General features: G+C 40.6%; 1 protein-coding gene across 1 annotated transcript; it reads right to left on the reverse strand.

Annotated features, from left to right (window-relative positions):
• Positions 1 to 4,272: 4,272 nt before the first annotated feature.
• On the reverse strand, positions 4,273 to 33,350 carry SMIM31 (small integral membrane protein 31; the record flags this gene model as incomplete). The annotated part of the gene is made up of 4 exons (XM_070417246.1): positions 33,153 to 33,350; positions 11,609 to 11,742; positions 4,689 to 4,715; positions 4,273 to 4,304 (listed from the first exon to the last, which is right to left on the reverse strand). Coding segments are annotated over exons 2-4 (183 nt in total), but the record flags the coding sequence as incomplete, so codon positions are not given.
• Positions 33,351 to 72,089: the final 38,739 nt, after the last annotated feature.

The following is a 72,089-nucleotide window of genomic DNA, read 5'->3' on the forward strand; positions in this document are numbered from 1 at the left end:
GGCAGATGCTCAATAAATATTTGTTCAATGACTAAAAAATTTTCTCTATTCAGAAAGAAAATGGGAGCTAACGTAGTGTGGAGTGGGTTGTAGTGAATTGCAGTGAAAGGACACATAAGGTCTATAAAACCCAGAGAGAAAATGTAATGGACGATTTAAGTGATTATCAGCTCACCTGAGTTTTTTGACAGGATACTTCCGCCGGTTTTGCCTATTTAGGAAGCATAGAGGTAATTGCACTTGTCTCAGGACATGCTGGCTGTGTAACCTCAGAAAACCATACATCTCCAACCAACATCACAGGGTTATGAGTCCCATGGAAAATGTGAAAGTACTTTGTAAATGCTAAACAGCTATAGATGTATGATTATTTAATTGTGGAAAGATTTATAACATATTTATGCTAAAATGCTTAATAGTCAATCAGTTCAAAAGGGTATAAAGCCCCTTTCCTAATTCTCTCCAGAGTTACCCACTTTTACCAGTTTCTATGTGTCCCTGTCCTTCTAAATATAATCAATAGATTAATTATTTATACATACATATACATATACATATACATATGTTTATAAACATACATAATTATATATATGTAAACCTAAAAATACAAATCAGATCTAATACTGTTCGTCAATGTACTGTTCCACTTACCGTATCATTGACATTTTAATGACAGTGCATATAGAGTTCTTTTAGCTACTGCATAGTATTTCATTGTGTGTATTTTCTATGATTTATCATTTCCATATTGATGGCCATCTAGTTTGTTTCCATTTCTCTCTACTTCAAATAGGGCTTCAATAAACATCCTTGTCCAATTTGACTTCTTTCCTGCTTAAAATTATTAAATAGTTTCTTATTTTTACACTCTATACTTATATCTCATACCATGTGGCAGAAGCCTGGTGCTTATAGAGCAGCAAGGCTGTCTTGATAATATTTAGCTTTTGGGCAATGTCAGAATTACCTCTAGTGTAGCCTCGCTGCTCTGGCGATTGGCCTATTCATTGCATGTGACTTTCTAATTCTACCTTTTTGCTTTTGCCATGTAAATCCCCTGTTTACACGTTACCTTAATTCTCTCTTTATACATTTCCTTTTTTCCCCCTTTCTTCAAAACACAGACAAAAGTCCACCTCTTCTCAAAATTCAGTGTAGGCGAATTCCATTACATTTTTCATGCTTTCAATATTCTGTGTGTGTGTTTTTTTTAAACATTTGTTGAATTGTTGTGGTGTCCATCTCACTACACTAGAAATGCCTATGGATGTATTTTGTGAGATTTCTTTAGTTATTCCTTGTTTATAAATTGCCACAATCTAAGTTGACAATAAATGACAAGTATGCCGTAGCCTACCCTTCAGAGATCTATTGCCAAATTTTGATCACTCTATCCGAATTTACTTTGGCGACAGCTGAGTGAATATAGTGTTGTCTGTGGGGCGGTGTGATGTGGTTAAAATAGGATAACACCTTTCCTTGTGAGAGGGAAGAGGAATTCCTGAAAGATTATGTGTTCACTGGCATGTGCAAGAATTTTGCCTCATAAATGTTTAAATGATCGTGGTCAGGGCAGTGAACCCATCTAGTCAACAGTGACATACACAGTGCCCAACTGTTCAGTGAAGTAACTATGGAGGCCTTGTAAGAGATGATTGGGTCAGAGCCATGACTGTGTTGTAATAATTCCTATTTGTTAATGCTATTTTGTATTTCTTCAATGTTTCTTTAAGGACAGAGTCACACAACTTCCAGGATTAAAAAATGTACCTGGGACATTTTGGGGGGGGGGGGGGGCAGTCAACATGCCTTTCCAGAACAAAGGAGGTATTTTTCTTCTTTTGAGAACTGTAATGTCTGCTCCAAAGTCGAGTAGTGGGTACTCACAAGTCCTTCTTAATATCAACTGACACCCAGTGTCACCAAGAAAACCAAACCAGAACAACAAAACTAAAATTAGAATTAGTTTATAAGCCACTGTAGAAGTGAGACTTAATTCATCATAACTCTGTTTAGAGTGAATAAACAGCATATATAGGAGAAATGGCAAAAGAGGGTTCTGTGATCAAGAGCCAACAGATGAACCCCGAGACAGTAGTCACCCTACCCACAGCAGGCTGTTAGAATGATAGAGCCACAGATAGCACCTTACAAATAGCAGGTTATAGACACAAATCAAAGACCAGTCTGAGCAACAACAAACATAACAATAAAAGCAGTAGCTATGATTTAATTCTTATACTAGGTAATGTTCATTTTAAATATATTATCTTATTTTAATTTTTACCACAGTCTTGTGTATTTATTATCACATAAAAGAAGTGAGCCTCAGGGCATTTATACAATTTGCTCAAGTCACATTGCAAGTAAGTAGTAGGGACAGGATTCCAATGCTTTCTTACCTGACTCTAACATGTATATTCTAGCTAGCATTTCCCACTGACCCTGTATCTAGTCTCTTAAGATAGGAAGGGTAGAAAGGTTTGTAGGGTTTCTTAGGCACATTGACAAAATCAGATAATAGGTGCTAAGACATCTAAATAAATTCTTAACAGACACAAAGTTTTGGAACTAACAAAAGAATTCCAAGGTAATTTAAAATTTATCTTAATCGAGAAGGGAGTTCACTAGGCTTGGGCTTCATTTCTCTCTAAAGCTCTGTGTGACCTGGACGAGGTCACCAGGGTGGCTCACCTGGCAGTTCCCACAGCCATCCTGGAAGGCAGTGTCTGGCACAGGGATGTTGGAAGGCTGCTGTTTGTCAAGAGGCTGCACACACCTTTGATCATTACCTACCCAGAATGTCCTTATAATTCCCTAACGGGTCACTTACATTTTACCACTTCCTATGGGTCATTAGTCCAGACAGCTTTCAAAGACAGGGCCTGGTGTGCAGGTGGACAGCAATACAATTCAGGCAGGAAATAGCTGCATCACAATGTGCTGTTCTCTAAAGATATAAGGAGGTGTTACCCCAATCTCTTCTAAACTGATACTGCAGCTTCACAGTGTTCAACTTAAAAACTAAAGAACAACGAAGTGGATGGAAAATGATTCTTCATAATCAAGGAAATAAAAGGAAGCAGTGGCCTGGATAATTTAAAAAAATGGAAATGCACAAAACCATTTATATTTGACTTTGGCATGCATTAAATAATTTATTTTGTCCAGCAGGCATACCTATCCTAGTTCTATTTTATTCGACCGAAGTTAAAATGTATTTTCAGCTCATGGGTATATTAAACCTGAACATTATAGAAGGGTGGTCAAATGTACATGAGTTCAAAGAGCCTCTTTACATTGAGTTGTGTTTTCCTGAAGTAATTTGTGCTGTATATCACTGAGGTTGTGAGAAGGGGGTTTATAAATAGTTCTGATATTATCTTTGCACACAAACCAGCCTCATCATGGCAGTTCTGTTCATTCACAAGTTTATAGACAGGATTCTAACTGGTATCCTTTTGGGATTTTAGACACAGTATAGTAGGAATATCTACCTCATGTGTTTAATATGAGGATTAAATGATGAATATACATAAAACAATATGAGCTATTATTAGTAGTAGAAAGAGGTATGGGATAAAAGAGAAAGACAATGTTTTATGCTAATAACATTTGGAACTCATATGTTGAGCTTGTCTAAAGTTTGAGGGCAATACTGGCAATTGGTTAAGTTTTCATTCTCACTCCATGCCAGCACAGTGTCTTTTTGTAAATAGAGTGAAATAAAAATATATTTGCTGAATGGCCAACCAGTTCTAGTAACAAATTATGGAACTCTGTCTCATTATTTTGTAGTTGTATTTTCTGTTCATGCAAAACTAACTAATGATACAAGTTGATAAAGATAAGTGCCAAATTAATGATATCTTAAAGGTGTGCTATAAAAGTTCCACAGGGAGGGAGCTCATTTTGGGTTGGAGTGATTACAAAAGAGAGGAAATGAATTTAACCTTGAATAATAAAATTCAGGTAAAAGAGAAGGGGTGGAGTAATTATTAGTAGGTAAGTGGAAATTTCCCGCTTGGAAGAATACCAAGAGCCTTGGGAATTTTTACTTTATTCTCTAGGCCAGTGGTTGGCAAACTCATTAGTCAACAGAACCAAATATCAACAGTACAACGATTGAAATTTCTTTTGAGAGCCAAATTTTTTAAACTTAAACTATATAGGTAGGTACATTGTTATTAACTTAATTAGGATACTCCTAAGGCTTAGGAAGAGCCACACTCAAGGGGCCAAAGAGCCGCATGTGGCTTGCGAGCCGCAGTTTTTCTGCTTGGGAGATTTTTTTTTTTTTTTGTATTTTATTTTTTTTATTTATTTATTTTTTTTTGCCAGTTTCTTTTCTTTTATTTTTTTTTATTTTTATTTTTTTAAAATCTTTATTGTTCAGATTATTACATTTGTTCCTCTTTTTTCCCCCCATAACTCCCCTCCTTCCAGCTCCCACCCCACCCTCCACCCTCACTCCCCACCCACTGAGTTCATCCATAGGTGCATGATTTTTGTCCAGTCACTTCCCGCATCTCCCACACCCCTTTTCCCCCAAGAATAGTCAGTCCATTCCCTTTCTATGTCCCTGATTCATTATAGTCACCAGTTCATTCTGTACATCAGGTTATTTATTCACTTGATTCTTAGATTCATTTGTTGATAGATGCATATTTGTTGTTCATAATTTGTATCTTTACCTTTTTCTTCTTCTTCCTCTTCTTAAAGGATACCTTTCAGCATTTCATATAATACTGGTTTGGCGGTGATGAACTCCTTTAGTTTTTCCTTATCTGTGAAGCTCTTTATCTGACCTTCAATTCTGAATGATAGCTTTGCTGGATAAAGTAATCTTGGTTGTAGGTTCTTGGTATTCAGCACTTTGAATATTTCTTGCCATTCCCTTCTGGCCTGCAAAGTTTCTGTTGAGAAATCAGCTGACAGTCGTATGGGTATTCCCTTGTAGGTATTTGAGCCTCTTTCTCTTGCTGCTTTTAAGATTTTCTCTTTGTCTTTTGCTCTTGGCATTTTAATGATGGTGTGTCTTGGTGTGGTCCTCTTTGGATTCCTTTTGTTTGGGGTTCTCTGCGCTTCTTGGACCTGTAAGTCCATTTCTTTCTCCAGGTGGGGGAAGTTTTCTGCCATTATTTCTTGAAATAGGTTTTCAATATCTTGCTGTCTCTCATCTTCTGGCACTCCAATGACTCTGATATTAGTCCGCTTAAAGCTGTCCCAGAGGCTCCTTACACTATCTTCACACTTTCGGATTCTTTTTTCATTTTGCTTTTCCAATTGGGTGTTTTTTGTCGAATCTTTGTTTTGATTCTTGTGCTCCTCTGGTCTGCTATTGGGTATAATATTCTTTATTTCAGCCCGTGTATGCTTACTTTCTAATTTCTTTATCGTAGCATCGAGGGTCTCATTAGTTTTCGTGAGGCTCTGCACAAATTTATGGCAAGCCCTCAAAATTGCGATTCTTAGCTCCATATCCTCCATTTCTGTCATGTTTTTTTTGTCTCCGCATCTTTTATGCTTTCTTGGTGCACCCCCTTGTGGTCTCTGTGCGCAGTCTTGTTCTAGCCAAGCCTTAATTGTTGTAGTTAACACTAGAGGGATTTGACCACCAGGCCGACTGGCTGTGGAAATCAGCTGTGGGAAAACTTCAGTCCTCAGGGGAGGCGCTAGTCCAGCCCTTGCCTGAGGCGATCGGCAAATGGCTGTGCGCAGGGTTTGGGCGGGGCGGGCTCAACAGGGCGGGGGGAGGGAGCAGCTATGGCCGCTCTCAGTCCGTCCCCAGGGGCTCTGCCTCTCTGTCCCAGCAATCGCTGCAAACCTCGGAGGGGCCGTAGCCAGACAGTCCCGCTTCTCCCGTTTGAGTCTGGGTCCCTAGAGACTCGCCCGGATCTGTAGCCCAGAGTCTGAGACTCGCTCCTGATTGAAAACGACAATCGCGCCCTCAGCCGCCAGCCCGCTTTGCGCGCGCACCCTCACCACCGCACCGCCGTACCTTTAAATTTTCCACACTGCGCCTCCGCTGAGCGTCGGAATGCTGTTGTTTTTGCTTCTAGTTGAAGAGACTCTCCTCATCCAGCCTTCCCGTGGTTCTGGTTGATGTCCGCTCCGACTTTTAGTTGTATTTTTGAAGTGGTTGTCCACGGCGGCAGTCTCCGGTGTTTACCTATGCCGCCATCTTCGATTCCCCCCTGCTTGGGAGATTGACATGTAGTTTATGAAAATGATCTTCCCAGCTATACTTGCTGCTAATGCCTAAATTTGAAATTTAGAAATGATCAGAATTTAATGGAATTTAATAGAATGTAATCTATTAGGTGGATTGCCATCAGCATTAAATAAAGAAAATTAAAGCAGAATATAAAGTATTAAAGTATATCACCAGTAGTGAGGCTAAGTATTATTTTAAAAGCTTCCATTTCAGTTGTGCACATGTAGGTAAGTGTTTGTGGGGGAGGAGGGGGGGGCGGGGGGGGGGGGGGAGATCTGGAAATGAATTTCAGCCAAAAAATGTATAAAACCACCGAGTTAAGAGTTTTTGATGAGATTCTTTAGAAGTGAACATGTCTTTCTTTTCTCCATAGCAGAAATAGTTGTATTCAACTAGCAACCATATGCTTTTTATTATATACATATCAGATTATCATATATAGGGACTAGACCAGGGGTGGGCAAACTTTTTGACTCGAGGGCCACAATGGGTTCTTAAACTGGACCGGAGGGCCGGAACAAAAGCATGGATGGAGTGTTTGTGTGAACTAATATAAATTCAAAGTAAACATTATTACATAAAAGGGTACGGTCTTTTTTTTTTTTAGTTTTATTCATTTCAAACGGGCCGGATCCGGCCCGCGGGCCATAGTTTGCCCATGGCTGGACTAGACTGTGTTTTGTGAAAGACAAACCCCGCCCCACCCCCCAAAGTAATAATGTTGATTATGTTCAGGTTTCTACAATGGGGAGAGCACTGCAGACCAGAAGGTGAATCTCAGTGGGGTGGTTTTACCCGAGACTTCTGTAGGGAGAAGTAGAAAAGTTACAGGTGGGGTGCTGTACCGTTGGAATTATTTTGTAATCAAGGGAAATCTCAGTTATCTGTGCAGGAAAAGTTTATCTCTGTGTCTAGCTAGTTTCAGGAGGACAAATAGTTCTAATCTCAGCTAAATCACTTGTGAGACAAAGAACAGGGAGTTGGAGGGTCTGTGTCTATTCTTGTCAGCAGGTTCAAGAAGTGTCCCTGTCACAGATAAACAAAGGAGTCACCGAGAGACTTATGGAAGTCAGGAGAAAGAGTGGGCTCGAATCTTATCTATGCCAAATGGGGAAAGGTGATTCTTTCGCTAAGGCATTTCCCAGGACACATGAGTGAGGGGATTTAAAAAATAATCTAGCTGTTTTCCAGAAGTAGAAAGCTCAGGTCAACTTCCATGTTGTCAGTTTTCTCTTCTGGGTTGGCTTTAAAGAAAGCATAGAACCGAATTTCTGACCCACATGTTACAAGTGGTTATACTAAGAGTTTGCATCCAGCTAATTGCTTGGATAATAACTGATGGCAGTTCCATTTTTAGTTTTTTGAGGAAACTCCATACTGTCTTCCATAGTGGCTGCACCAGTCTGCATTCCCACCAGCAGTGCAAGAGGGTTCCCTTTTCTCCGCATCCTCTCCAGCACTTGTCATTTGTTGATTTGTTGATGACAGCCATTCTGACAGGTGTGAGATGGTACCTCATTGTCGTTTTGATTTGCATCTCTCGGATGATTAGTGGCTTTGAGTATGTGTTCATATGTCTTTTGGCTTTCTGAATGTCCTCTTTCAAAAAGTATCTATTGAGGTCCTTTGCCCATTTTTTTTATTGGGTTGTTTGTCTTCCTTTTGTTAAGTTGTGTGAGTTCCCTGGTGGCTAACATTGTTGAGCATATAATTCTGTAACAGGTAACTTCTTTTTAATCTGAGAATAGTTGGTACTGGAAAAGATCATTTAAAGTGAATCTACTTTCAGAGCAAAATTTAATAGAAGACAGCGGGAAAAAAAAAGTTTGAATGGACCTTTATCTTGAAAAATAAAACTTAAAATGTAGTGATTATTTAGTAACATGCAATTTGTAAATATAAGCTAATTTTAGAATGATGAATGGATGAGATGTTGATTTTTCTGACACACTTGTATCATAGCTCCATAAAATATTTTTCTCTTTTTTTGTGATTTTCATAGCACAATTTTATATAGGATATCCTTTGCAAAAACATTCGAGGCTTTATCAGTTATCTGAAATGTCTTGCAATCCTTTGATATTCACCTTATTTTTTGAAGTGCCTGTGTTTCCTTCTCTTCTTCATTTGATAGGGGGTCTAGTTCTATTCAATGTCTATTTGTCAGTGACCTTGCCTGGGCGATTCCAGCAGTCCTTCCCTTCCCTTACATCTGCTGTATGTGATGTCACCTGGTAGTTGATTTGTATTGAATGTATTGTATTGCTGAATATTTAAAACAAAGACATTGGCCCAGTGTGTGGATTACTTGAGTGCAAATTTCCTTGGTTCTGTCATCTGTATTTTCCTTTACTTTATGATGACCCTTGCTGCTCTATCTAAATTTCTAATTATGAAAACTTCAAAAGAGAAAACTCCAATAACAGCCATACCTCTGCATTTTAAATGTTTTATTTCATGTAATAATCACTTCAACTCTATGAGGCAGGGGCTATTATTATCCCTTGTACACAAGTGAAAAACAGGAAGCTTTGAGAATTTGTGCAGTTTGCCCTAAGTCAGTTATTAAATGGCAGAGTCAGGACGGGAACACAGCAATGTTTAATTACATAGTCTGTACTCAATGGTATGCTAGCCTTCTCCTCACCAAGCCCACCCATTTTTAAATTTTTCCTACCTTAATTTTTTTTTTCTTTGCCTGGATTTCCTTATCTATTTACTAGAAATTTACTGTTGTTTTTTTAATATAAAAATATTTTAAAATTACAGTTTACATTCAATATTATTTTGTATTAGTTTCAGGTATACAGCAGAAGGGTTAGATAACCTTATACTTGACAAAGTATTCCCCCTGATATTTCCAGTATCCACTTGCACCATACATAATTAGTACAATATTATTGACTACTAGAGGCCCGGTGCACAAAAATCTGTGCACGGGGGGGTGGGGGTGGGGGTCCCTCAGCCCAGCCTGTGCCCTCTCGCAGTCTGGGACCCCTAAGGGAATGACCACCTGCTGGTTTGGGCCCGTTCCCTGGGGGATTGGGCCTAAGCTGGCAATCAGACATCCCTCTGGCAGCCCAGGAGCCCTTGGGGGATGTCCATTTGCCAGTGGAGAGCAGACCTAAGCTGCAGTCAGACATCCTTAGCGCTGCTGAGGAGGCAGGAGAGGCTCCCACCACCACTGCTGTACTGGCAGCCATCAGCCTGGCTTGTGGCTGAGCAGAGCTCCCCCTGTGGGAGCGCACTGACCACCAGGGGGAAACTTCTGCATTGAGTGTCTGCCCCCTGGTGGTCAGTGTGTGTCATAGTGACCAGTCATTCCCAGTCATTCTGCTGTTAGGGTCAGTTTGCATATTACCCTTTTATTATATAGGATAGAGGCCTGGTGCATGGATGGGGGCCAGCTGGTTTGCCCTTCAGGGTGGGGGTCCCCACTGGGGTGCCACTGGGGTGCCTGGCCAGACCTCCTGAATAATAGTGCCTGGGCAATTTATATGCAAATTAGAGTTTCATAAAATCTCTAGGCGATTCGTATGCACATTAGAGTTTGAAAACCTCTACCCTAAAGTGAGCGGTTGCAGACAGAGGCCTCCTCATATCTCTTGACCTCTGAAGATATTGAGAAGACACTGGCCAATAAACAGTTCTGTTCAATTTCTGTGCATTTCAAATGATAGCTGATTTATATATATATATATATATATATATATATATATATATAATATTTTCTTTAAGCTGTTTTCTTATTTGGAGCCCCTCCCACCCCACCTACCCTACTCTGTCAATATCCAATTGCACAAGATGGCCATATCTTCTGGGAAGACCTTCTCAATCTTCCCATTGTGACTCCATTGTTCTTATTAAAAACCTCTGGTAGACCATTTATTGAGTTCTGGTTATACAACTGAATCTCCCACTAGACTGTTGGTAGAAACTGATTTCCTGAGGTAGAAACTGATTCCTGTTCACCTTTTGATCTTCCATTACGCACAGCTTCAGCCCATTGCATTTATAATGAACATGTCTGAAATTAAATCTGCATCTTTTAAGTTTATTTTTATTTATTTTTTATCCTCTCCTGAGGATATGTTTATGGATTTTAAAGAGAGAGAGAGAGGAAAGAAGAGAGAGAGAAGCATCAATCAGTTGCCTCCTGTACATGCCCTGACGGGGAATGGAACCCGCAACCTTTTGTTGTATGGGGCAATGCTCCAACCAACTGAGTCATCTGTCCAGGGCTTAAGTTTATTTTTAGTGGCTCCTGCAATTCTCTGCTTGTGCTCAGAAAGTAAATTAAAGTAACTCTGCTATTTTAATGAAGGTAGATTTTACTCATGTCTTATCACATTTGGGAAAGTGTACACCTTTTGTATTCTCATGTAAAAATTACTATGGCTTTTTCTGTAAGTGTTGTATATCTATAAGACAGAGAATAAAATTTTATCTCACAGAGAGCACTTCTATTAGAGCCAAAAATTGATGGAGGGGTATCACAATTGTAGGAAAAACAATTTTATTTTTATGATTTTCTACAAATATGTGTAATTTTCTTGGCATATCCCATACTGTACACACATATAAATAATTTGGCCTCAAAAATGACCAGTTATCATCAATTTTGTATGTAGCTTGGTAGGCCCTAAACTACAGTGAAATACCAAAAACTACCATTTAAATTATATACTCTTTTGCCAACAATTGTTATTATTGGCAATGAGCAAACATGGTGTTAAGTTTTTAAAATACTTCTATATATTTTTAAATGTTTGGGTTTGACAAGAAATCATTAGAAAAAAACTTTTAGTTATTTTCCTCTCCATGTATAGTTCAAAGAAAACACCCACCCCCCCCTCCGTATGTACTATAATGGAATTTGTTTCTTGTTAATTTGCATTTAGCCTATAAAAAATATCCTTTAAAGATTTTTTAAGGCATTGGGCTTTTGGCACATATTATGTTTCTAATTAGGAACAGGGATGGGAGGATGGGGGGAAAATAAAATTAGATAAACACACACATGTGTGGATATGTAGTTATGCATATATAAACATATGCATGTATTTATTACATATGCATAAAATACATTATACATATAAGAATTAGATTCAGGTACAAAAGATCTGCCAAATTCTGGGATTAGAAGTCATGTGAATGATTTTTTTCATTTCCAAACCTTTCTAAATAAGTTGTGGTAAAGTAAGTGCCATAGTAGATGTTTCAGGCTATTTAATAAGCAAACATTTTCTCTCTCCACATGTACACACATATCACCCTAAAACAAACTCATTCTCACAGATGGAACCAATTCAAGCCATGCAAACGACACAAAAAGATGATTGGGAGGAGAAAGGAAATAGAGACTAACCATGAAGAGCTCTCTCTTTTTACCTGCATTCCTCTCTTCCGGATTAGTGTAGATGGAAGCTGCAGTAAATAATGAAAAGATAACAAAGGCCAATAAAATGAATGCCATTTCCAGGTTGGTGAATGGAAGCTCCATGGACCACCACATACTTCTTCACCTTCAATAGAAACCAAACACTGGTTTAGCACACTCTATCCAGAGAGAGCTTGTTCAGCAATTATTTATTTTAGAATCAAACACATATAAAATTTACTAAAACGTGTTAAAATACTTCTGTGCACCTGGAACAAATCACCCGGGACTGGTAAAAATGGGTTGTGCTCAATTCTTGAAATTTGGCCCAACTATTGGTATAACTGAACTTTCACCTCTACTGTGTAGATTGGAAGAGAGCATGGAATTCTTTATGTTTCCACACATCTGTGGGTTTTTTTGGACACAACACTGGGAGTAAAGATAGGGTATATTTCATTTTATGAAGGAAGAAGTAGTAATGTTGATATCTGACATGTCTATACTCATGTTCAGAGTAAAATCTCTTTGGTTCATATGCCTGACGTTACCTGGCATCTGCTAGTCAAGTGAGATGTGTGCAATTGAAGCAGTTTTTTTTTTTTTTAGTGCAAAAACCATAGACCTCAGAGCAGCTGTATCAAACCTAACCCAGATAAAAATAAATGTGTTCATAATTTAACCATGAAAACTTCCAATTTCAGACTGAGAAAGTGGAGCTCATGTATTTCCATTGGAGGAAAATTATAGCACCATCCAGTTGGAAGTCACCCCTCTTTCTGTCTTTCAGTGTTTACTACACAAATGCCAAATATTTAAGCCACTGCAGACATCTGTGGGGATGTTATAATTTTAAGAATTCCTAGAGAAAGAGATTTCACATCCTTTCATGGCAACTCATCCCAAATTCTTCTTATTTTAGGGGAGTAATTTATTGGGGTCTTTCACGTAAGGGTTCAGGTTCAGAAATAGTGAGCATATAGTACAAAAAATGCCATATACCATCTCTCCATCCGCCCCCTTTTTGCCTATTATTAACAGCTTGCAGTAGTGTGGTACATTAGTTACAATTAATGAACCAATATTGATACATTATTATTATTAACTGAAATCTATAATTTACATTAAGGTTCACTCTGTGTTATATAGTTCTATGGGTTTTGACAAATGCATGTCGACCACCATTACAGTATCATACAGAATAGTTTATCTTGTGCTTCATGTATTATTCATTCCTCTCCTCTCTCTTCCTCAGCCCCTGGAAATCTCTTTATTGTCTCTAGTTTTGCCTTTTCCAATTGTCATATAGTTGAAATCACAAAGAATGTAGACTTTTCAGATTGTTTTCTTTCACTTAACAATAAGCATTTAAGGCACTTCATTTCTTTTTATGGCTTGATAACTCATTTCCTTTATTTTATTTTTTATTTTATTTTTTACCACGGAATAACATTCCATCATATGGATGTACTACAGTTTGTTTATCCATTCACCCATTGAAAGACAGCTTGGTTGCTACCAGCATTTGGTGATTATGAATAAAGCTGCTATAAACATTCTAGTGCAGGTTTTATGTACACATGATTTTTAAAAAATATATATTTTATTGATTTTAGGGAGGAAGAGAGGGGGAGTAGAGATAGGAACATCAATAATGAGAGAGAACCATTGATTGGCTGCCTCCTGCACACCCCATACTGGGGATCGAACCATGACCTCCTGGTTCATAGGTCAACGCTCAACCACTGAGCCACACTGGCCAGGCTGTGTGCACATGATTTTTCAATCTAGGACCATGTTTGATGGATCATATGGTAAGACTGTGTTTGGCTTTATAGGAAATTGCCAACCTGTCTTCCAAAGTGGTTGTACTATTTTGCATTTCTACCAGCAATGAATGAGCATTCCTATTGCTCTGCATCATTGCATCAATTTGGTATTGTCAATTTTTGGATTTTAGTCATTCTAATAGGTGTGTAGTATGTTTTCATTAGCAATTCCTTAATATATGATGCTGAACACCTTTTCATATACTTATTTGACACTACATATCTTCTTTGTCTTTGATGCAGATCTTTTGCCCATTTTAAAATTGGGTTGTTTGTTTTCTTATTGCTGAATTTTAAGAGTTCTTTGTATATTTTAGATTCAAGTGCCGTGCCATATAAATGTTTCCCAAACAGTTCTTAACAGTGTCTTTTGCAGAGTAGTTTTTAATTCTAATAAAGCCCAACTCTTTTTGGATCATGCTTAATTGTATTAAAAAAACCTCATTGCTAAACCCAAGATCATGTAGGTTTTCTTCTGTTGTCTTTTAAGTTTTAGAGTTTTGCATTTTATAGATCTACAATTCATTTTGAGTTAATTTTTGTCAAAGGTATAAGTCTGTTTAGTTTCTCCTCTTCTCTCCCTTCTCCTCCTCCCTTTCCCCCTACTCCTCTCCCTTCCTCTTGCTCCTCCTCCTGCTCTTCCTCCTCCTCCTTCTTCAAATATGGATATCCAGTTGCTCAAGTACCATTTGTTGAAAAGATTATCCTTTCTCTATTGTAATCTCTTTGCTCCCTTGCTAAAGATTAATGACTATCTCGGTGTGTCTATCTCTGGGCTCTCTATTCTGATATTTCTAGAAACTTATTTTGTGGAGCTGTTTTATGACAATTTAAGCACTGTCCTGTTGATCTCAAATCTGCTTGTATATTAATTATTTTAAGATAGGAGACGAGCTAGCTCAACAAACTGAAGACAGCTCTTACTCTTGTGTTATCAGTCTTCACCCTGGAGAGCTTCTGTGCATGTCCTCTGCCATGATGGGTAAAAGCAGCCCCCTTCTCCCCCCCCCCCCCCCCACCCCGCCCCCCAGTTCAATACTGAGCCAAATAGTGATGCTAGTTTAGGAAGGAAACAAGGCTTCAGGGGGAAATAGGAACCTTCAGTTTGGCACTAAAGAAACCCCAGATTTTGGTAGACAAGAGAGGCAAAGTAAATCTAAAGAGAAAAGATTAATTGATTCAACACATGCTTTTTGAGTGTGGCATTATGCTAAATTGTTTGTGGTGAAGTGAGGTGATGGGAGGAGAGGGAAGCAGGAGCAGGACATAGGTGACATGTAACGAGCACTTAAAATGGACCAGGCACTATTTCAGGAGTGCACAGCCTTCATCTCCTTGAATCCTCCTAATCACTCTGTATGGTAGATACTATTATTCTCTCCATTTCATAAATGAGGGCACTAAGCACAGAAATATAAAGTAACTTATCTTAAACTATAAGATAGTATATGGCAGAGATAGAATATCACCCCAGGCAGCCTGGTTCCAGAACCCTCTCCCTTAATCCATATACTCTACTTGCATTCATCCAACCAACTAAGCAAGCAAACCAAAAATTCATAGTTAGAATCCGGTTTGGCAAAGCATTTTGTGGATTAACTGGAAAGGAGTTTTTATGGAAGGTACCGTGATAAGATAATATCAGCTAAGCAAACACAATTGACAGATTTCAGTGCCAAGGTGAGAGCTTAGACCTTTTTCAAATGGTATTCAAAGGTGACTATAAGGTCTTTGATAGAACAATGACACGATGTAGCAGTATTCTGAGAATATTAATTGCATTTCTATGTAATTAAAAAAAGAATGATAATCAGAAAAAACTCAGAATGAGATTTTCAGCTCTGTATTAGGTTCCACAATAGTAATAGAGTGGGAAGGATGAAGCTAAGAGCCACCTGGAAGGAAGGGCAGGAGGATCTTGGGAGTTTGCTGGTTATATGGGGTTCAGAGGTCAACCCAACACTAGTAAAAATGCAGTACAAGGAGGAAGAAGAGAGATGAAGGTCACTAAAAAAATCCACAGAATCTTGTGTGAATTGGCAGTAGAGAATATTAATCCCTCAAACTTTCTCATGGTTAGTAGGGATGCATACACTCATACATTCTGCACTCCTCCAATATTTGCAATTCAATTGATCATGCTTTTGCTTTTCCAGAGAATATGAAGACTACTAAGTCAGTTAAAACAGCTCAGAGAACAACAACAAAAATAATTCTCATTGCTAATATTCTTTTTCCTCATGAAAAAATATAGCAAAGCAAAATAAAAAACAGAAAAGAAATGGTGCCATCTAGTGGTGACTCAGTGCTGTGGGTGGGAGAAAGAAATGATTTACTCAAGCTTTTTAGTGATGTTTCATTATATGTATATTAGAGGCCTGGTGCATGAAATTCATGCACGGTGCGGTCTCTAGACCTGGTTGGTGATTGAAGCACGAGTGTCTGATGTGGAAAGGCAGGTCCCAGCTGACCTCTGGGCCCTGGGCAGCACCTGGGTGTTGGGGTCCAGCCCCAGCAGGTCCAGGGATCCCCAAAGGTGTGGACAGAGTTGGCGAAGAATGAATGACATGGAAACTGGTTTCAGTTCATCAGCATAGCGAGGTTCTCCCTCCAGGATCTCCAGCGAAGTTCTGGTTAGGAACTCCAACCAAGTTCTGGTCAGGATCTCCAACCAAGTTCTGGTGCCATGTTCTCTCGCTAGGTTCTCCAGCCAGGTTCTCCAGGTTCTCCAGCCAGGTTCAGTCACCAGGTTCTTTAGCCAGGTTCTATCCAGGTTCTTTTGCCATGTTCTGTCTAGGTTCTGTCTCTAGTTTCTCTCTAGGATCTCCAACCAAGTCCTGTCTCTAGGTTCTGTGTCTAGGTTCTTCAGCCAGGTTCTCTCACTAGGTTCTGTTTCTAGGTTCTGTGTAGGATCTCCAGCCAAGTCCTGTCTCTTGGTTCTCTCTCTAGGTTCTCTGTCTTGTTGTCTTGTCACATCTGTATTTATACCAGTTGATTTTAATCCTATCAATTTCTATTCCAAAGGTTAGGGCATTTCTTATCTCCATTCCAGGGAGTAAAGATTATGTAGCTTAAGGGTGATTGTTCGTAGTTAAAGTGATTAACTACCTGCTTGGCATTTAGTTAAGAGGTTTTATTCCCTCCCTAACTTCAGGGAAAAATTCCTACCTGGGGAAACAACCTTTCTCGGAGAGGTGACCTTGGTTAAAACACATAGCGCCAAGAAGGGGAGCAAACATCTTAAGAACAGTATGCCATATACGCCAGGTCCCTTGAAACATATGCTGTGCAGATGTTTCTTCTCTGCAGCAACTGTGTCAAGCAGCAAGGATGGACCGGCTCCTGGCACCTGGGCCCCTGGGGCCCCCATGTGCCTCCCTCCACCTGAGTCACGGTGTCCGAGTCCCCACATGGAGATATGGTGAACGTGGCCAGAGGGGTGCAGTGTGGGCCTCTGGGCTGCCCAGCAGCGCTGCACGGAAGCCAGGCGGGCAGCACACTCTCCTGACGAGCCTTGCAGACTGGCTCCTGTGCCAACCCATGGGGAGCCTGACCACCCCTGTGGTCCTGGCTGCTGCAGCCTGGCTCACCCAGAAGAGGCCATGTGGGTGCAGGGCGGGCTCCTCGCGGGTGCCCAGCACCTAAGTGTGGGGGACTTCCCTGGAATGCGAGCCCTGGCATCCCTGGAGTGGGTAGCAGGGGGAGTGAGAGCAAGCTTGGCGGACACCCTGCATTTTCACCACACCTCCGTCCCTGTCACTCCCGCCCCCAGGTAGCCGGCGAGAGGTTGCAGCGTGTTGCCAACACCCGGCATGTTCCGTGACACCCCCGGTGGTCAGTGCACATCATAGCAAGTGGTCAAACTCCTGGTCTCCTGGTCAAACGACCATCTGAGGGGACGATTTACATATTAGGCTTTTATTATATAGGATTAGAGGCCTGGTGCATGGATTCGTGCACCAATGGGGTCCCTCGGCCTGGCCTGTGCCCTCTTGCAATCCGGGACCCCTTGGGGCATGTTGGAGGGCCAGTTTTGGCCCTATCCCCACAGGCCAGGCTGAAGGACCCCACCTGTGCACGAATCCATGCACTGGGCCTCTAGTGTGCATATAAGATCTTTGGTTAATCTCTTCCCGCCCTCCCCACTCCCCCCTTCCCTCTGAGATTCATTAGTCTGATCCATGTTTCCATGCCTGTGCGTTGAGCATCTGCCCCCCTGGTGGTCATTGCATGTCACCTATGGGTACTGGTCAAATGGTCAAACGTTGGACGATTGCTTAGGCTTTTATATATATAGATGGTATCTTGTATGGTATAACACACCTATGCCAAATAGTTTCCCATATTCTTCAATTTTGTTCCATTCAAGAATATCCAATGACTTTAAGGTAACTGTTTCTAGAAGAAAGCATCCAGTAATGTTTTCTGTACATATAGATCATATGCAGTGAGCTATTTCTATCTTAACATCTTTATGCTGTTATTCTATGCATAAAAAAGACAGAAACTGAAAGCTAGGTAAAAAGATGTAGTACAATAATATACATTTGCCAGATATCTATAGCTATTCAATGTGAAATCTAATTATCTCCTAGTTTAGTGCTCAGGGTTCAGAGCCCTTAACCAGGAACTCTCTACCATCCTGACCTTAATTCCAGAAAAGGCAGTTCCATGGTCATCTTCTGGTCTTCAAACCAGTCAAGAGTTTATTGTTACCTTTAGATGATCGTTACCTGCACTCCCTTTACTCTTGAGTATTCTCTGGGAGCATCTAGAAAACAATTGGTTGTACAGCCTGCATTTCTTCCTGGATTGCATATCTATACTCTGATTGTTAGGGGGCAGAAATAGAATAGTGGGGACTAGCTATAAGTATAAGAAATATTAATCATGACCCTAACCGGTTTGGCTCAGTGGATAGAGCATCGGCCTGTGGACTGAAGGGTCGCAGGTTCGATTCCAGTCAAGGGCATGTACCTTGGTTGCGGGCACATCCCCAGTGGGGAGTGTGCAGGAGGCAGCTGATCGATGCTTCTCTCTCATCGATGTTTCTGACTCTCTATCCCTCTCCCTTCCTCTCTGTAAAAAACCAATAAAATATATTTAAATTAAAAAAAATAGAAATATTAATCATGTTTTGTTACCTGTGATTGTTTTGTTTGATTAGAGAAAGCACATTCTAACCTGACTGAGAGCTGTATGCCCCAGGACATAGGAGTTAATCTAGGAATGCAGTCAGTCCACTCTCCTTTTCCAAGAACTGTCTATAATCACGGAAAGATTAACAACCTCCTTGCTGACACAATCAGGTCCCGGGGGCACTGACCCTTTGCCCACCCTTTGTGAGCCCCCAACCCCTATTTCCTGTAATCTGGTTCGGGAGGCACCCAACCTCTGCAAACCCCCCAGCCCACATTGCCTGTAACCTGTAACCACTACACCTTGCCTACTTTCCCATGCCTGTAATTCTTACTTTCCCATGAATCTTTGTTCTTCTACCCAATATAAGCAGCTGGCTCATGGGCAGGGAAGAGCAGAGTTTTGTGGATGACCTGCTGCTCTGCCATACTGCCGGCATTATTGGGATAAATGCTCGTGTATAATTCAACACTGTCTCTGATTAATTGGCTCAAGTAGTGGCAGGCAGCCTGGACCCATCGGTTGTCCCGGTTCATATTCTGGTGACCCAGATGGGACCACATGCAGGTTAGTCCTCTGAGGTCCATACTGGGGATCACGCTTGCTGCCTGGACTGGAGGTTCCTGGGGCTGAGGCCTGGACTCTTATTTGCAGCGCTGTCAGTCCTTTCCTGTTTTGAGTCCCAGCCGCAGCCCCAGCAATTCCATTGTCTCACCCAAGACCGAAGTTGAATCTTGTGTTCTGTAACTATGTAACAGGGGGGCATCTGTTGTCTGTTGCCCTCCCAACCCCCAATCTGGTGTGAACCTGATCAGCTCCTGGTTGCAAGCGGCCTCTCACAATCCTTGCCTGGTCTCCAAACTCAAGCCTGATCAGTTTAGGGTTGAGACAGGGCCCTGCATGGTGCAGGACTTCTGTCTGGCTGTGCACGGTAAGCCACAAATAGTTGTCTGTCTGTTGTGCACACCTGTAAATATTGTATATGAGAGAGTCTCTCTTGATAGCTGTTTTGTGTCTCTTTGTTGTTTGGATTAATTTGTTTACAGATGGGGGGCATGTACCACTTTACAGATGGGGCATATACTTGTGTCAGGCTGAGCCCGTGGCAGGGATTTCAGGAACTTCCCAGCAGCTGCTGAGAGCTTTTAATATTGGGGATGCTCCCTGCTCTGCCTCTCAAGGCATCAGCTGACCGAAACGCTTAGGTAGTGAGAGTTCTTGTCTGTCTGCAATGTAACTTTGGTTACAGATGTTCTTTGCTTGCTTTCTTATCTTTTGGGGACTTAGTTTGCTCTTTGCCATTTTATGAAAACAGGGAATCCTCTGTCTCTGATGTTGGGCTTTGTGCCATTCAGACCCAAGGTCATTTGTTGTGCTGGGTTAGTGTGAGATAAGGTTCTAAGGCTAAAGTCCCAGTCCCTCTTTTTGGGAGTACTCATCTGTTTACTTTAGGGGTTGTTTTTTTGTTTCTGTTTTGAAATAGGATAAGATCTCTTCTCAAATGCAAGATTTCATGTTGTTACAGCTATTCAGAAAGAAAAAATACGGGAAATAAACCTAACCCCCCTCCTCCAAGGCCTGGGAGTTGGTGCATTCCTAGGAATAAGCTGTGGGGTGGGGCCTAATATTGCCCTCCCCCCGCCCCTCATGCCTTTTCTCCAGCCCCCTAAAAGTGGTCAGGACCATGTTTTTTTTTTTGTTTTTTTTTTTTTTTTTTATTTTTATTTATTTTTATTTATTTATTTATTTTTTATTATTATTATTTTTTTTTTTTCGCTTAAAGTATTACAAAGGGTATTACATAAGTGTCCTTTTTCCCCCCCGCCCTTGACAAACCCCTACCCTCCCTTACCCCCCAGTGTCTTATGTCCATTAGTTATGCTTATATGCATGCATACAAGTCCTTCGGTTGATCTCTTACTCCCCTCCCTCCTGCCCCCCAACTCTCTCTGGCCTTCCCACTGCAGTTTGACAATCAGTTTGAGGCAGCTCTGCCTCTGTATCTATTATTGTTCAAAAGTTTGTAATGGTCTTTATTATCCATGAATGAGTGAGATCATGTGATATTTTTCCTTCATTGACTGGCTTGTTTCACTTAGCATAATGCTCTCCAGTTCCCTCCATGATGTTGCAATGTCAGGACCATGTTATCCCTGTTCCAAATTTGCCAAGAAAATGGCTTGGGAAATAATAATTGGCTTTAAAATCTCATAAAGCTGTTAAGACAAAAATAAATAGACATACCTAAAATGATAAAGCTTTTCAGTAATGATTATATATATACCTAAACATAGTTCCAAAGTTTTTGGTAACTTAGGTAACTTAAACCTTTGGTGTCTTGCTGAGTTAAAAAATACAAATTATTTAATAGCTAGATATTTTGAAATAACAGGACACTGAGATCTGATTTTACTTACTTTTCGTTTCTTATTACAAAGAATCTAGAGGTGGACTTGAATCTTTTAATGAATATGTCTTGTATTTTATTTGAAATCGATCTCATAAAAACGTGAATGTATTGCTAATCTGAGGAATGTAAATTACTTGTCACCTAAAAATTAATGATGATTTCCTCTTTCATCGATGTTTCTATCTCTCTATCCCTCTCCCTTCTTCTCTAAAATTCAGTAAAATATATTTTTAAAAAAGAACTCTATATCTGGATTTATAGAAATACTGGCAAAGAAAATCAGGAGAAACAAAAAATGGTTATAGGACTGAATGAACTGAAAATAATGATATAGTTTTTGTAACTTTTGTTGAAAGTATTGCTGATTTTTAATCTTTTTTGTTTTTCAGACATAATGAAACTTGTTTCTTTTCCTTTTTTCAAAATATTTTTATTGATTACAGAGAGGAAGGGGGAGGTAGAGACAGATAGAAACTTCAATGCTGAGAATCATTGATTGGCTGCCTCCTGCACGCCCCACCCTGGGGATTGAGCCCACAACCTGGGCATATGCCCTGACTGGGAATTGAACCATGACCTCCTGGTTCATAGGTCGATGCTCAACCACTGAGCCATGATGGCCAGGCTTGTTTCTTTTCTTAAAGTAATTTGCAAATTATATACTTTTCTCCCTGACTCATCCCTCCAGAACTTAGTAATAATTAATGAGTGAGACATGGCAATATATTTCTTTGTATGAATTCCATAAGAACAGTTTCCATTCGTGGTTTTATTAGCTAAAACTTTGACTAGGAATGTCATGTTCGAGAAAGACATGCCTGGACTCTGGATATCACCAAAAAGCTTTAAGGAATAAAAACTGACCTTGAAGGCAATACGAGCACCTTGGAGAAATAGCCTGCCTGGTACCTTGCTTGGTCATGTGGTTCATGGCAGTCTTTCCAGGTAAGGAACAAAGGTTGCTTTCCTGAGAAATGGCAAGCAAGGAACCTCAAGACATTTTGGGAACCTCAAGAATTTGAAATCACCAGGTATTGCAGGCAGATTTGATGGCAGCCAAATGACTCAGCTTCTTTGCTCTGAGGGGCTAATTAAAGCCCAATCATGGGATTATAGCAAAGCAGACTTAAAATATTTATATATTTTTATTGATTTCAGAGAGGAAGGGAGAGGGAGAGAGAGATTGAAACATCATGATGAGAGACAATCATTGATCAGCTGCCTCCTGCACACCTCCTACTGGGGATTAAGCCCACAATCCAGGCATGTGCCTTTGAATGAATCGAACCCAGGACCCTTCAGTCGGCAGGCCAGCGCTCTACCCACTGAGCTAAACTGCCTAAGGCAAAACAGATTTTTTAAAAAAATCCTAGCCTGGCCAGCATGGCTCAGTGGTTGAGCATCAACCTCTGAACCAAGAGGTCACGATTTGATTCCCCCAGCCTGCATTGCCTGTAACCATTATACCTTGCCTACTTTCCCATGCCTGTAATTCTTACTTTCCTGTGTAATCTTTGTCTTTCTGCCCAATATAAGCAGCTAGCTTATGGGGAGGAGAGAGCAGAGTTTTGTGGATGACCTGCTGCTCTCCCATACTGTTGGCATTGGAATAAATGCTCATATGTGATTCAACCCTGTCTCCGTTTAATTGGCTCAACTAGTGACCGGCAGCCTGGACCCCTTGGTTGTTCAGTTTCATGATCTCTGGACACTTTTGCCCATCTCAGTTTACTAGACATTTAAATGAATCACATGTTCCTGTAGTTTAGTCCAGGGTAGGACTACCCATAATTATTATTTAGTAGCAGACTGTAGATAACTCATATTCATTTTTACATAATAAAAATAAATCTTACCCCTTTTACTATATTGTATATCACATCTAAGCTTATCTAAACTTATTTAAGTTGCAGTCATTTACTGATAACTGAAGCATGGCCACCTTGATTTGTCATTATTATTTAGATAGTCCCCAGAAACCGATTAAACTCTTATTATCTTCTCCATTTGGAGAGTAAAATGAGTCATTAGACTAATCTTACCCAACCATCCTGCACTCCTGCAGTCCTTCAAAATGATCTTTATAAATGTAAGTCAGATCATGTTACTCATCTGCTTACCTCAAAAATGGCTTCCCTTGCAATACATCCCTAACTCCCCCCTGCCCCACACCCTCTCTGGTGATGCTCTCTAGGCTCCAGCGCAATGACCTTGTTTGTGTCCCTGGTCCTACCTACCTAGCTCATGCCGGCTGGGCCTGGATCTCCCTCCGCATTTTCCCTTATCTAGTCTCTGTGCATTCTTCCCTCTTCCGTTCAACCACCACTTTTCTGTAGAGGTCTTTCTTTCTTTATTCCTCTTTCTTTCTTCCTCTTTCTTTCTTTTTTTTCTTCAAATTTTATATATTGCATATAAGTGGGTTAAAAATAAAGGCCAACATATAATTTCTGAAGGTTGAATTCAAGGGTAATTCATATGCCAAATATCACACCTAAGCTTTCCATCCTGGGAAAAGGCTGAGGTTTTTGGGGTCCGTGGCCTGTTGTATGAGCAAATTCACTTGTCCACCCACTCTGAGCGCAGTTCCTTCCTCCACTCCTTTTAGTTTCTCCTTCAGTCTCATCAAGGCACATTCAGCTACTTTGTTGAAACTCTGGTCAATTTCGCTGAGGTTTGGTTTGCGTTCTTGGTCATCTGCATTGGGAGTGGAGTGAAGCTCAGTCTCATCTCCCAGCCCCGCTGTAAATATAAAGCTTTCAGAGGATTCACGGTCCAGGCAGAGGATCATACAAGAGGACCTTGTAGAGGCCTTTTCTTGAGCTCCAGTCTAGGTTTTGAGCACTCTTCATTACCCTGTTTTATTTTCATCGCTGTTCTTATCCATTGCATTGTTTATTGTTGTTGATTTTTCTCTTCCCGTGAAATAAAGCTCTGTGAAAGGAGGCCCCTCTATTGTTTACCTCTGGATCTGCAGAGTTATAAGAAATGACTGGTAGGCAGTAATTTTTCCACAGATACTCATGGAACGAATGTAAGTGAATGAACGAGCAGACGAAAGCAGCACATAAACAAGCAAGTTGACACAGAGATCCGAATTTCATAGCTGTGGACAGAAAATCTGGGTGGAAGGTATATTCAGAAATCTTAGTGATATCAAGCGCTCTATTACTTGAGCAAATCCTACCCAGAGGACATGAAGTATACTTTGAAAACGGTCTTAAGGCTTCAATAAACTAGGCAGCCTGCTGGGGATTGATGGTTTTGTTTGCTGCTCTTATTGCCCAAATGGGGGAGATGTGTTTCTTCTCATTTGTTGCTTTATTTTTCTCTCTGGTGGCTGCTTGCCATGCTCACAGCTCTTACTGTGTCCCATCCGTTTATTTCATGGATGCTGGAATAAACCCTTGAGTGCTGTTATGATTGCTTGGGGACTGTGTGGGATATGTGCCTTGGTTTTTAATCTCCTTCCCAGTGCAAATGCTGTGAGTATGCACCGAGGGGAGGGTGGAAGGGACTGGGTTAAATGATTGCCTTAATCCAAAGAAAAATCTGCCTGAGTCAATACAGAGGGCTCATTAACAGTAAGTAAACTTTTTTGGGAACCAAGGAATTTTTTTAGTATTGTGTTGTTTTTTTTAAAAAATTTATATATACATATTTATTGATTTCAGAGAGGAAGGAAGAGGGAGAGAGAGATAAAAACATCAATGATGAGAGAGAATCACTGATCGGCTGCCTCCTGAACGCCCCTTACTGGGATCGAGCTAGCAACCTGGGCATGTGCCCTGACCGGGAATCAAACTGTGACCCCCTGGTTCATAGGTTGATGCTCAACCACTGAGCCACGCCAGCTGGGCTTTTTAGTATTTTGAATTCTTACAGCCAAGTTGATCAGAAAGCTCGAGACTGAAAATAATTCTATGAGACCCTGGAGTTCCTCCGCTTGTTTTCGGAGGCCTTAGGAGAAAGTCTAGAAACTATATCATTTACAGATATTTGCATGGTCTCACTTGAAAGCACAGGGCTGGCCACTAAGCCAATACACATGCCATTCCTCTGGCCTGCTGGATGTGTCTGCCTGCTCTTTTCTGAGACAACGTATCTCTGTCTCCTTTAAAAAAATCTGAACAGGACTTAGCAGCTGAATGAAATGATAACCTCATTTGAGTAGTTTGAAACCAGTCTCACCTTTTCCTCTTGTGTTTGAAGGAGTGTTCCTATTATCACCTACAAAACAAGGCCTTGAACTGTAATCCTTCACATATTTCAAAACAACATTCTGTCTTAAATGTGTTCCTGAATTATCTTTTCACTTTGTAGACTTGTTATGGATTGTATGCTTGTGTCCCGCCAGAATTCATGTGTTGAAAACCTAACCCTCAATGTATTTGCAGGTGGAGCCTTTGAGAGGTGATTAGGTCATGAGGGTGGAGACCCTGCAGAGCTCTCTTAGCCCTTCTGCCGTGTGAGAACAGGGTGAGAGGATGGCTATCTAAGAAACAGGAAGCAGGACCTCACTGGACATCGAATCTGCCAGCATCTTGATCTTGGACTCCCCAGTCTCTAGAACTGTGAGTGATGAACATTTTTTTTTAAGCCACCCAGTCCGTGGTATTTTTATTGTAACAGCCCAAAGGGACTAAAACCGTCGTGGAGGCAGAAATTTGGTTTTCTTGGTTGCACTTGCTAAATATTCATGCCTCTAGATAAATATTCATCCTCTAAGCAAAACAATCAGAATCCCTATGTGACGGCAAAAGAATAGATCTCCAGTCTTTTTAACTCAGGGCCACCTGAGCTCTATTTTTGCCCAAGTCGAGCATGAATACAGGTGTCTTTAGAGATTCCGCTTTGCTTGTTCTTCAAAGTGTTTCACTCTTGTAGGCAACACAGAATCATGTAAATCCACTCACAACTGAGTGGCTCCCTGCTTTTCAACGGATAGAATTTAGATAAGTTGCGCGCTACATATAAGCAAATGTTTCATATCTTGTTTTATGGCAGTATTGTGGGCTCTGATTAGGTGCTGTTCAATATTTTGGTTAAATTAGACATTAATCTAGTCATTTTAGTTGCATTAAATTTTGTTAAAATAGAAGAAGCTTTTATTTAAGAAACTTCTATTATACCTATACTGCTTCCACCCCCTTGAATTCCAGATTGATGTTTGGTATATCTTCAGGCTTTGGGCTCCCTAAAACTTTGCAGGGGCGATCCTGGTTTTGCCCATGCTTCTTGTTATTTTAAGACAGACATATGTATAGTCACCTCCCAAACATAAGCTTCACAGGACAAAGTTTCTATTTAAAGTGAAGTATGGTTTCCCCTTTGTGACCACTAGGCTGTGCAGAAAGTGTGCTATGTGACTGTTGGGGGTGGGAGAGATGGGGTGGCTCTCCACATGTTCCCCCCCTTCTTGTTGACCTTGGCCGAGCTTGCCAGACCCCTGGAAGTGGGAAGCAATGCAAGCACTAGATACTTCATTAAACTGAGTCTTTTGTCCAGGGTGGAGGTTACTGTTGCTTGTCAGGCATAGCTGTGATGATGGGCCACAGGACTGCTGAACAAAGAGTCTTACTGACCCCATTCTTTGCAACTGCAGACTCTATTGTATGCTTGAGTAATTGACCTTGGCTTCTTTATTGCGAGTTAATACTGTGATTTCTAGATTGCTAGATTCCGAAAGGCAGAAATTGTACCTATCTGTGCAACTACATTTTAAAAATTACAAGAAAAGCCCTGCTAAGGTTCAAGAACAGTTTACAAACAAATTTTTTGTGGTAAGAATGGTGGCTTAATAATAGACACACAATGGTTATGTGAAGAATAGAAGCCAATTCAAGAAAACTTTTCAATTTGTTATATGGAATTCTTAAAATGAAATTTTTAGTTTACTTTTTTGTGTTCATAATAATCACAGGAATATTTCTCTGATGAAGTTATACCCTGACCTGGGGCTCAATTACTAGTAAATCCTATGATTTTTTTTTTTTTTTTTTTTTTTTTTTTTTAATGAAGAGTTGGGCCTTGGCTAGTTTGGCTCAGTGGATAGAATGTTCAGGCCTGTGGACTGAAGGGTCTTGAGTTCAATTCTGGTCAAGGGCACATGCCTGGATTGCGGGCTTGATCTCCAGTAGGGGGCGTGCTGGAGGCAGCTGATCAATGATTCTCATCATTGATGTTTCATTCTCTCTCTCCCTCTCCCTTCATCTCTGAAATCAATAAAAATATATTAAACAAAATAAAATGAAGAGTTTGTGCTCAAATACTATAAATGAAAATATGATAGGTCTCAAAATGGGCAGAAAAATAACCAGGGCACTTTCATGCTTTGGCTTAGAATAGTAATAAAAACTCATCATAGATGGGCAAATGTGTTTTGAAAAAAATGTAACAGTATTTCTGAGCTGCAAGGAACTTTAGAGATTTCATTGGACAATGATCTCATGCATCTTTGGATTTTTTATACCTTTTCTCAAATTTATGTTCAAAAGTGAATCCTTGCTTCATTTCATCTCTTTCCTTCTGGCTGTTTAGTACAAAATCCTTGGTCATACCCAACCCTTCTCTTTCTTTCTCACTTTATATGCTCTGTCATCAAGAAATCCTGTTGGCTTTATCTTCAAAATATATTCAGAATCCCATCCCGAGATTGCAGCTACCCTGATTTGAGGTACTCTTAGCTCTTACAAGACTTAATGAAATAGCCTCCTAAATGATCTCTCAGCTTCTTCCTTGATTTTCTTAAGTCTAATCTTACAAAAGTATGTAAACAATTTGTTATACTCTATCACCTATCTGCTCAAAATTCTATCATAACTCCCCATTCCACATCTTTAAATGATCTGCTTCCCATTGCATTGCAAAACCTCTCTCCTCCTGTTTCCCTCTCACTCCATTCCAGGTGCCAGGTGCACTGGCCTCCTGGCTATTGCGCTGTCATTCCAGGCATGCTTCCATCTTAGGGCCTTTGTACTGACTGTTCTCTTTGCCTGAAAAGCTCTTCCTTTACATAGCTGAATGCTTCCCTCCTTCAAGTCTTTGCTAAAGTGTGTTACCTTCTCAATATGGTAGACTCCTACCACCCTATTTATATTTGAACCTCACCAATCTCCTTTTGCAAAGCATTTATCACCTTCTAATTATTTATTTATTATTATCATTTTTGGTTTAGTATAATAATAGAATTTAAACATCACAAGGGCAAGGATATTTGCTTGTTTCATTTACTGAGCCTAGAACAGTGGCTGAAGCAGTACCTGGCACATGGTAGTTGCTTAATTAATATTTATCAATATCAAATTGATGAATGAATAAAGGGAGTCTGATGGGTTTGATATAGATTTGGTTATTGAAATGATTCCTCATCAGTGGGATATCTTTGATTAAATGATTATAAAAATGCATTTGATAGACAGTATTGTAGAATGGAAAGAGCTTTACCTTTAGAGTCATAGTTGATTCTAGTCCCTGCCACTTATATAGTTTCTGCATTTTTATGTAAGAATAATATTTGTCTCTCAGGGTTGTTGTGATGATTAAATGAATTAATATATACAATATGTGTAATATAGAAATTGGCCAACCCAAACCAGGGATCGAGCCTGCAACCTAGGCATGTGCCCTGACCGGGAATTGAATCATGACCTCCTGGTTCGTAGGTTGAAGCTCAATCACTGAGCCATGCTGGCCGGGCTATTTTATCAAACCTTTAAGGAAAAAAATAACGCCAATCTTACATAAAATATTTCAGAAAATAGAGGCAGAGGAAATAATTTCCAAATGTTTTATGAGGCCTGCATTCCTTGTAATACATAAAACTGACAGACATTAAAAAACAGCAACAAAAGAAAATTGCATTACATTCCTAATGAATATCAACACAAAAATTCTAACAAAATAATAGCAAATAAATTCCAGTGGTATGCATCAAAGGATAATATAATGACTAAGTAGTGTTTATTCCAAGTTATCCTAATGTTGGTTTAACACAGTGATGGCGAACCTATGACACGTGTGTCAGAGGTGACATGCGAACTCATTTTTTTGGTTGATTTTTCTTTGTTAAATGGCATTTAAATATATAAAATAAATATCAAAAATATAAGTCTTTGTTTTACTATGGTTGCAAATATAAAAAATTTCTATATGCGGCACGGCACCAGAGTTAAGTTAGGGTTTTTCAAAATGCTGACATGCCGAGCTCAAAAAGTTCACCATCACTGGTTTAACACTTGATAGTTAATCAATGTAATTTCCTATATTAACAAAATAAAAAAAGAAAAATTATGTAATTATTTAAACAGACATATGAAAAAGCATTTGACAAAATTGACCACCATTCGTACAAAACAAACAAACAAACAAATAAATAAATAGCTCCTGCAAAAAAGCATAAAAAACTGGTGGTTTCTAACCAGTGCAAAAAGGTCAGAAATAAAAATGAAGCAACCCTAAGATCATAATAAAAGAAGTAAAACTATATTTGCAGATGGCATTATAGTTCAGGTAGAAAAATCCTAAGGTTTCTATAAGTCAATTATTAGAATTTGTCAAGATCTCAGAATATCAGATCAATATATAAAAATCAATTGTATTTCTATTAATTAAAAAATTATAAGATGAAATATAAAAATTCCATTTAGAATAGAATTTAAAACCATAGGAACAAGTGAACAAAAGCTGTACAAGAGTCCTATGTTTAAAACTACAAAACACTTTCAAGAGAAATCAAGTAAGATCTAAATAAATTCATAGATGGACTATGTTTATGGATCAGAAGACTCAATATTGTTAAGCTTATTCCTAAATGAATATATAAATTCAAGGTAATCATAGTTATAATCTTACTATGCTCTTTTTTTAGAAATTGACAAGCTAATTCTAAATTGTCTATGGAAATGCAAAGGAGGTAGCACAACCAAACACTTTTGAAAAAGAAGAGTAAAGTAGGAGGACTCACAGTATCTGACTTTATTTATTTATTTTTAAATTATTATTTTTTAATTTTTTCTTTATTTTATTTTTCTTCATCACTATTTATCCTCCCTATACCCTCTTCCACTTCCACCCCCAACCCCACCCACAATCACCACACTGTTTTCCATGTCTGTGAGCTCTTTCTCTCTTTTTTTTTCTCAGATGTTCCACTCCCTTCAATCTCTTCTCCCCCACCAGAGCTGTCTGTCTGCTCTCTATCTCTGAATCTGTCTGTATTTTGCTTATTCGTTCAGTTTGCTTATTAAATACCACAGATGAGTGAAATCATATGGTCCATAGTACTTGACTTTAAGACTTACTATAAACCTACAGTAATCAAAATAGAATGGCATTTACATAAGAAGAGACAAATAGATTAATGGAACTGAATAAAGAGTCCAAAATTAAGATCCTTCCTTTATGGTCATTTAATTTTCTATAAAATCTTCAAAGAAATTCAGTGGAGAAAGAAAAAAATTTAATGCTGGTTGTTCTAGAAAGCAATATGCAAAGAAAGGGCAGGGTGTGGGGAAGGAAAAACCTCTACTTCACACCATAAGAAAAAATAAATTCAACATGGTCTTAGAACTGAAGGTAAAAACTAAAATGATAAGGCTTCTGGAAAAAACCATAGGAGGGTATCTTTGTACCTTGGGGGTGAAAAATATATATTTTAGATAGCACACAAATTAATAACCATAAAAATAGGCAATTAGATTCATCAAAATTGAAAACTAGTGCTCATCAAACTATACATTTAAAAAATTAAAATAAAATTTTTTATTGATTTTAGAGAGAGAAACATCGATTTGTTGTTACACTTATTTATATATTATTGGTTGATTCTTGCATATGCCCTGACCAGAGATTGAACCTGCAACCTTGGCATATGGGGACCATGTTCTAACCAACTGAGCTACCTGGACAGGGCTCAAACTATACTTTTTAAAAAAATGCGCAAGCAACAAAGTGGGAGAAAATATTTGTGAAACATTTTCCTTTGACAAAGGACTTGTAGCTGCAATATATACTTATAAGAACTCCTTCAAGTCAATAATAAAAAGATAAACAATCCAATTTTTAAAAAAGTGGGCCAAATATTTGAATAGACATTTAACAAAGAACAACATACAAATGACCAATAAACACGTGGGAAAGTGTTCAGCAATATTAGTCATCAGATAAATGCATATAAAACCGCAGTGAGATAGCATTACTCAATCACCAGAAAGGCAAAAATTTAAAGGGCTTACAACCACAAAATTGGCAAAGATGTGGAGGAACTGAAATTCTCATACAGTGTTGGTGAGGGTGATGAGATGATATAATCACTTTTGAAAAGGCTCTGTCAGCGTCTAAATAGAACTATGCTGCATTATGACCCAGCAATTATTCTACTCCTAGGTATTTATACGAGAGGCTGGGAACATGTTCAGAGAAAGATTTGTATTAGAATGTTCATAGCAGGCCCTAACCGGTTTGGCTCAGTGGATAGAGCATCAGCCTTCGGACTCAAGGGCCCCAGGTTCGATTCCGGTCAAGGGCATGTACCTTGGTTGCGGGCACATCCCCAGTGGGGGGTGTGCAGGAGGCAGCTGATCGATGTTTCTCTCTCATCAATGTTTCTAACTCTCTATCCCCTTCCCTTCCTCTCTGTAAAAAATCAATAAAATATATTTTTAAAAAAATGTTCATAGCAGGCTTATTTACATTAGCCAAAAACCTAATAAAGCTCAGGTGTCCATCAATAAAAGAATGGATAAACTGTGGTATATTCATACAATGTAATAGTATTGAAATACTACTCACCAATAAAAAAAGAATGAGTTATTGATACACACATAAACATGTATGGCCATCGTGCAGGTATGAAAGAGAAGAAGAGTGTTTGCCTCTGGGAGTGGGAGCAGGGACTGACTGGGCAGGGGAATGAGGAAACATTCCAGATCTGGAATAATGATGTAGTGTATCATGACAGGGGCTTGGATTACACAGATGTATATATTTATCAAAACTCATCAGATGGTACAGTAAAAATTGTGCATTTCATTGAACATGAAATTTACCTCAAGGAAATGTTAAACAAGTATTAAACCCTAGTTAGTGACATGCATCCGTAAATGTTAGGTAAAGTAGACTGAGGTCTGTAACTTAAAAACATATCCGAAAGTAAAGAAGATGAATAGGTGTATGGGTAGATGAATGCATATCGGATAGCATGTGAAGAAGCCAGTGTAGCAAAATGATAATTGTAGAATCACATGGGAGGTATCTGAGTGTTCATGGTATAATTATTTTAATTTTTATTTATGTTTGAAAATTTTCATAATAAAGTGTTGGGAACGAAAGTCTTTGTTGCTACAGTTCTAGGTAAACTGACTCTTGGTTGGGCTTCTATATATAAAAAAACTGGCATTTTGTGTATGTGCTTATAAAGATTAATTATAATATTGCATCCCAGAGAATTTTTATTTTTAATTGTTGATAATGTAATTGCTGCTCTGTCTCAACAGAACGGTACCCCATGAGATTGTGTGAATTTTCTGTACCTTGTTACAAGATACAATAGGCCACCCAGTAGCATCAGTTTGCTCCAATTTGAATTTTTGAGGCATATCCCATAACATTGTACCTCAGATTGCCTAGTTGAATATCTAGAACAAAATAATGTTGGTTACAGATTTATATCACCAGAGGTATGTTAAAAAGGGCTTTAGAAATATTCTGGAGGAAATGTTATCATTTATTTGTTGTTAGTCTTAAATTAAAAAGAAATAATTATTTAACTATGTCCCTCAGAAATATTTCCCTTGAATTTATTTCTTGCTTTTACCAAATTTGGTACCATATTTTCAACAATAAGAGGGTATGAGTAAGGTCTTGTGATTTAATTTAATTTGCTTAATTCTACCTTGGAATTAAATGAAAATATATCTTCTCACTTGGAAAAATAAAAGCACAAAGAAAGGAATCACAAAAAGGAGAAAAATCTGAGGGAGTGATTTACAAAGTAGAGATTTCCTGGCCTTCCCCCTCTTCTCGCCATATTTCTCTTGCATTAAAAAATATCTCGGGAAATTTTTTGTAAGTGAAATTTCATATCTATGGCAACGAAATACACACTATCAGTCAATCTGAATTAATAAAAAAAGTTTAACTTAGAGGCAAACAAGATGTGAAGATTTCATAAAAACTTACCGAGCATTCCTGTCCCTGAGAGTGGCTAGGAAGAAACCCATGAGCCCGATGCAAACAGTCTTTAGTGTCTCGGGGTCAGGACAGGACAGCCCGCCTTGGTTAATAAGCATTTTCACTGCGCTCTCCCAGGCTATGGAAGCGTAGGCACTTCCTGATGCCACTTCATTAGTCAAGGTTTATCCAAGAAGAGTGTGTACCTCTGAAGAATCAAGAAGGAAACAGGAAGCAATACGAGTGAAGTTCAGTTATTTACTTTTTCTATCACACACCCTTTTGTAAATACCTCTAATATATACAGCTCTAAGCAAGCAAAGACTGTCCCTGGGCTAGTGCACACTTGAGATCCAACAGGTGGTTGGTTTATAGGAGTGACGTATCTGAACACAGGTCAATTTCTATAGCATTCCTTTAACAGTGAGCCAGGTTGAACTAAGAGAGTTTGGTAAACAATTAACTTTCCAACTATTGTTTATCTTGGAACTTTATAGCTAGTTGTCAGTTAGTCTCAGTTTTAATTGCTGTTTTTTAAGTTAGCCCTTTTGTTTTTTATTTCACCAGGAGATCTCATTCCTTTACTTTCTCTTTTTATTATATTTTTTATCTTAAAAGCATTAATTAATTGAAGAATTAAGGAGTAAGAGCAATACTTCTGGAAAAGACTTTAGCAATATATACATGTTTGAATGGGAGGAGTTATAAGGGGTCACTAAATTCACGTCTGCCACACAGAATTTACAAGTTAAAAAATCTTGCTCATATGTGCTCTCCAGGAAGTGCACAAAGATGCTGTGGTAAATTATTGAAAAATAAGCATTTGGGTCCTGGACAGGTAGCTCAGTTAGTTAGAGCGCCAAGGTTGCAGGTTTGATCTCCAGTCAGGGCCCATACATGAAGCAAACAATGAATGCATAAATAAGTAAAACAACAAATTGCGCTCTCTCTCTCTCTCTCTCTCTCTCTCTCTCTCTCTCCTCCCCCCCCCCCCCCTTCTCCCAGATGTGTTGATTACAGTGCTAAGTGCTGGTTGTGTAAAGGGTATGTTGACTCTGAAAAAAAAATATCAAGAGAAATATTTTAGATTTGAAGAGAGGAAACCAAGAGGGCATCAAGTTTTGATCCTGGGTGAGAGATACAGGGAAGTCTACAGCATTGCTATTCAGTAAAAATATGAGAGGCACATATGTAATTTAAATTTTCTAATAGCTACATATAAGAAAGCAAAATAAAGTGGTAAAAATTAAATTTAATATTATGTGTTACTTAATCCAGTATATGCAAAATATCATTTCAATCTATAAATCCATTGTGTATTTCACAGTGAACTTGGACTAGCCATGTTTCAAATGCTCAATAGTCACATGTGGCTGGTAGCTATTGTACTGGACAACATAGACTGAATTTAAGAGATAATAGCATATTTAAAAAATAGTTTACGGAATCAACAGGGCATCTATGTGAAACTATGAAGCTAATTTTGGAGAGTAGAAAAAAATTCAAGTACAGTGGGGCCTTGACTTACGAGTGTCCCGACTAATGAGTTTTTCGAGATACGAGCCGTCTCTCGGCCGATTTTTTGCTTTGAGTTGCTAGCTAAAATTCGGGTTACAAGCCAGCTTCAGATACCCCACCGCTAGTTTGCGCAGCGAACGTCACAGTGAACTCAACAGCATCAGCCCAGCATCACGTGTCTCACTCGTTCACTTTAAGATTTGACATACGAGTAATTTGAGTTACGAGCTCTGTCACTGAACGAATTAAACTCATAAGTCAAGGCCCCACTGTAAGTGCCAAGCACCGTATTCCAAAGCGTGTTTTCAGAACATCAGGTGCTCCAAATGCTTATTTTTTATTTTTATTTATTGATGAGAGAGAGAGAGAGAAAGAAACATTGATGAGAGACAATCATCATGGGCTGCCTCCTGCACCCCCTCTGCATGACGGGGCATGTGCCCTGACCGGGAATTGAACCCATGACCTCTGGGAGCATAGGACGATGCTCAACCACTTGAGCCACACCAGCTGGGTGGAGTCACATTTTTATATACATTATTATTTAATGGGGCAATAGATTTTTCATTAAAAATTTCCTCTTCCATCTGATGCCTGTTTACTTCTTTTTCTTCATTCTTCTTTCCTATCTTCTTCCCCCTTTTACCTCTCTGCCCATACAAGGGCTCATATTTGGTAACAAGCATCACAGTTGCTCCTGTGTTGCTTGTGGCTTTCATCCTAAACTGAAGGAAGGTGGTACATCATTTGAGTTATGGTGTTGGTTGACTTAGAGGTAGGGTTTTAAAAGACTGGCATGTGTGGGCTTGTCAGGATATTAAGTGAAAAATCATGTCCCATCTCATTTAGCCTTAAGTTAAAAAGTTGAAGTTTAAAAAATGCACGCACAGCCCTAGCTGATTTGGCTCAGTGGATAGAGCATTGGCCTGCGGACTGAAGGATCTCAGGTTTGATTCCAGTCATGGGCACATGCCTGGGTTGTGGGCTCAATCCCCAGTAGGGGGCATACAGGAGGCAGCTGATCAATGATTCTCTCTCATTATTGATGTTTCTATCTCTTTCTCCCTCTCCCTTCCTCTCTGAAATCAATAACAACATATTTTAAAAAATGCACACACGCACACACACACACACAGACAGCATATTATTATATAGATTTTAAAAAGTGCTCTAGTTTATGCAGATTTTAAAATTTAGAATGTAGAAAGTGTATCAGCTCTCCCCAAACATCAGAAATACCACACTGTTTGAAGAAGCAAGAGAGGTTGAGATAGGAATACTTGAAGCCTCATTGCCCATGTTCCACAGGATTCTAATGCCAACCTCAATAGTACCTTAGTGACAGAAAGCCCCAGCAAATTGGGAGCAGAAGGGATCTTCTTCAATCTGATAATGTGCACGTATAAAAGCCCAGAGCTAACATTACACTTAAAGGTGAAATGTTGAATGCTTTTCTCCTAAGGCAATTCAGCCAAATCTTTTCAATCTTATGCTGAGGTTGTAGCCAGTCTGATAGGTATGCCCTTCATAACACTTTCAAATAGATGTTTCTTTTCTTCTTTTACTTGAGGGATACACTACTTCTGACGCATTCCATCACTGTAGAGTTCTGACTGTTAGAAAAGGTCAACTTATATGAAATCAAGTTGTGTTTCCTTGAAACTTCTACCAACAGAACTTATTTTCATGCTTTTATGTACATAGATCATTTGCAATTGGGATATTTGAGGACGGTTACACCATTCCACCCGAGACTTCAGTTTGGTAGCTCTTTTATAGGCTTTTGCTTTATATTAGGAACATAAATCCTCTGAAAATCCTGGTTGTTTTTATTTAAATCATTTGTAGTTTGTCAAGTTTTCATCTAGGAAATGTGGTGTCCAGAGTGTATACAACATCTACAGGGGTTCTGCTCTGGACACAATAGGCCAGGAATATTGCCTCTTTATTCTAAATAATTCCCCCTGTTAAACAAAAGTTTTGTTCTTACTATGAACCCATATGTTCATTCTATTTTAAACCTGCTGCAGATAAACCAGACCTTTCTATACCTAACTAGTAAAGATGTTTTGTTTTGTTTTTTAAAATAAGTGTAGGTCCTTACATTTCTTTTTGCTAAATTCTATGTTGTTAGTTCTCACACAATGTAATTCTGTCATATAATGTATATACTATCTCTCACAGCTTTGTGTCTTTCACAAACTTGATAAGCATATTGTTTTCTCTACCCAAGTTATGGGTCAAACTGTTGAAAAGCATGGGCTGAAAATGGCACTTGAAATCTGCGATATGATTTAAATCTAGTGATCAGTATTCTTTGGTTATGTTCTTCAACCAACTAATAGTCCTCATATGGACATTACCATCCACTTAAACTTCTCTCCTGAATTACAGATCATAATGAGACACTGTCAAGGACTTGCTGATGGCTAGTTATGCTATTTTGTTGGTTAGTCTAGATCAGCGGTTCTCAACCTGTGGGTCGCGACCCTTTCACAGGGGTCGCCTAAGACCATCGGAAAACACACATATAATTACATATTGTTTTTGTGATTAATCACTATGCTTTAATTATGTTCAATTTGTAACAATGAAAATACATCTTGCATATCAGATATTTACATTATGATTCATAACAGTAGCAAAATTACAGTTATGAAGTAGCAACAAAAATAATTTTATGGTTGGGGGTCACCACAAAATGAGGAACTGTATTAAAGGGTCGAGGCATTAGGAAAGTTGAGAACCACTGGTCTAGATTAACTTTAGGAAGTAAGGTTGGTTCAAGACCAATTGTTCTTCCTTAATGCGCTGTGGTCTTAGTGATTCCAGCTTTCCATTCTAGGGGTTTATACATTTCTTTTTAATTGTGAGCTCGCTTCTGGATAAGATACTTCTTGCCCCTGATGAGGGAACTTGGAAAGCTCGGGCCTATTAAACTGTGGTGGGGATGTACCATGGGGAGAAAAATTATGCTTATTTTTGGAGTATTATTTCTGTAGTTTGGTTTTTCTCAGCGTGTTTAAGTCAGATTCTGGACTTAGACCCTATAGAGATTAGTTGGTTCTGTGTCACTCTGAGTTTCAAGGAAGATTCTACTTCGACATATGGTACAGATAAGAGGTAAAAAACAGAAGAGGGTTTATAACCTTAGGATTTGAAAGTGACAAAGAGCACATTTTCCTTAGATACGAACTTTGTTTTTAATTTACATTTCATATTAAGGCTTAAAATTCAAAAGGTCCAAAAGGGTTCATAGAGGAAGTTCTTGCTCTCATTCCTATTTTCAGCTACTTACTGATCCTCACTAAAGACAACCAATTTCACTGTGTGTGTGTGTGTGTGTGTGTGTGAGTTCAGAGATATTTTATGCATATGCATTCAGATATTTAAAAAGACTTTGCTTTATTTTTAATACAAATGGTACATTACATATTTTTCTGTATTTTGATTTTTCTATTTAATATATCTTGGAAGTTATTCTAAGAATATGAAATCTTTAAATAAGTTATGAGGGCATATTATTTTAAATGTCATGTTAAAAATAAGTTCTTTCCATGCTATAGTTGCTTGTTTTTATTGTAATATTAAATATTATTAAATATTACATTATTTTAAAGTTAAAATATTTAAAAGTTAACATAGACCACTAGATGGTGCTGTCATCACAAAGAAATGAAATACAGTATAAACATATTTTAAAAATAATTCCCACACCATGAGGAACAAACTGAACTACTACAGAACTATATACAGTAAAAAAGATTAACTGGGAAATTTATATGCTTATATGCATAGCCCATGGACACAGACAATAGTGTGGTGAAGGCCTGGGAGGGGTGAGTGAGGGTATGGGGGGTCAATGGGGAAAAAAAGGGTGGGACATCTGTAATACTTTCAGCAATAAAGATAAATTTAAAAAAAGTATAAACTAAGCTTCTAGGTACTGTTCCCCAAAGACAGTCACAGATAACATAGAGATTTTTCTCTCTTTCCAATTATTTTATCTATATCTATTTCTACATCTACATATATATCTATATCTATATCTATGTGTATATATATTCTTTCTTTTTTTAAACGTTAGTCATGTAGACTGGACCACACTGTATATCTAAACTGTGATTTGTCTTCTTCTTTTTAAAAAAATATATTTTATTGATTTTTTACAGAGAGAAAAGGAGAGGGATAGAAACATCGATGAGAGAGAAACATCTATCAGCTGCCTCCTGCACACCCCTACCAGGGATGTGCCCGCAACCAAGGTATAAAGGTCCCGGAATCGAACCCGGGACCTTTCAGTCCACGGGCCGACGCTCTATCCACTGAGCCAAACCGGCTACGGCTATATATATATTCTTTTTTTTTTTTTTTTATTTTATTGATTTTTTACAGAGAGGAAGGGAGAGAGATAGAGAGTTAGAAACATCGATGAGAGAGAAACATCGATCAGCTGCCTCCTGCACATCTCCCACTTGGGATGTGCCTGCAACCCAGGTACATGCCCTTGACCGGAATCGAACCTGGGACCCTTGAGTCCGCAGGCCGACGCTCTATCCACTGAGCCAAACCGGTTTCGGCTATATATATTCTTTTATAAAAAAATCTCATACTGCACATTGCTGTTTTGGAAGTTGCTTTTTAAAAACCTAATAATATGTAATGGAGTTCTTACATGTCAGTACATATAGATTAATTTTGTTCTTCAACAAAATTTGTAGGGTGGTTTTAAATGATCAGAACATTATAAAATATTATAATTATTTATATTTTATTATCTTTGTTTGTGTAAATATTGTAATTATTTAATGTTATATTTATTTGTTGCATTTAATTCCACCTCGAACAACAGACACTTAGCTTGCACCTGAATTTTGCTTATACAAGGAATGCTGCACAGACTCACCTTGGACATTTACCCTGGTGCAATGGCTATAAAAGTCTATATTGACATTTTCTCTCAGAATTTTAAAGGCATAGTCTCCTATGAATGAAAGCTTCTAGCAATGCCATTCTTATTTCTGATTCCATTTAAACCCTTTGAACCTGATCTGTTCTCTCTGTGCCTATCTCCCTACCACCCTTTCTTGAAAGAGTATTTCTTCTGTACACTTTTAAAAATATATATTTTATTGATTTTTTTACAGAGAGGAAGGGAGAGGGATAGAGAGTTAGAAACATCGATGAGAGAGAAGCATCAATTAGCTGCCTCCTGCACACCCCCTACTGGGGATGTGCCTGCAACCAAGGTACATGCCCTTGACCGGAATCGTCCCTGGGACCCTTCAGTCCCCAGGCCGATGCTCTATCCAGTGAGCCAAACCAGTTAGGGCTCTTCTGTACACTTTTTCTAATTGTTGACACTATTAAGATGTCCTCCACTTACCCTCCCCACCCCCCTTTGCTCACCTCTACCCAGTATCCTCTCAGCCCCCATCCCTCTGGCCTTCACCACATGTTGTCTGTGTCCATGGGGTATGCATATATGTTCTTTGGCTAATCTCTTCATCTTCCTTCATTCAGTACCCCTCCTCCCCCCAACACACACACACTCCCCTCCCCTCTGACAGCTGTCAGTCTGTTCCATATGACAATTCTCTTTTTGCAAACATTGTTTTGAGCCCTATTAGTCTGGAAACTTATGCTCATTCATTCTTGAATATGTTCTTGTATTAGTTTTTTTTTTATAATGTCTTGCCTTCTATTTTCTCTTTCAAGAACTCCTATTATTCAGACAATCTGATTCTCCACTTTTGAAAAAAATTTTTTATCTTCTATTTTTTATGTTTGTGTCTTTATTCTACTCCTGCTCAACTTTATTTTCCGTTTCTATTGGAAATGTCAAATTTTTAATCTACTAAAGGTTTCCCCCTGTTACTAGGGTCACCAACTGTCTGGTTAGTCTGGGACTGAGGGGGTTCCTGGGAAAGGGACTTTCAGTGCTAAAGCTGGGGCAGTCCTGGACTAACCAGGATGGCTGGTCACCATAACTGTGGATGCTCTATTTTGGTAATAGCTTTTCCTTTTTTTCTCAGTTGCAATATTGTTCACCCAAACCCCTGAGAATGTTAATTATTGATTTTTAAAAGGTCTTTGCTTTTGCCCTAGCAGGCTTGGCTCAGTGGATATAGCGTCAGCCTGTGGACTGAGGGGTCCCAGGTTCGATCCCGGCCAAGGGCATATGCCTGGGTTGCAGGCTCCATCCCCAGTAGGGGGTGTGCAGAAGGCAGCTGATCGATGATTCTCATCATTGATGTTTCTATCTCTCTCTCCTCCCTTCCTCTCTGAAATCAATAAAGAAATATATATATTTTTTAAAAAAAGGTCTTTGCTTTTCACAGGATCATGTGTGGTTTCTACTTTCTTTGAGTTCCTTTGGTTGATTTATTTTAGTCTCTCCTTTATGTTGGAGATTTTCCACACATGGCTTGTGATTTGTATCTGGTTGAACATAGTGAAGTGTATTGGGGGAGTTTTAGGAGAGTGGCGAGGTTCAGCAGCTGCTGGGTTTTGCTGCAGGAGGGTTGGGCAGGGACCTGGGCATCGCATTATGAGGTTACAGAATGTCAGTCTGCAGCTCTTTCTTCTTGGGCTGGCCAGTTTCCTCAAAACATAAACCCTCCATGTTCTTGCTTGGCAGTCATCATTCTGAGGGAGCGGGGGCGAGTGGAGAAAAGGACTGAGGGGCGATGCGTAAGCAGGCTTTCTCTCACTCCCTGTTTTCAGCATGAGGCTTGATGTCTCTGGGACTGGCTGCTCCATGGTTCCAACGTTTCAAGAATGTGAACTTCCAGTTTTCTGCTGTTGCTGGGACAGGTCCTTTCCTAGCTGTGTTGAAAGAAAAACCATTTCTGAGAGTCAAACTGCTCTTTATTAGTGATTTTTTTCTTCTATCTTATTTTAGTGACTTTCTATTAATTCATCAAATTTTAGTTTCAAATGCTTTAGAGTTTCCAGTCTTTTCCCAAAGTCCTTAGAATGTCTTGCAAGGTGTCATAGTTACTTCCTGACTTTATCTCTTAATGCCTGTCCTTAACCCCCTGACCACACTAGTCCCCAAGACACTAGCCTCAGTCCCAATTCAGCACATTTACATTTGAGGTACCATCATCTGCCAGATACCCAAACGATCAGCTCCCTCAAGTAACACCTTCCAGCTAGGCCTTTCCAGATCACCCAATCCTACAGTGCACTCACACCCTCAGTATTACCTACCTCTGCTCTGAATTTTTTTCTACAGCCCTTAACCCCATATGGGATTAGTATATATTATTAGTATATATTCTAATAGTGAGATTACATTATTAAAATGTAATCTCATTGTTAGAAGATAAAGCTGCATTAGGGTAGGCATGTTTGCCTCCTTATTTTGCACTATTTCTCCAGTGAACAGGAATGCTTGGCAAATGGAATGATTTGCATTTCTTACCTGCCCTGTATTTTCACTTTTGGTAGCATTTGGTACTTCAGCTCTTGGGTCTTTTCAGGGCAGAACAAATAGTCCCGATTCTTCTCAGTTGCCCAACCTCTCCTGTCCCTTCTCATTGGCACTTAAGTGCTTTATGTTTCGGTTTTAACTCAGGTATCACTCTCCTGACTGCTTCCAAGATTCTAAAACTTCGTGATCGCTTGTCTGCTATCTCATTTCACATTCTTTTCGTTTTTACAAATGTATGCCTTAAAAAAATTCCTCTACTGTAATTTTAATGTGAGTTTGGGAAAGAATGGAGAAAATCATATGTGTTCAGTTCATGAAATTTAAGCAGAAGTCCTAATGCATCTATTTACATATTTTGGCTGTTTGTTTTTATTTCTTTGTGAAGTGCTTGCTTATACATTTTTTCTCAATTTTCCTTAATGTTGCTCTTCTTTTGCTGTTTGGTGGTGATTTCCTTTGTATATTAAGAAAATGAGCTTTCTAGCATTTGTGCTGTAAAGATTTTGCTCAGAAAGTTCAGTTATGGATTTTGTATGTCTATGTGGTCATTATTTCATGACATTTTGTTTTAGCAAATTTTTCCTATATATCAATTGGTTTCATTCTTTGATTCCATTTCTAGACTCTCTAATATGTTTCATTGATTTGCTACAAAGTAATTCAGACACACAGGGAGCATACTCAATATACCAACCTACTCAGTGTTGGTTGTAAGAGACACAAATGTAAAAATATTCTAAATATTCTTTGTTGTAGTATTTCATTTGGTCATTAAAAACATTCCTATTTCTGTTGCTTTTATTTAATATAAATGCAAATCCACTGATTTAGTTTTTTAAAATTTAGCTTTATTGTTGAAAGTATTACAAATGTCCCCCTTTTCCCTCACTGATGCCCTCCACCCCACATCTGCCTTTCCATTGATTCTTTTGTTAATTTCCTAAAACATTTTCCCTGGACAATTCTAGTGTGTGGAAGTTTGGAACTTGGAGTCTGCTGGAAGCCCATTCATTTATACTCCTTTTCCTTAGTAACAGAATGGTGCTTTTAAATTGTACACATTGCAGTACAGAATAAAAGACATTTTTAGCTGCCCCCGCAGCTCCGTGTGGCCATGTGTCTGTGCTGTAGCCAATAAGATGAGAGTTATGCTTAGGAGTCATGAGAAGACACCCGAAAGGCTGCAGACTCGGTTGGGAGGTGTCCTTTTGGCGCCTCTTCCCCTTTCCTCCTTACAGCTGCAGGGCTGTGACAGCTGGAGCTCCCAAACTTCCAGGGCCATCTTGGACATGAAGGCAGGAGGCTGGATAGTGAGCCAGAAAGATAGGAACCCGGTCCCTGCTAATACCACAGATCTGCCGTAACAGCCTCTACCCATCATCCGATTTCTCTTACGTGAGCGAGAAGCCAACTTTTATTTTCTTTAAAAGACTATTTTGGTTTATTAGGTGCACATGCACCTAATCTTAATGATCACAACAAAGAACCAGGATCTAGTTGGGAGAGGAACGTCCCGCCCTCCTCCTCTTCCACCTGCCGAACTTGTCCTCATCCTTCACATCTGAGCTCCAGTGTTTCTGGTTTTCTCACCTGGGTCCAGTGGTCCCAAGGCAGCTTCTACACACCGGGCAGCATGATGTGCCGGGACTCTTCGTTTACTGACTATGGATAATGCAACTTTTTGAGGACAGTAGTAGTATCGATTCATAGTTGCTTTGTAGTTACTTAGATTTATAGTTACTTTATAATGTGACTGTAGATTTATAGTTACTTTATAATGCTTAAATATTAAATATAATGCTTAAAATTTTAATTGACACAGCAAATAATAATATACGTATGTAAAGTCCATTGTCTTGCATTCAGTGGCCATGTAATAATTATTAGTTCCTATTCTCTTCTCTAAAAAGTAACAGAATGATAATTTATATATGTGTATTTATAAAACTCAAATGAAACACAAATCAAAATATAATTTTAAAAACCTCTATTTCCTAACAACAAATTTCCAATAGTCACAAATGAAAAAAAATAAAAACTATGATAAAGGTCAAAATCTGGTTGTATTGCTGGATCAGTTAAGAGGATCATGGTTAATGACTTCCACGTATAAGAATTTCTTCAATATATTAAATAAAGAACAGCAGAATTCATCCTGTGAATATCCTCCTCCTATAACCACATTAATTACATCATCCATTTGTGAGGTGCATTGGCAGAACATCCCCACAAGAGGGCACCCTAGCAACTCCAATCACTTCAGCGACAGTTGTTCTTTCTTTGCAATGTTAGTTGTTCATCTCTTAGTAAGTTGCACAAACTTCCAGCCTTTGAGGAACAAGCTTTTCAGAAAAATAAATCAAATGATTAGCTATCAACTCAGCATCAAGGGATACCAAAGGGAAGCCAAAAAGTGATGTCTCTGAAAAGACAGTTCAATATGAAAACACTTCTTTTTCCAACATGTTTTTTTTAAATCAAACACGAATGAAAAGCGTCTGTTTTGCTAGTGAGTTCAGCTATCATTGTAATATTAATAAACCAGAAGAAAGCTGATGAAAGTTCGGTTTGCACATGAGACAAATTCAACATAGGATATTTTTTTTTGTTTTCTTCAGAAAACATAACTATAACGTTTGTAAAATGTTATAGATGGCTTTATAAAACATACTAGAGGCCCGTTGCATGAAGAGATTCATGCAATAGGCCTTCTCTTCCCCTGGCTTCACCAGTTTTCTTCTGGCACCAGTTTTCTTCCGGCACCTGGGACCCAGGCCTTCGCTCTGGACTGAGCCTTCAGTCTTCGCTCCGCCACTTCACCCCTACGTATGCAAATTAACCGCCATCTTTGTTGGGTTAATTTGCATACTCTCCTGATTGGCTGGTGAGTGTAGCCGAGGGACAGTTAATTTACATGTTTGTCTATTATTAGGTAAGATTACATATTAATTTCCACAGTCCTATGAAGTATATTATTCAGCCCTCATTTTTAGAAAAGTTAATTAACTTGTCCAAAGACTGACAGCAAATTTGTGGCTGAATGAGCACCCGAGTCCAAGCAGAATAAGATTCTGTGTTTTTTTTTTTTTTAAATAGAGCTATTTTGTTATTTATCCTCACATGAGGTGTGTTCAATTGAAGGAGGCCTTAGAGCAGTGGTTCTCAACCTGTGGGTCGCGACCCCTTTGGGGGTCGAACAACCCTTTCACAGGGGTCGCCTAAAACCATGGGAAAACACACATATCATTACATATTGTTTTTGTGATTAATCACTATGCTTTAATTGTGTTCAATTTGTAACAATGAAAATACATCCTGCATATCAGATATTTACATTACAATTCATAACAGTAGCAAAATTACAGTTATGAAGTAGCAACGAAAATAATTTTATGGTTGGGGGTCACCACAACATGAGGAACTGTATTAAAGGGTCCCGGCATTAGGAAGGTTGAGAACCACTGCCTTAGAGTTTCATAAACGGTCTTTGCCACATTTCTTGATAATGACATTTCTTGGAAGTTCACAAGGCCTAGAGTTGCTAAAATCAGCATGACCTAATATTAGCTCACTATTAGTGCTTTCCTGCTTCTTTCTCAAGTAACAGTCTATTCTGCACTCATCAATATCATCAGAAAAGAATATCAATACACATAATTTTATTATCGTAAATTACTTACCACCAGTTTAACGAAAATGTAAAAACAGTTTGCTATGGCACCCAAGCTATAAAGACGAATGAAGAGTAGAATCGGAACCCCAGACCACTGCAGCCTCATAAGAGTGGACCATCTGCTGCTGAATTTCTGGGCCATGAATCTCCAAGCCAGATCTCATGACAGTAACTCAAATGATCTCTTGAAACTATGTCAGGGGGGTCACAACTTCAAGTGTCTTTAGGTGCTAGAGACAGATGATACAATATGAGAGAAGTGTAAGATTTTTTTCCCCATGAAATACTCAGTCCTCTTAGTAGCTTTCATTTTCCAACAGAGATGGTGGTGTAAGAGAGATTTCACATTTCACTTAGCTCTTCACTAAGAAGAACAAACACACCTCATGATGGTAGTACCTGAAAATCTTAGCAGGGAGAGCACATAGAATAAGGCTTCTATGGTGAACTGGAAAGAACATTCCCATCCCAGGGGAAAGCCACATCTTAGCCCTTACTTTTTGCTGGTTTCAGGGAATGTGGATTTAACTTCACTAGATTTTCAACTGCTTGTTTAAAAGTTGAAAAATTTGGATTTTCTGTGCATTTTAAAAAGTTTTCAGCTAACAAAAAATTTTAAAATGTTGAGCTGTTTCAACAAGTGTGCGGGTCACAAGTTGTAACCATTCAAGTGTGCTTGCATTGCTAGGAGAGGCTTCTCTCCTAGCTCCTGACCTGAGTAATCAATTATCTACCAGATTTCTCTATTGGGATGTTCACAGTTTTCATAAGTTTTACACACACACACACACACATACACACACACACCACAGTCTTCCCTGTAAAAACCACTTTTCTGCTGTTACTGCATCTGATCAATAGCACCGCCATCTAACACTAGTTTCTCCAGCTTTAGACCCTTCTACTCTGCCACCCACACCTGAGCCATAGCCACATCTTAATTCTTCCTCCTAAAACTCTGTCAAATTAGTTCCATATCGTTATCCCGTAAGCTGTGCTTTTAGCTCTGACATAGACTAGAACCAATAGCTTCCTAATGTTCTTCCAGCATTCCACTCTGCCTTTCTTTACTCTGCCACCAATATCATCTTTTCAAATGGAATCTGATCATATAATTAATATATATATCTTACCAAATAATAGACAAACATGGTAATTGACCATACCTTCGCTAATCAGGGTGATACGCAAATTAACTGCCAACAAAGATGGCGGCTGGCAGCCACAGAGCTGGAACGAGCAGGAGGCTTGCTTGCTCCAGTGATGGAGGAAGCCAAGGTTCCCCGCCTGCCACAGCAGGTTCTAAGCTACACTCAAAGCAACAAAGTTTCAATTATAGAAGGTAAATAAACCCTAGATACCTGCTTTCAGCTGGTCGTGGCCACGGAGCTGGAGCGCAGGAGGCTTTCCCTCCTACCCGCCCTGGCCGGCTTTGAGCTCACTCAGGCAACAAAGTTTCAATTATAGAAGGTAAATAAACCCCAGATATCTGCTTTCAGCCGGCCGTGGCCACTGAGCTGGAGCCTCGGGTTGCCCCTGGCAATGAAGGAAGCTAAACCCTGGCTGGCTCTGAGCTCCACTCCAGGCTACAAAGTTTCAATTATAGAAGGTAAATAAATCCCAGAAAAAAAAAAGAAAAAAAAGGAGAGGCTGGGAGCTTCTGTCGCTGGGGAGGCTTGGCCAGCCTGAAAACGGCCCTCAGCCCTTCACCCAGACTGGCCAGGCACCCCAGTGGGGACCCCCCACCCTAAAGGTGGTGTGGCCAGCCTGAAAACAGCCATCATCCCCTCACCCAGGCTGGCCAGGAACCCCAGTGGCACCCCAGTGGGGACCCCCACACTGAAGGGCAAACCAGCCGGCCCCCACCCATGCATCAGGCCTCTATCCTATATAATAAAAGGGTAATATGCAAACTGACCCTAACAGCAGAAAGAGTGGGAATGACTGGCCACTATGACACACACTGACCACCAGGGGGCATACACTCAATGCAGGAGCTGCCCCCTGGTGGTCAGTGCACTCTCACAGGGGGAGCTCTGCTCAGCCACAAGCCAGGCTGATGGCTGCCAGTACAGCGGTGGTGGTGGTGGGAGCCTCTCCCGCCTCCTCAGCAGCACTAAGGATGTCAGATTGCAGCTTAGGCCTGCTCTCCACTGGCAAATGGACATCCCCCGAGGGCTCCCGGGCTGCCAGAGGGATGTCTGATTGCCAGCTTAGGCCCAATCCCCTGGGGAGCAGGCCTAAACCAGCAGGTGGTCATCCCCCGAGGGGTCCCAGACTGTGAGAGGGCACAGGCCGGGCTGAGGGACACCCTCCCTCCCCCCCCCCCCGTGCACAAATTTTTGTGCACCGGGCCTCTAATATATATATATATTAGAGCCCTGACCTGGAATTGAATCATGACCACCTGGTTCATAGGTTGACGTTCAACCACTGAGCCACGCCTGCCGGGCTGATCATGTAATTTTCTAGCTTAATACCTAGTAGTGACTTTGATTGATACTGGGATAGAGTAAAAAATGTAACCTGGTTTGAATGATTGAATGGGAGATCTGACCCCCATTCAGTCATTCATTTGACAAATACAGGGTGTCTCAAGAAAATGTATATACACTTTAACAGCTAATAGCTCAATTTTGAAAATGAAATTAATTTTAATAAACACTGCCTTTATAATTATTCAAAACTAGAGGCCCAGTGCACAAAAATTTGTGCACTGGGGGGGGGGGGTCCCCCAGCCCGGCCTGTGCCCTCTCGCAGTCTGGGGCCCCTCTGGAGATAACGACCTGCTGGCTTAGGCCTGCTCCCGGGTGGCAGAGGGCATGCCCAATCCCTAAGTGCAGCCCCTGGTCAGGCTCAGAGCAGGGCCGATTGGGGAGTTGGGGCACCGCCCCCTGTCATGCACAGAGCAGGGCAGATTGGGAAGTTGCGATGCCACCCTCAGTCACGCTCAAGGTAGGGCCGATTGGGGGGTTGCGGCGCCACCCCCTGTCACGCACAGAGCAGGGTGCATCAGGGGGTTGGGGCGCCACCCCCTGTCACTCACAGAGCAGGGCCAATCAGGGGGTTGGGGTGCTGCCCCGTCACTCACAGAGCAGGGCCAATCAGGGGGTTGGGGTGCTGCTCCCTGTCACTCACAGAGCAGGGCCCATCAGGGGGGTTGGGGCTCCGTATCCTGTCACACACAGAGCAGGGCAGATCAGGGGGTTGGGGCGCTGCACCCTGTCACACTCAGGGCAGGGCCAATGGGGAGGTTATGGCTCTTCCCCGTCACACACAGAGCAAGGCCCGTGGAGGGGGATTGGGGCGCCGCCCTCTATCACCCACAGAGCAGGGCCGATCAGGGGGTTGGGGCGCCACCACTGTCACACTCAGGGCAGGGCCCGTGGAGGGGGGGGTGCTTGGGGCGCCGCACCCTGTCACACACAGAGCCACAGGGCGATCAGGGGGTTGGGGAGCTCCCCCCTATCAGGCACAGAGCAGGGCTGATCAGGGGTTGGGGCACCTTACCCTGTCACGAACAGAGCAGGGCAGATAGGGAGGTTGTGGCCCCACCCCCTGTCACACACAGAGCCACAGTGCAATTGGGGGTTTAGACGCTGCCCCTTGTCATGCTGATCCCGGTGCCGGGAGGCATATTACCTTTTTACTATATAGAATAGAGGCCTGGTGCACGGGTGGGGGCTGGCTGGTTTGCCCTGAAGGGTGTCCTGGATCAGGGTGGGGGTCCCCACTGGGGTGCCTGGCCAGGCTGGCTGAGGGGCTGAGGGCTGTTTTCCAGCTGGCATGAAGCTCCCAACCACTCCTTTTTTTCTTTTTTTTTATTCTGGGCCAGCTTTAGCTCTGAGGCCTCACTGCTGAAAACATTGATACAATGTTGCGGTCAGGCTGGTGAAGCCCAGCTGACTGAAAGCCGTTTCTGGGGTTTTGTTTAGCTTCTATATTTGCAACATAGTACATAGTTGCTTAGAGTTGCAGCTGAGAGGCCGGCAAGTGCGGGGAACGTTGGAGTCTGCAGTCACTGGAGCAAGCAAGCCTCCCTGTTCACTTCAGTGCATGGCTGCCGGCCGCCATCTTGGCTGACAGTTAATTTGCATAAGGATATGCTGATTAGCCAATGGGAAGGGTAGCGGTCGTACGCTAATTACCATGTTTCTCTTTTATTAGTGTAGATGTGCATATATACTTTTTTCGGAACACCCTATATTTATTGAGCGCCTATCAGACACATTGTAAGCTCTAATATGCAGCAAACAGGCCAACATCTCTGCCTTTAGTGTTACTTTCTGCAAGTGACTTGGAGAGCTGGTTTGTGGTGGGGGATCCAGGCCAGGCTGAGGAAGGGTTATGTTACAGAAGGTGGAGAAGGAGGTCACAACAAGAACCGGGGAGATAAAGCACATTTTGGGGTTCCCTGGTAGATAACGTCAAGCCATTCAAAGTAGCTGTCACATGTCTGTGAGACCAGAGCCACCAACTGTCCTCCTGGCCTGCAGTTCTCTCTCTCTCTCTCTCTCTCTCTCTCTCTCTCTCTCTCTCTCAAATAATTTTTTATTGATATCAGAGAGGAAGGGAGAGGAAGAGAGAGATAGAAACATGAATGATGAAAGGGAATCATTGGTCGGCTGCCTCCTGCATGCCCCACACTGAGGATTGAACCCACAATCTGGGCATGTGCCCTGACCGGGAATTGAATCATGACTTTCTGGTTCATAGGTTGATGCTCAACCACTGAGTCACGCCTGCCCGTTTGTAGACATGCCGCTGTACTTTCTGAGCTGTAGCACAGCACCAACTCAAATATTCCTCCCGACAGAAGCCTCTCACATGACTCACAGGACAGCTCCCGCGCATGCTCTGTGTGGGGTGGTGTTCTATTGGTCTGACTGGTTGGAGAACTAAGCAGAGAAAGAATGAGAAAAAAGTTAATTTGCTCTTCAAGGGTTCTGAGAGCACAGGCTTTGGCAGGTTTTAAAAACAAAATTTACAGCTTTAATAAAACTGATAAAGTCTTTCTCACTCTTATTTGTTGAAAGATGATTTGATATTCACTGGAGATAAAGTCGATATAGTGAGCGTTTCCCCAGGGCTCCTTTCTGAGACTGAAATGGTGTCGTCTGAAATGAAGTCGCGCATCATCTTTGGATTAGGATCTGGGTGGGTTGGAGGAGATAAGGAGCAGGTCAAGGGTCCAAACATGAAGTAAACAAATATAAAAGAGAGTTTGAGTCAGGTGGCCTTACTTTTTTTTTTTTTTTTTTTTAAGCCATTGTGCATCTGAAAATCTGGAGGAAAGGAGGAGGGCTTAGAGGGGCCTTAGCAGGCTCACTTCCCTAACTCACAGGCTGCATTGAGCCCCGTGATATCTGACCCCGATTCTCATAGGGCCACATGCTCATTTACTTAAACCAGGATATAAAACAATGTGCAATTTCATCTTCCTTATTTGTCTCTCTCTCTCTCTCCCAGATCCGTTGAGAAGCAAATTTGCACGTAATGACAGATCGCAGGCATCTAGCCCCAAATGGAGAGTCTGGTTGTGATCCATCATTATGACATTTCAGCTTCAGCAAACATGGCTGCTTCCAGGGGGACACAATCCATGAGAGAAATTGGAGGGAGCAGATTTTTGGAGCCATACATCACTAAGAGAAGGGATTGGGGGGGGGGGGGGTGGTGGTTGCTGATGGGATACATCCTCCATCAGTTAGGAGCAGCATGATTTCACCGCAAGCTCAATCAAAATTCTTTTACATTGTATTTTTTTCTTTTAGAATGAATATCCAGAGATCATACATCTTTGTCACCTGGGAGCTACATGGAGACTCTTAAATCAGATAAAATCCAAATTAGTGGCTGTTTCACCAAGATAGCCGCATCCTCCTTGGAAGATAAATCAGAGAAAGGGAACATAGAGGCTTTAATTTGATTGGTTGGCTATGAAATCAAACGGAGCTTCATTTTATTTTTTTATTTTTGGTGTTGCTTTGGATTTTTATCAGGGGTCAGATTATCACGAGTCAAGTTTGAGGAGAGACCATGCAAAGAAGATCAGTTGTCATATACCTTAGTTACATTTTCAGATAGTCAGGGTGGAACGATAACAAAGTTTTACTATTTAAGAGAAAGTGAAGGGTTTCAAGAATCAGGCCATCTGTAAAGTGTTTATTTGAATAGTTTAAAAATAAATACATACACATCAGGGAATTAAGGCTGATGGTTCAAAATTAGAAAGAAAACAGATGCATCAAAGATATGAGAGTAGCAACTAATTATAGAGAGCACTTAAAATAAGATATTTACTTTAGCTGGGACCAGAATAGCTAAGTTAGATGAGCCTATGGATATGTAATTACTTGGGTCTCTGATATTCAACATCCCAATCTAGGTTCAATCACCCAAGTCTTGAGCTTGAGTTGCAGGTAATCACTGATCCCTTTATACTTGCCACAGAGTTAGCAGAGTCAGTCAAATGTGAATCCAATACTAGTGGGATTTCCCCCTGCCCTAAGTCAAAGAGCTAATGAGAGATGTTCTCATTAGAGTACTTACTGGTGTTCATGAAAGACCACTGAGCCACACAGTGTGGGGGATGTTCACTACATTTCTTTAAGACACGATGTGCTGATTGATTAGTGGTTCTTTCCGATAGCTCCGGAAAGCAGGTCAGTACAACTTCTCATTTTGCTAAAATAAAAAATGAGGAAAAGACAGCATAAGACATTGATTTCATGCCTTAAATGAAGGCCACATTCACATGAAAGCTGTAACTTTTTCTGACTTTAGGTGAATAACACATGAAAAGGGTTGTTCTGTTAGAATAGAAACTCAATTTGAACCAACTGTAGTTAAAAGAGAAGGATGCCAGGGTCTCTTGTGACTAACAGCAGGGAATCTATCTGCGTGGTCTTTGGAGGGTGGCCATGCTCTATAGTTCTATAGAGACCAGGAGGCATCCTTGGTATATCTGTTTTTACTCTTCTTTTGCTGCTATACATCACTTTTTTCTATTTTCTAGTCCAAATGGTGGTTTTAAATCTATTCACAAAGGCCCAAGACAAGGAGATATGCCTACGAAAATCCAGGAATATGAGAGAGGAGCCTGTAGGCCAATGGACAAGAGTAACCATGATGGAGGAGGTTGATGCAAATTTATAAAAAGAACTTAAAACAACAAAACTAAACAAACAAACAAAAAATTATGAAAGTCAGAGATGGGTAAGGGAGGTGATTGCTTGCCAAATTTGGACACTGAAATGTATGTGAATCCTTTTTCTTTGTCAATGCCTTAGGGGTCTGTTCACTTTCACTGGAAGCCTTTAAGCAGGATTTTGTGTCCCAGGGGAAAACCAGGCTTCCTCTCTGGTGAGGGTGCAGAGTGGCTGAGCTCTGGCGGGGTAGTGTTCATAATTCTGTGATAGAGCAATTTGCAGAGATGTGGTGTAGGGCTTGCGTAAGCATACAAATAAAGATGAACCTCTTTTTTCCCCTTATTGCCCCCCTCCACCCGGTTCCCACCCTGCCCCAGGCCTTCACCACCCTATTTTCTTTGTCCATAGATAATGCATATTTGCACATAAGATCTTTGCTTAATCTCTTCCCGCCCCCCATCCCTCTTTCCTCTGAGAATTGTCAGTTTGTCCCATTTCCATGCCTCTGATTCTATTGTATTCACAAGTTTATTCTGTTCATTAGATTTCTGTTCATTCATTTATTTTGATTTTTAGATCAAATTGTTGATAGGTATGTATTTTTTGCCATTTTATTGTTCATATTTTTGATCTTTTTCTTTTTCTTCTTCTTCCTCTTCTTAAAGAATACTGCTCAACATTTCATATAATACTGGTTTGGTGGTGATGAACAAATACAGGGAAGCAGCTTTTTTTTTGTCTGTGAAGCTCTTTATCTGATCTTCAATTCTAAATGATAGCTTTTCTGGGTAGAGTAATCTTAGTTGTAGGTCCTTCCTATTCATAAGTTTGAATATTTCTTGCCACTCCCTTCTGGCCTGCATAGTTTCTGTTGAGAAATCAGCTGATAGTCATATGGGCATTCCCTTGTAGATAACTAACTGCTTTTCTCTTGCTGCTTTTAAGATTCTCTCTTTGTCTTTAGCCCTTGGCATTTTAATTATGATGTGTCTTGGTGTGGCCCTCGGTGAGTTCCTCTTGTTTGGGACTCTCTGTGCTTCCTGGACTTGTAAGTCTGTTTCTTTCACCAGCTGCCACTACAGCGGGAAAGCTGCTGTGCAGGAGACATCCTTATGGAGCAGGACTTGCTTCAGTGGGGCTTTGGTGCTCACTGAGTCTTCCCCTTGAGTGTGTTGCTTATGGATGTGTAGAGTTGTAATCTGGTATGGTCTGACACTGACCACTGGGTACACTGGCTCTTGGGTCTCCAGGGAGGTGCAAAGTTAACCACTGCCCAGAGCCACCCAACAGGAGCTATAGAGAGATCTGCAGATTCTTCCTCTTTGTATCAGGTTTGGAAGTGCCCAGATGAGGTCCAGCTATGAAGCAAGGCAGGCTGGTGCTGGTGCCAGGTGTTGGGCCTTTTATTGATAGGTTTGGGGCTCCTTGACCCAGCTGCAGCTTGTTTGAGAAATTTTACCCTGAGCAAGGAAAGGCCATTCATATGCAAAAGCTTCTGCATGCAGCTTGGGTGGGGCTGTAAATTGGATGAGGTGAGTTCTTAGGGAATCACCAGGGTGGAGCAAACAGAAATGGCTGCCAGTCAGCCCTGCGACGGGGAGGTCCCAGCACAGGAACAATGATCCCTGAGAGCACCTCCATCTGGGAGAAAGCTGCCCCCAAGTTCCTGCCAATGCCAGACAATTCAGTTCCTCTACATATGTGTCTGTGTTCCCCAGAGCCTTGCCCTGGTGCTAGAGCTCAGAGGAAGCAGACCTTGTAAGTTCAGTTCATGGTGCTGTCCTTTTAAGAGGAACAGCTGGGTCTCCAGCTGCCTCTGTGTCACTCAGCCCCAATCTGCACTGGTTTTCACAGCCTGTAGTTCTTACTGCCCTAGGCGCTTCTTTTCCAAGCTCTGGGATCCTGGGCTGGGGATATGGTGTGAGGCTGGGACCTCTTGCTCCTCCAGGAGGCCTCCACAGAGACAATCTCCCTCCTGATTTTTAAAAGAGCGGCACATGTGGGTGTCGGATCAGCCCATTCCACACCTCTGCACCTCCTACCAATCTCAGTGTGCTTTCTTCTTTACTTCTCTAGTTGTAGGACATCCATCTAGTCAGCTTTCCAGTGGTTCTGGATGATGATTGTTTTGTATTTTAGTTGTAATTTTGATGTGCTTGTGGGAGGTGGCGAGTACAGGTATTTACCTATGCCGCCATCTTCAAATCTCTCAATTTATTATTAAAAGCAAAAAGTGATCACTTTAACATTTTATATCCTTTCATAATTCATAAACATGATAGACATCCCTAAATAGTTTGACATTTTTCAATTTTAATAGGGTATCGTGTGTTGAACACAAGACTTTTTCATTTTGCCATATTATTCTTTCATTTCAACTGATTCTTTCATCCGGAAGACATTGTTGAGTGATCCATGTCACGTTGTGTGTGATACTCTGAACTAGTCACCACAGACTAGGCGCTGTTGACAGTGTCCAGAACTATTCTGTTTCATCCATATTATCGCATGTAATCTATACAACACATCTAGGCACATAGACATCATTATTTCCCCTTCTCAGGCATAGAGAAATTAAACAATTAGCTCTGGGATGGAGGATCGTGAATCTTGAACTTAACTGTCAGAAAATGGGGGCCTACTAGAGCAGTGGTCGGCAAACTGCGGCTCGTGAGCCACATGAGGCTCTTTGGCCCCTTGAGTGTGGCTCTTCCACAAAATGCCACGTGCGGGCGTGCACGTACAGTGTGATTGAAACTTCATGGCCCATGTGCAGAAGCCGGTATTTTGTGGAAGAGCCACACTCAAGGGGCCAAAGAGCCACATGTGGCTTGCGAGCCGCAGTTTGCTGACCACTGTACTAGAGGATTAAAAATTTTTCAGCAAAGAAGGAAAACTATCATGTCGATGCTTTATATGGAAATTATTTGGCAGCCATGTGAGCGATGGTTTAGTGGGGAGACATGGGAGGTGGGAGTTAGGGTGTTAGGAACAAGGTGAGACTAGCACCAGCCTCACAATTGCCTAGTTGTACAGTGATTTGGGTTTAAAACAATATGATTTCAGGAGACAGGGAGAAGATAACAAAGATACACCTTAATACTTTCCCTGTTTCTCAGCTTCCTGCCGTATCACAAGCACACTTACTTTTTCTGGTTTCTTTCCCTGTGAGAGTTTCCTGGGGAAACAACACAGTCTTCTTTTGCCTTTGATATCTGAGTGCTCATCAGGCTCTGCTCTGCTATTCACGGCCTGAAAGGTAAACCATATGGGACAAATGAAAGCAGGATCCTCAGTCTGTACTCTCTTTGATGGGAGATCTTGGACAGCAGCTTCAGTGGCTTTTGTGATGTTTGACGTACTCTGGATAATTAAACATAAGCAATGCCTTTGGAAGCTTTGGGTGATGTTGATTAGTTTTGCATAATAGGAAGCGGTATACGCTCTGCCTTTATATTAGAGGATTACCCTCTTGAGGAGGGCTTTGATGCCCTTATATCTGTCTGTGTTTCACATTGAGATTTGTATTGCTTGTCTTCTTGCTTGTAATTCTTGTAGTGTGAGATTTTTTCTTTTCTTTTTTTTTTTTAGTGGACTTTGGGTCACCTCTTTTAAAAATGAGTTGTCCTGAAAACACTATACTAAGTGAAACATCAGACACAAAAGAACAAATATTGTATGATTCCACTAGTATAGGTGCCTAGAATAAACAAATTCATAGAGGCAGAAGGCAGCTCAGTGGCTACCAGGGGCTGAGGGAGGGCAAGGGAGAATGGGGATTATTGTGTAATGTACATAAAGTCTCAGATTGGAAAGCTGGAAAAGTTCTGGAGATGGATGGTGGTGATAATCACACAGTAATGTCAATTTACTTTATGCCACTGAACTGTACATTTAAAAATGTTATCTTTTATGTTATGTATATTTTATCATAACAAAAAAAAAAGTCATCCTAACTTACCCTACTTCCCCTCCTTTGGGCCTGATCTGTTGATGGATTAGTTTCAGGGATCCTACTAATAATTCTGTATTGCTTGAAATTATTTTTTAAAGGGGCAGTCTTAAACATGGATCAGACCCCCATCACTCCCTTCCATCCAGGTAAATAATTGGTTCTCTTTGCCTAGAGCAGCATTTTAGATCTAAAAATTAGATCTAAAGGGTGTTAATACATATCATGGAAAAAATAAATAATTGAGAGAATTATAGAACTTGAGAGACTGTGAGTTAAAAATACTAAAATGGCCCTAGCTGGTTTGGCTTAGTGGGCAGAGCGTCAGCCTGTGGGCTGAAGGGTCCCAGGTTTGATTCTGGTCAAGGGCACATGCCCGGGTTTTGGTCTTGATCCCTAGTACGGGGTGTGCAGGAGGCAGCCAATCAATGATTCTCTCTCATCATTGATATTTCCATCTCTCTCCCTTACTCTCTGAAATCAATAAAAATATATTTTAAAAAATACTAAAATGTTCTTTACTGTCAGACTTTACAGAAATTTTAGTGTACTAGAGTGCATGAAGAATATTCAACAGGGGAACACAGCATGCATATTTTCCCCAAATTTCTGACCATGCAGCTATTTAATAACAGAAAGTCTCTTAGGACTAGGATTTCTTGGAAAACAGTTTGGGGGATACAGGATACCTTGGAAATATTTCAGGCTCAGCTCTAGACCACTTCAATAATGTGAATACCACAATAGAGTGAGTCACATGCCTTTTTTGGTTTCCTAAAAGCTATGTTTACACTATGCTATAGTCTATTAAGTGTGCAATAGCATTAAAAAAATACTAGTCACAGTTTCTGTTTGCTAGGAGATAGGAAAGCAACATATGCAGAACTGAAATAATTTTAGAAAAGTTATAAAATAAAATAGCTGGTAAAAATGGTGGAATAGAAATGTCTTAAAAATGTATATACCTTAATTTAAAAATACGTTATTGCTAAAATATACTAACCATCGTCTGAGCCTTCAACTTGTTGTAATCTTTCTGCTGGTGGGCTCTTAACTTCAAATAGTGAAAAATGCAATATCTGCAAAGCACAAGAAAGTGAAATGCAATAAATGAGGTATGCCTATAGAGGCCTACACAATAAAATACAACTGTTTAGTATGACTTTCAACATCTCCCATGATGACTTCAACCAAACTTTCAACTCAGTCTCACATTTTTTCTCACTGACATAATATACAGCCATATTATATTTGTCTTTATTTTCCAAAGTGATTTTAAAAATATGTTTTCATTGATTTTTTTTTTTGAAAGAGAGGAAAGGAGAAGGATAGAGAGATAGAAACATCAATGAGAGAAGAACATCATTGACTGGCTGCCTGCTGCACATTTGCTACTGGAGATCGAGCCCGCAACCCAGGCATGTGCCTTGACTGGGAATTGAACCAGCAACCTCTTGGTTCCTGGGTGGACGCTCAACTGCTGAGCCACGCTGGCCAGGCACTTTTCTTTATTTTTTAAACATATTTTGCACTCTCGACTCCCATGCACTTGCTCAGGCTCAGTCTAGTATGCCCTGCTCTCAGTTTATCCTCCCGAGACACTTCATGTCATTCATGTAGTTTTTCCTGGTCTTTCAAGTGTAAAGGAATTGCTTTCTTCTGTAATCACTATAGCAAATGTCTTACTTTTTTTTTTTTTATAGCATCTGTGCATATATTAGCTAATTACGTAAGCAATTATGGCATTCTACCTTGTTTTATTGTTCACAAGTCTCTCCTGTCTACTAAGTGTTATGCTTCATGACTGCAAGGTAGGACTCTGTCTTATTCATCTTTACATTTTCCACAGTCTGTTGTTATTCACATCAAATAGGTGCTCAATATGTATACTGTATATTGCAAACTTGAATTTAATTACTCAGCAGCACCCATGATGTATAGAGCTCTAAATAACTAGGTTTAATTGGTAGGATTAAAAAAATATTAGCCACAGTTTTGTTTGCTAGGAGATAGGAAAGCAACATATGCAGAACTGAAACAATTTTAGAAAAGTTATAAAATAAAATAGCTGGTAAAATGGTGGAATAGAAATGGAATACTCGAATGCTGAGGCAATGAACAGTTAAAGCCTAACCTAAGCTGCCTGGGTTTAGGAATAGCATTTGAGCTGGGATTGAAAAGAAGTGGTGGACAGAGCTTAGTGCAGGGGAATGGCATGCTTTTTTACTTTGCTGCCATCCTACTTTATATGACCTGTATCTTTATCAGCATCATCAAGTCACCATTCCTATCATTATTTCGTTATCAAAGAGGTATTCATGGACGGTGCTATCTGTTGACTTTTACTCATCTACTAGGGCAGTGATGGCGAACCTATGACACGAGTGTCAGAGGTGACATGCGAACTCATTTTTTTGGTTGATTTTTCTTTGTTAAATGGCATTTAAATATATAAAATAAATATCAAAAATATAAATCTTTGTTTTACTATGGTTGCAAATATCAAAAAATTTCTATATGTGGCACGGCACCAGAGTTAAGTTAGGGTTTTTCAAAATGCTGACACGCCGAGCTCAGAAGGTTTGCCATCACTGTACTAGGGTAAACAGGGCTTCCATAGTTCAGTAATATTATATCTGTAGAGGTTCTGAACTCCAGGATCTCATGGGTGATGTTATTTTCTTCTTCAATCCTGGGGGCATAAATAACAAAGAGGAAGTGACGGAGATATTTTTGTTCTAGCAAGTTGTAGTATATCTACCACATGATCATCCTGATGTAAGCTACTGTTTCATGAGTCATTAGCTTGACCTCAACCTTAATGCCAGGTTGACACCATATTCTTGTGGCAAAAAGACTCTTAGGTAGTTCTATCTTAACGTTACTTACTCAAGTAGTTCTGACTTTTAAGACACCATGAATGTTTTCACGTCTTGCTTTCTGGAGACCTACTGAAGGGGGCGCTACCTAAATTACTACTGGCCCTCCCTAATCACTTGGAAATTACTTAGTCTTCACAGGGAGCATGGACATTTCTGCCATTGCTGGCAAATGGGAAGGCTGGATAGTGATGTTCAAGATGCCACAATAGCAGGAACAGATGATTTTGGCAGCTTCAGTGGTGAAAATTCAAAAAGAAAAATTGTTGAAAAAAATTAAGATGCATCACAGAAATAATGAGGTCATTTAGGCCAGGTTAAAAAAAAAAGGTGCCTAGAGAAATTATTGCATTTAAAGGATTGGCCATCCCATTCTACAAATCTGCAGCTGCCTTCTCCAAACTGGGTATGCAGCTCACTTACCAGGTGGAAGGCCAGCTGTGCCTGCTCTGTGGGCATTCCGCAGCAGAGAAGGCCAGCTCTCCTTAACACATGCAAACCACTAACACCTCCTTTCAGTGGAACACTTCTTTTGAATGAGATACTGAGCTATTTTGTTTATACAAACAGCTCATGGGAAGGTGCTTCATATTCAGTACAGTAATCCCCAATAGCAATAACAGAATAGTATGTTATGCATTACGACATATTCCAGCACTCCATTAAAACGTGGATGCTCTTATTTTCATCATTCAAGGCAATTTCTTGCATTGGAATTTGGATCTTACTTGAATTTGGTTTGTAAAACAGAGTTCCCATTGTCATTTGATACAGGGATGAGAGATAGGAGAAACACTGGCAGAAATGTTAAGAATAAACAAGGCACAGTCGTGGTGGTGTATGTGCTAAGGGGAGTGGAAGGAGGGATATGACATTGAGGCCTGTCCCATGTGGACACCATCCTGTTCTTTCAATAGCCTACTTCAAACTCCAGAGTTGAGTAATTTGTCTAAGGAAACACTGCCAGTAAGCTTATTGCTAGGATTCACCCTGAATATACAGCTAGGATCCAAACCCAGAGAGTCTAATGCTGACATGAAGTATAGAGAGATCCAGGAACCGAAGTTCTAGGAGCTGTCATCAGTGTGGCCCGACTGAAACATGCTTACCTCTAAACCGGCAGCCAGCTGCCAGGAAGAGACACTTTCTCTTAGTCATGATCGTATAAAAAATGAAAAAAAATTCTTATTTATTCATTTATATTCATTTTTTCCTTTTTATTGAATGTATTGGGGTGACACTAGTTAACAAAATTATACAAGTTTCAGGTGCACAATTCTACAGCACATCGTCTGTACACTGTACTGAGTGTTCACCACCTCTAGTCAAGTCTCTGTCCATCACTATTTATCCCCCCCCCCACCCTTCTACACCCCGTCCCTAACCTTTATTTTACTTGTATTTGGAATAGCTGTTTCTACAGATGCTGGTGATAATAAACTCATGCCTTATTCATACTCTAACTCAGGAAATTATCATCTGCTTTCTATCCTTTGCTCTTCTCTGAGGCTCATTTTTCATTTGTAAAATTAGAATGAAACCTACTGTACAGGGTTACGAGGATTACATTAGATAACATGTCAAATGTCAAAGCACTTGGCACAGAGGCTGACACATTCCAGACCCAGAAAACATTAGTTATCTTCTCAGGAAAAAAAAAAAAGAGTGAAAATGTTTCAAGGGTATTTTCATGTATTAACCATGTGAAAAAGGTCAGGTACCAGAACAAAATGTATCTCATTTCTATTTAATGGCCATACCTCTTTATTTGCCTTGGGGATTTATCCAAAGACACTTTTTCCCCCTTGATATTTTGCTTCTGTTGAGGTTCTGAGAAGGGGGTTTCGATGACTGCACAGATGGGGTGAAATAGGAGGCAGGGGAGCCCATCTACTGACCCTTCATGAACCTCACACCAGATGAGCCAGAGCCTGTGCATGCCACCAAGCCCCACCCGCAGTCTGAGTCTCTGTCCCCAAGATGCCAGAGCCACCAGGCCCCATGCAGACCAGTGCCTGTCTTTGAGGAGATTGTACTCTGAGTTAGAGACCCACTCCCAAACCCACATATGTGATTCCTTAAAGATTAATGTGCTTTCAGACTGATTGTTGCCAGAGGGGAAGGAGGTTGGGGGCTGAGTGAAAAAGGTGAAGGGATTAAGCACAAATTGGTAGTCATAGAATAGTCACTGGGATTTAAATTACAGCTTAGGGCAGTGGTTCTCAACCTTCCTAATGCGGCGACCCTTTAGTACAGTTCCTCATGTTGTGGTGACCTCCAACCATAGAATTATTTTCGTTGCTACTTCATAACTGTAATTTTGCTACTGTTATGAATCGTGATGTAAATATCTGATATGCAGGATGTATTTTCATTGTTACAAATTGAACATAATTAAAGCATAGTGATTAATCACAAAAACAATATGTAATTATATATGTGTTTTCCGATGGTCTTAGGCGACCCCTGTGAAAGGGTCGTTCGACCCCCAAAGGGGTCGCAACCCACAGGTTGGCGACCCACAGGTTGAGAACCACTGGCTTAGGGGATGTAGTCAGTGATACTGCAATAACTGTGTATGGTGCCAGGTGGGTACTGAATTATCAGGAGGAACACTTTGTAAAGTATATGCCTGTCTGACCACTATACTGTACACCTGAAGCTAATACAAAGTAAAATGGAATGTAAACTGTAATTGAAACAAAATCATGTGCCTTTATAACATCTTTCCGTTTAAGAGTCCCCGGCATTATCATTAGGGACTTTTGTTCTCATTTTGTCTTTGGTTTTCAGAATTGAGGTGACTAACAGAGGAAAAAAACCATTATTTAACATTAAACAGGGAATTAAGCAAAGCTCTTACTCTTTCTGGAAGGTAGCAGAGACTTCACATAGGAGGAAGGTTGATGCTCTCCATTAGGGCATCTCAGGGGACCATTGTGTATATTTTTGTTTTTCTTTCTTCTTATTGAGGATAATCACTTTTCATTACCTGCTGCTTCATTCAACATTTCTACAATGCAAGGCCCGTGTCAATCTTATTAAACACAACAGCTACACTCATTAGAACACATTTCTTATTTAGTCTTGCTGAGTTCTTCACAACGGTCATATTATGGATAAAGCAGTAGGAATAATTTTGTTTTAATGCCTAGACCTGTGGTCCCGCCATTTTTGCTGTTGTGAAGGTAATACACTGCTGTTAAATCCCAGTGTTCTGGAAGATCACTAAAATGACTGAGCATCTGTTAGTGTGAGCTACTTCTCCCCAAGGCATCGATTTGAATTTTTTAAGCTACATTTTGCTTGATTGTCTGTGTTTCTTGAGGCAGGGGTATCGAAATCTTGATAGAATGTTTATTTCCTTCCTGTGAAGAAATTCTCAGAGTTTGCAATCTCTTTTCCACTTTTCATCCACCCTGCTTCAGGCACCTAAAAGGGTGTTGGTAAGGGAAGCAGGAATCTTCTTCACTCCATTGAGATGGGAAGAGACAAACCTTCTGGAGGAAAAGAAGGGCCTTGGCATTGATGGTATTTTCCTAGTCTTCTGGCTGAAGCCCTGCCTGAAATAAATAATTCAACGTTTAAGGGATGTTTAGAAGCATGGTGTCCATCCCAGGTGAGGAAGGGTGCGTCTGACCCCCGTCCTGTCAGTAGTTAATCAAAGACTAGCATATCAAGAACATACTGCCCCAGCTGGTTTGGCTCAGTGGATAGAGCATTGGCCTGCAGACCAAAGGGTAGGGTCCTGGGTTTGATTCTGCTGAAGGGCACGTACCTCGGTTGCAGGCTTCTCCTCTGGTGGGGGCTTGTGTATCGATGTGTTTCTCTCACATTGATATTTCTCTCTGTCTTTCCCTCTCTCTTCCACTCTCTCTAAAAAAAAAAAGGGGGGAAAATAGCCTCAGGTGAAGATTAAAAAAATAATAAAAAAAGAATGTACTTATGTCAGAATAAGAACTTTATCTGTTCATATCTTACAGGGCATGGGAGAACTAGTCCACCCCTTTGAGTAAAATAAAATCCCCATCTCCCTTTGATATGATTGTGGAGACAAGTGACAAATGAAAATGAGCTATAGAAACACTGTAAAACATTTTTTTCTTTTTGTCAGCAGCATCACTAGAATTAAATGCTCATAGACTGCTACACTGCCATCCCCTCGGTTCACTTGCCCCCATGTTAAACTCCCGTCTTGCAGGAAGAAGCAATTGTTTTTGTTTTGCCTGCTACACCAGTGCTTAGGAAAACTAATCTCCTATACCCGTAAGAATATTTCCTTCGTCTTTGAATTTTGAGGAAGCTATAAATGATTTTATTTTATTTTATTTTATTTTATCCAGAATGTCTCAAAATGAAACAAGTCTTCTCCCTAAAACATAGCTTCTTGTTTCCTCTTAGAGGCAAGTTTATAGTATGAAGCAATTCATATTGCCTTGGACAAAGTAAACAGCTATTGGCTTTCACTGAAGAGTTTGCAAGGACTGGTTTTAACCTCCAATTTATGTAGGAATCTGCTTCATTTCATTAGGGGACAGGCGAGTGGATGAGGGCACTGGAATGGGAATGAAAAAAACGGAGTTTCCTCCTCTCCAATGTTGAAAGTTCACTGTAGTTGGCTTGCATATTTCAAGTATTTCTCCCTTTATGCATCTTATACACTCGTGCAGATGCAGAACCCGAGGAGGATAATGCTAACCAGCCCAGGCCAGAGGCGGAGAGGTGGGAATTCGCTTCCATCTCCGTGTTTCCTCATGTTGAACCTTCCGGATGGACGGTGCTGACGCTTGCTCCTATAACTCACAGACCCCACGTAATCCCATAAAAAATGACTTAAGGAAATGTTCACTTGACAATTTGAGGATGTTATACGACTCTCAGAAGCAAAGGATATCTTTTTCCTCCCCTGACATTTATGCTTCCTTGCAGTTTTTAAGTTTCATTAGTCAGCAAACTGTTCACTAAGTTCCTTCCGTGGGCAGGAGGCTCTGGGATTTTCTTTAGGAGGGAAAGACATGGTTCTTGCTTAGATGAGGTTCGGGGAGAGGTAAGGCAGTCACTCTAGAACACGCAGCCATCATTCAGGCCCTGTTTGGTTCAATACCAGGTAAGCAACCTAGAGGCTTGTGTTCCTGGTGAACCGTCTGAGGGACTGGAGCTCCTGGGACTTGGGCTGGGTGTAGAAGCAGCTGCAGGGTGGGGTAAAAAATATAAAAATGGTGCCCTGAGACCTCGATTCTCACTCGAGTCTAGACCTGAGTGAGTCACAGAACCACCCTGTGTCTCAGCTTCCTTATCTGTAAATGAAAAGCTTGAACATAGTGTTAGTGTCGGTCTAGATCTGAATATGATTATTTGGGTGAGTAGGACTCCTAGGGTTTAGGGGGCCTCTACAATGACTGCCAGTGATGCCTGCCTCCTGCTAATCACAGCATCATGGGGGAGTGCCATTTCAATGATTAGATTGGGAAATATTGAGACATGGATCAGCTTTCTACCATCACCTTCCACTCTTCTCCCATATCTACCCAAGATTTGCTTTGTCCAAACCACTACACGTATTAGATACCTTCCCTCCTTCTGGGCCTCTGTGCCTTTGCACAGACTGTCTGCCATTAATGCCTTTCCTCTGTTATTCCATCTGACTGACTCCTGCTTAGTCTTCAAGGCTCTGCTGAACCCATCCCCCACAGTGAGGAACTGTGAAAATGTCCATCATAACAGGTATCATGCTATTTTTTATGGTAAATGTGTGAAATCATAAAATGCACATTTGGAAGTTTCTCAAATATTATAAACATGTGAAGAAAGTCCTGCTTCCCAACTTTCCCCAGCCTCACTGTTCCCCCTTGAGGTAACACTATTAATAGTTTAGTGTGTTTTCCACAACATTTTATCTGCATTTACAAACATCTATATAAATAATGGAATCTATCTAGGAATACGGTTCAGCAGCTTGCTTCGTTTTGTTTTTGTTTTTGTTTTTTCATTTTCTCTCTCATGGGCATCTATGCATGTCAGCACTTGAAAATCTAGCACACTCTCTGTAGCAATTGCCTCTTCTTTAAGGAGAGATCAAGGAAAGAGACTGACTTCTTTCATGTCTCCAGGGTCCTCAAGAAATAAATTAGAAAATCTTTGTTTAATGTGGCAGCTTGTCTTATTTTTATTCTTGTTTTATGTCCTTGAATAAAATATCTATACTGTTTTTCCAGGAGTAATTTCAAGCAAAACTTAAGTAACTGACACTTCTTATATATGAGACTGCTTTTCGTGTCTCCAGGGTTCTTTAGAAATAAGTTAGAAAATCTTTGTTTAATGCAACAGCTTGTCTTATTTTTATTCTTATTTTATGTCCTTGAATAAAATATCTACACTGTTTTTCAGGAGTAATTTCAAGCAAAACTTAGTAGCTGACACTTGTTGTATAGTCTATCTATGTTTTCGTTTATTGATAGCATCACTCCTATTCCATCTTAATGCACATTTTTTTTTTTGATCCTTGTGACCCTCTGTCACTTATCTCAAAGACCTGTTTCCTAATTTTGTATATTTGAATGAAACCTTAGGTGGTTTCAAGGATATTGTTGAATTTAATTTTCATAGTGACTCTGTGAGATAAGATAGAATTATTTCTATTTCACAAGGAGAAAGTTGAGACTTAGAGAAGGTTGCTTAACTACAAACTTTTTTCTGTCTTTTAACCTCGACTGTGTCCATGTCCTCTGACTGTCGATTGCTTGCTAATGACTCACCATTGTGACATCCCATTAGATATGCCCTAAATCCCTGCATCCTCACCCTTTGACACACACAAAATCTAGTCTGTTTAGTTTTCTTTGGATGAATTAATTTACACTAATATATTTGCACTAACAGTGGCTTATTGTGTTAGTCTTCCCAGAGGAGTTGGTGAATTAATCTAAATGAAGGAGAATCAAAGTAGAAATTGTTGGGCCAATAATTTTAATGCTTAAATAGACGTTTTGGTGTACCCCGAACAATTTTACATAGAAGATCCTTTGAGTCCATGTCTCTGAATGAAGTCATACCTATTACATATTGCTTATGTATTAGGACAGTGGTTCTCAACCTTGGCTGCACATTAGAATCATCTGGGAATCTTTTTAAAATCCTGATTTCTGGGCCTCATCCTTCGGAAATTCTGTTTCTTTGTTATGGGGTGAGGCCACAACATTAGTAACAAAGAAACAGAATTTCCCGAGGATGAGGCCCAGAAATCAGGATTTTAAAAAGATTCCCAGGTGATTCTAATGTGCAGCCAAGGTTGAGAACCACTGTATTAGGAGGACACAGAAAGCTCTACCAGACCTTTTCTTTTTCTTTTTGGTTAATCCTTGCCTGAGGATATTTTTCCATTGATTTTTAGAGAGAGTGAAAGGGAGAGGGAGAGACAGAAAAACATCGATATGAGAGAGACACATGGATTGTTTGCCTCATGCATGCACCCCAACCAGGGCTGGGGAACCTGTAACCAGGTTACGTGCCGTTGACCGGAATCGAACCCGGGACCCTTCAGTAGGGGGGCTGATGCTCTATTCACTGGGCCATACTGGCTAAGGCCAGACCTTTTTTTTTTTTTTTTCCCCACATTTCCCTCTGCCATATGATCCATTCCAGTCAATTTTTCAAATAACTTGGAAAGGAAATTCAGAGTTGCCTAGACTCTTTGACAACTTTTCTTCAGAATAATGAATAAAGTTTTAGAACTATTGATATTCATTTTTCAAAATAACGCTTGATGAAAAAAAAACAAATATTTTTAGAAAGTAGACCACTGGGATCTCTTAACTATACAATTGCCACCTGACTCTAGAGGTCTCCCTTCAATTCTGTGAATTTGAGGTTTTTATTGCTAAAGGGTGATTGGGAAAATGAATAGCAATTTCCTCAAAGCACTTGGAGGTCTTTAGGGGCCATTTATTGTTTCAACATGATATTATCCCTCTGGCACAAGCATGCTCTTGTTTATGAAACAATGGGGGCCCAAAACCTGTCCCTTACAAAGAGTTTGCCTTCTCTTCTTTATATCAGCATAAAAATAAGAAGGATATTAGCACTGAAATCTCGAATCTTTATTCAGAAACATGACTTAAAAAAAAAAAAAAAAAGAACTAGGCTGCATCGTTATCAGCCTGATGTTTTCTTTTTTTTTTTTTTTAATTTTTATTTATTTATTTATTTTTTATTTTTCCCTTAAAGTATTACAAAGGGTATTACATAAGTGTCCTTTTTTCCCCCCCACCCTTGACAAGCCCCTGCCCTCCCTTACCCCCCAGTGTCTTATGTCCATTAGTTATGGTTATATGGGTGCATACAAGTCCTTCGGAGCCTGATGTTTTCATCCCTGCGGTGCTTTTCACCACGTGCAGAAAGACTGGCCAGTGACTCTAAGACAGCGGTTCTCAACCTGTGGGTCGCGACCCCTTTGGCGGTCGAATGACCCTTTCACAGGGGTCGCCTAAGACCATCCTGCATATCAGATATTTACATTACGATTCATAACAGTAGCAACAGTACAGTTATGAAGTAGCAACGAAAATAATTTTATGGTTGGGTCACAACATGAGGAACTGTATTTAAAGGGTCAGAAGGTTGAGAGCCACTGCTCTAAGAAGAGAGTGCAGTTTCCTGATGGAGCGAAGGAAGGTCAATAACATCTGTCCTCTGAACAGGGAAAGGGAGCTGCAGGTAATGTGGACATGGGCCTGGCAGGTGGGGGTAAAATAGGCAGGTTTAGAAAGTTTGAGAAGGTCCAAGGGGGAGGAAGGCTTGGAGCTGCCAAAAGGCATACATTCACAGAGAACAAAAGGGGCCACAGGATAAGGGGAGAGGAAGACATCCATTCACAGAAGATAGGGAAGAGCCGAAGGGTATGGGGAGGAAGAGGAAACAAACTTTCACAGGGGATAGAGAAAGGCTGACAAATGGGAGAAAGAGGAAAACAGATTTTCACAGGAGATGGAGAATTCTACCACCGAAGGGGGAGAGAAAGAGGGAGGGCCTGTGTGGGGTTTGAGCTTTGAAGCTGCTATAGTGACCAATCAGAAGGGACTATCAAGAAACAAAAAAACCGCAGCCTTTATAAACCTTAGAAAAAGGGGCTTAGTGGGCTGCTCCCTCTGGGACCCGCTCCGTACATGGGAGTCTGCACTTGTTTCCAATAAGTGTCCACCCTTTTCACCTACCACCTTTTGTCCGTGGCTTCCTTCTTCAAATCCATCTGGACAAGAACCCGGGGAAGAAATCACCCTTGCATCCTGCTCAGGAAAAACCACCCGCCTCAAGAGGACATCAGGAAATGGCTTATCTGGTTTGCTGTAAATGAGATTTAATGAACTTAAGGAAACAAACGAAAAGAGAGAGAGCCTGGGAATTACCTAGAGATAGGTCTAGTTTCCCCTGTAACCTCAGTTTGTGAACTAATCATTCCTTATTTGGCTTTCAATGATAGTATTATCAATCATAGTAGAGATGACCAATTAAAGAGTATCCACGGTGGGCCACGCTCTGTGCTCAGCATGCTCTGTACAGACTGGTCCGATTCAGGCCCTGGCATGTCCTTTGAGATGGGCTCTGTGATCCTCATTTCACAGAAGAGGACGCCGAGTCTCAGTGCTAACCACCTGCTCAAGAAGGAAGAGGTAGTGCAGGAGTCTGAGCCAAAGCAGGCAGGTCTGGCGCCATGGTCCCCTCCAGGGTTTATGTCAGCCGTGGGCAAACTACGGCCCGCGGGCCGGATCCGGCCCATTGGAAATGAATAAAACTAAAAAAAAAAAAGACCGTACCCTTTTATGTAATGATGTTTATTTTGAATTTATATTAGTTCACACAAACACTCCATCCATGCTTTTGTTCCGGCCCTCCGGTCCAGTTTAAGAACCCATTGTGGCCCTTGAGTCAAAAAGTTTGCCCACCCCTGGTTTATGTCCATTGGCTTTCCCAAACGTGGGGACTGAGCTGCAAATGTTCCGAATAAGAAATGGGAGGAATGGAAAACTGAACTTCTCACAAAGGAACCCTCCCTGGCAAGCCAAGACTGAACACTTGTTGCAGCATTAACAGTGCTGCTAAGAAAATAAATATTCCCAGGGGAAATAGTTTGATATTTTGATGTAGTTTTTTTTTTTTTTAATTTTTTATGCTACTGAAACGTGAGGTTCGGGGTGCAGACTTTTCTTTCTGTGGGTTCTTGTCCTCACAAAGTTTGAAGAATAAACTCGCTGACAAAAAGGCTTCTTTAATAAAAAATGTAGAAGTTTTTCCTGAGCAGGATGCAAGGGTGATTTCTTTCCCTGGTTCGTGTCCAGGTGGATTCAAAGAACAAAGCCATGGACAAATGGTGGTAGATGAAAAGGGTGGACATTTATTGGAAACAAGTACCGACTCCCACATAGGGAGGGGGTGCCAATGGGGGTAGCCCACTAAACTCCTTTTTCCAAAGGCTTATAAAGGCTGCAGTTCTTTGACTCTTGATGCTGCCTTCCATTTGGTAGAATATCAGCTTCAAAGCTCAAAACCCACATGGTGCCTCCTTTGTTCTCCCCCTCCAGTGGCAGAATCCTATGAAAACCTGTTTTCCTCTTTCTCCCATTTGTCAGCATTTCTTTATCCCCTGTGAAAGTTTGTTTCCTCTTCCTCCCCATACCCTGCGGCTCTTCCCTATCTTCTGTGAATGGATGTCTTCCTCTCCCCTTATCCTGTGTCTTCCTCTCCTCTTATCCCATGTCTTCCTCTCCCCTTATCCCATGTCTTCCTCTCCCCTTATCCTGAGGCACCTCTTTTTTTTTTCTCTGTGAATGTATGCCCTTTGGCAGCTCCAAGCCCCCACCTTTGCAGTTCTCCCCCATGGACCCTCTTTATTCCTAAAACTCCCTACACCTGCCTATGTTACTCCTAAAACTCCTTTCAATTTATGCAAACAAATTTAATGGACTTTACTCTGTGAAACCCAGTTTAATGTTGTGAGTACTTGCAAGGGAGATGAAGGGCTCCTGTTTGGAGAGCTGGATTGAGATGGTGACCCTGGGGAGATGGAGGGAAGGTGGAAGGACATGAAAGGATGGGAGGAATGAATCAATGTTCATCTTCACATTTTTGTTGTGGATGATTCTTATATTCTAAACTAGTGGCCCGGTGCACGAAATTTGTGCATGCGGGGGCAGGGTGTCCCTCAGCCTGGCCTGCACCCTCTCCAATCTGGGACCCCTTGGGGGATGTCCGACTGCCGGTAGTCAGACATCTTTTGCACAATCCAGCACCACTGGCTCCTAACCACTCACCTGCTGGCCTGCTCGCCCCCAAATACCCTCCCCTGCCAGTCTGATTGCCCCCAACTGCCCCCCCTTGCCGGCCTGCTCACCCTCAACTGTCCCGCCCCCTCCCCGCCCCCCCGCCAGCCTGATCGGCCACAACTTCCTCCCACTGCTGGCCTGCTTGCCCCCAACTGGCCCCCCCTGCTGCCTTGCTCACTCCCAACTGTCCCCCTCCTCACCTGATCGCCCCTAACCACCTCTGCCTAGGCCCCGCTACCATGGCTTTGTCTGGAAGGACGTCCGGAAGGTCTTCTGGTCTAATTAGCATATTACCCTTTTATTAGTATAGATTGATTAGCACCGCATAAAACAAAGCAAACGTACAGCAATTTTTCAGTTAATTTCACCTCGATAACCACTTTGAGTCCTGCGTGACTCCCTAATCAGCTTCTCCTGAACACCCTCCCTACTGGCCACCTCCATGAGCTTCTCTTCCCTGTTTGTTTGCCTGGGGACAGAGAATACTGATTGAACTGGACGTGAGGAGCCAGGAGCTGTGGCTGCCATGCTACATCCTCACTGTGTGGCCTTGGGAGAGGTGCTCTAGGTCTGTGGTGGATCGCAAAGATGGCCCTGGGGTCATCACCGTTTGCGTTCACACAGTGTTGTCATACCTTCCCACACTGCTTCTGGGTTTGACTGACCATGTGATTTTCTTTGAACTGATGGACATTAATTAGCCAATGTGACATATGCAGACTTGCCACATGCCTGCACATTGGGCTTGCCCTCACGCTGCTTCTGAACTCTGTGCCTGCCTTGTAGAGAACCCTGGGTACCCTATAGGATGATGAGATATGGGTGGCCCAGTCTCCTGTCATTGTGGCTAGATATATGAGTGAGGCTCCTAGCTGACTCACCAGTGAGTCCAGCTGAAAGTAGGTGAGCGGGTCCAAACATGCCTGGCTAATTCACAGAACTGGAGTTAAGTAAATGGTTGTTTCTTTAAGCCACTAAGTTTTAGGATCAGTTGTTTATAGCAAAGTATAACCAATACAA

Source organism: Myotis yumanensis, unplaced genomic scaffold (assembly GCF_028538775.1).
Source record: "Myotis yumanensis isolate MYYU_CA2020_CCGP unplaced genomic scaffold, mMyoYum1.0.hap1 SCAF_5, whole genome shotgun sequence".
In the NCBI taxonomy this organism is placed as follows: domain Eukaryota; kingdom Metazoa; phylum Chordata; class Mammalia; order Chiroptera; family Vespertilionidae; genus Myotis; species Myotis yumanensis.